This window comes from Wolffia australiana, chromosome 7 (assembly GCF_029677425.1).
Source record: "Wolffia australiana isolate 7733 chromosome 7, ASM2967742v1".
Taxonomy (NCBI): domain Eukaryota; kingdom Viridiplantae; phylum Streptophyta; class Magnoliopsida; order Alismatales; family Araceae; genus Wolffia; species Wolffia australiana.
Window position 1 is genome coordinate 13,325,265 of NC_135841.1, and position 64,134 is coordinate 13,389,398.

General features: G+C 39.3%; 3 protein-coding genes across 4 annotated transcripts; 2 read left to right on the plus strand and 1 right to left on the minus strand.

Annotated features, from left to right (window-relative positions):
- Positions 1-18,626: 18,626 nt before the first annotated feature.
- Positions 18,627-21,257, minus strand: LOC144706016 (endoglucanase 12-like). The gene is made up of 4 exons (XM_078578894.1): positions 20,921-21,257; positions 20,546-20,853; positions 19,295-19,892; positions 18,627-19,221 (listed from the first exon to the last, which is right to left on the minus strand). Exons 1-4 carry the CDS (start codon positions 21,255-21,257, stop codon positions 18,665-18,667), a joined length of 1,800 nt encoding a protein of 599 aa, XP_078435020.1. The 3' UTR covers positions 18,627-18,664.
- Positions 21,258-42,556: 21,299 nt separating this feature from the next.
- LOC144705575 (la-related protein 6B-like) lies at positions 42,557-47,156 on the plus strand. 2 transcript variants are annotated; one of them, XM_078578337.1, is made up of 8 exons: positions 42,557-43,071; positions 44,475-44,556; positions 44,827-44,921; positions 45,065-45,136; positions 45,224-45,303; positions 45,376-45,472; positions 46,687-46,737; positions 46,793-47,156. In XM_078578337.1, exons 1-8 carry the CDS (start codon positions 42,667-42,669, stop codon positions 47,060-47,062), a joined length of 1,152 nt encoding a protein of 383 aa, XP_078434463.1. In that variant the 5' UTR covers positions 42,557-42,666; the 3' UTR covers positions 47,063-47,156. The 2 variants fall into 2 exon arrangements, with proteins under 2 accessions (XP_078434463.1, XP_078434464.1); XM_078578338.1 differs by having other exon boundaries at positions 42,558-43,071; positions 46,690-46,737.
- Positions 47,157-47,213: 57 nt separating this feature from the next.
- LOC144705574 (endoglucanase 12-like) lies at positions 47,214-49,623 on the plus strand. Its single transcript, XM_078578336.1, has 4 exons — positions 47,214-47,588; positions 47,656-47,963; positions 48,278-48,875; positions 48,956-49,623. Exons 1-4 carry the CDS (start codon positions 47,252-47,254, stop codon positions 49,528-49,530), a joined length of 1,818 nt encoding a protein of 605 aa, XP_078434462.1. The 5' UTR covers positions 47,214-47,251; the 3' UTR covers positions 49,531-49,623.
- The last annotated feature ends 14,511 nt before the right edge of the window (positions 49,624-64,134 follow it).

Below are 64,134 nucleotides of genomic sequence, written 5' to 3' on the forward strand. Positions count from 1 at the left end.
GGAATGGATAGAAAGATGGGGGAAATGGAATACAAATCCTAATTAAGTTTTTAGCACTTACCTCTTCCTTTTCTTATGTTCCCAAGCATTAATCCCCCTTCATGGACCCATATATTGCTCCTAGTGCCCTGGCGTCTTGCAATAGACATGAAGATAGATCAAGAGAGGAAAGAAACTCACTTTTGGAAAGAGGAAAAATCCTAATTGGCACTCGTACACCTATTTTTTACAAGGTCTCCCCATGGAGAAAGGAAAAATCAAGTACAAGAAGAGCCTAATCTTGGATTTTGAGCATAGGTCATAGAAAAATAAATAAGAGGTGGCCGTTTGATCCAAAACTACCCATGGGATCAGCAATGATGGCTATTTGAATTTTGAGCATTTCTATACATTCATTTGTTTGAGTAGTTCCACCAAAATAGGGGGCCACCAGAGCATGCCACATCATCCATCCTTTTAGGGCACAAATTTGACTTGTTTCATAAGAAGAGAGAGCCACTAGTTGTTCCACATCATCCCTCTTTGTAGGGCACGAAGTTGACTTGTTCCACAAGAAAAGAGAGCCATCAGTTGTTCCACATCATCCCTCCTTAGTGGACCTTGATTTTGCCATTTTTAACCTTAAAAAAATACTTGAAAAATATCAAATATAATCCATAAAATTCTCTAAAATTTAAAATTAAATATATCTTTAAATAAAACTCCTTTTTGGATGAAATTTTCACCAAATTGATTCTTTTTAAACATACTATCCATTTCTATCATTATAAACATCATGATATTTATGCAAGAATAATTATTTAGCAGAGATATTTATTTTTTGGAGAAAATTACATAAAAATCATGATAACATGCATAAATTAACTTAATTATGCTCTAAAATTCATGAAATAAACATCAATTATCATGCTTATTTGCATGTTATCAGTTAGTTCCACAGTTTTTACCTTTCTTTGTCCAGGATCATAATAAGGTTCACATGGCTCCAAAAAATAGTCACATTCTGTATTGGGCCTACTTTTCAGGTCCTGACTTTGGCTTGGGTCCCTCCTCTAGTCCTAGTTGTCTAGTGGCCTTCTCTTTATCTTCCATTTACATCCAAAAATTACCATTTAATCTACATAAATCTTTATTCCACATGATCCCATTGTAACCACAATCATATTTTTGAACTTGTTTCTTAATTAAATTTATTACATAAATTGTTTGTAAAATATACAGAAGATATATTTGGTTTCTAAGGTCTAAGAGCCTCTTACACAACTTTGACTTGAACTAACCTGATTGACAATGAGGTATAATAACATCAGGGATTCAAACGGATCTCTTTAGTGAAACTTTTCTTGAAAGAGTGCACATTATCCGTCCTTAATGTCTCCAAACTAATAACTATTGGATTAGAGACTTATTTTATATTTCAATCATACTTATATTATGAGTGGGAATGGAAACTCCGGCTCAATCCAGATATGTTGATATCCTTATCAAATATCTCATGAATAATAATGTTTAGAATAAATGTTAAAAGATGGGTGAGGACCATATTATTATCTCATCATAATTCACTTATAATTGCTTATATATTTGTATTTCATTATAAGCATCACGTGCCCATAATAATGAATATATTTTTATTCAAGTATGCTCTATAATACATGGAATTTGCGATTGGCCTGGCGTCTATATATAGTTCCATCAATGGGATTGGGCAATCCTAAAAAATATTCACTTGTGGCATCCAGATAAGAAACTAACAATGTAACAAGACTGATAAGTTACCGTTAAAGCACATATATTAGAACAAATCGTTTGACTTGGAACAAAGCCAACACCATCACAAGTAGCATAATGGTGCTTGCCTATTTGGTACACTTTGCATTCAAGTTGGGAAAGGGAAATCCAAGTCGTTACTAAAAGAAATCCTGGACATTCTAGGTTGCCTAACACATCGATGAGAAAGAAGGGAAGAATTAGCTGAGACTTAGAATGATACGTATGATAGGCAGATAAGTTGTAAGAAGCACATACATTCCCATTTTCCAAAAAAGTCCTTCTTGTCCTCAATTATGGAAATATTTTGTGGAGAAGAAATAAGGTACTAGAGCGGGAAAAACCCTGAGTTGCTTGCAATAACTAATAGTATATTCATTGGAGAACTAGGGATCATAATGAATGGGCAAGAATAATGATGAAGTATCTAAGACTTTTCCCATAACATAAAAGACACTTCTATCCATAATGAAAATACAGGGAAATTCAGAGAGATGACATATGCAGGTCGATCAGGTAAACATGGCATTAACGTAGATGATTCTTAGTCAATAATTCAAGACTTAATTCCCCTAAGTCAATAATTCTAAAGCAACTAGAAATATGACAATGGAATACAAATATAATACCTTTGAGGCTGAAAATATTTAGTCATACCTTTTTCCCTTTCTGAAAGGACCAACAACTCATGATTTCGTCATGGAATTTCTTCATCTTGGCTTTGCAGAGCTTGGCGATTTCATTATCCTCCTCTGGTAATTAATGTCAAAATGGGGAAACATTTTTTCTGACTCATTTTACGAGGGATTTAAGTTTGTTTTTTTTTTTACAAAGATGATGTCAAATCTCCAAGAATCTTGATGCAACTTTATCTGTCTCCAACAGTCTTTAAAGAAACTTATGTATCAAATAAATTTGAGCAACTAGGAGAAAAAAATAAGCTGAGAGAAGAAATTCAAGATAAGATACAAAGAGAGAAGGAAAGAGATTAAACGGAAAAAACATATTTTCCTAGCGCTTGAATTTAATTCAAATTGTTTGGAGGGATAAGATGACTTGACATCTATCCTGGATCCATGCCCCATAATTCATAAATTTTGAAATAGACTTTAAAAATTTAAAATTTGGGAATGAATCCACAATTATGGTTGCAATTTTACCTTTCTCTTATCAGGACTTAAATGGGCTCCAGAAATGACTTTTTGTGTACTGGGCCCCTTTTGACGGTCTAAGACATGACATCGATTTCCTGATAATCCAGGACATGGTGTGGGATTTTATTTCCTTCCAATTTGGATCCAAAAATTAAATATTAATGTACCTAACTCCTGACTTCAATTCAAACTCCAACAAGATGTCAGAAAGTTCTAGTTTACTCCAAGGAGTCAAATGGGGCTAGTCTCAGAAACTAACTACATAAATAAAATTTTAACTTTGGAGAATAAATTATAGTTCTTAATTTTAAATTTAAGGTTAAATAAGGAACAAGAATTAATAATAAAAACACATTTTATTGAATTAATTTAATGTTGTCGCCTGGAATTTGGATCATGAATAAGTGTTTATTAGTTTGCATAAAAAATTTATAATTATCATCACAAAAAATCCATGCTTTTAGATAGAAAATGGGTTAAAGGCTTGGACATTTGTGAAAATTCTTTGACATGATAGTGCATATATTGGAGAAGATGTTCTCCAGTGGTCTCCAATCACGTAAATATTAAATAGAATGATGGATTAGGTTTGACAGTTAACGCAGTCATTTGAGAGTATCGTCTAGAGGTAGGATTGTACATATTTGGTAATATTTGATGGTAAAAGTTCCATCAGAAAAAGAATTTACTATCCTATATCTTTTAGAACACAATCTGTACACCATCACACTCGGTAAGAAATTGACCCCATCAAGTTGGTAATACATGGACCTAGAGGGTCATTTGAACAATACCTGTGGATACTGATGGATATAATTAAAATTACATGGATTTGTAAAAAAAAATTACCAAAATAAGTATAAATAAGTGGACGCCCATTTTAGGTGCACATGCTAGCTAGACTGGGTGACCCCCTTGTACTCTCTCTTCCAGTGAAATTGGATGATGAGAAGGCCAACTTTATCTTCAAGGGGACTTGAAGAATTTCAAGGGAAGACCTATCATTGTTGTGATTTTGTGGATATATATAGAGACTAGGTATGTGAACTGCTTGAATGTACTCTTCCAAAGAACAAAGTGGGTGTGGACTCAGTTTGATCATCCAATCTTTTATGTTTCAATCACATTCGGTTTATATCATTTCCAATGCATGAATAAATTTCATAAAATCAATGAAGCCCACAGAATCAGACAATGGCCTAATTAAATCCCATCTTTTAACATTAAATAGGATGGTTCCAAACTTCGCGCCAGATTAACTTGGACACATGCCTACAAAAAAAAATGTTAGTTAGTCAAACCTTCATGAAATGAAGGCTCTGAAATTGGAATGTCATGTGTAAAAATATCTGAACAAACCCTATAAAATCAGAACATATTTATTGTAAATATTGTTGAAAAAGGTGGGCATTTGATAAAGAAAGTGTCATTCATTTATGTTCAAAACCAAATGACAAGTAATTGATTTCTTTTTATTGATCATTTTTGTGGACCATAATTTGTTTATACCCTCAATATGCATCTACAATATAATAAAAAATTAGCCTTGCAAGCCTCTCAATAAGTTGTTTAGTGAATGGTAAAGTATTTTTAATTGACATAATTTTACTTTCCATACTCAATGCGACATGTCCAACTTGAACCTCATGCATATGGGATTGAGCCTCCTTTCCACTAATCATGTGGGCTTAAAATTTTCCACAATAAATATTTGGGCAACTCTCTTTAATATCCTCATGTGTCTACCCTATGATGATAAAACCTTAAAAGATGCATGCAGTTTACACGTGAATAATAAAGATGATTCAATTTCTTTAGGAAAGATGGGATACAAAAAATACATATTTCAAGTAGCAAATTTTTAAGATCAATATTTGAGGATAAAAAGTGAACAAATTTAGGGGGTGGTTTAAGCATCCAAGAATTGTTTTTAGGAAAAATAATTCAAAAAGACCTGTATCAAACCCATAATCATCAGCATTTGCTAAACTGATCAAACACATCTTCGAACTGTCAGCAGGATATTTTATTGATTAGATATAATCTGTTTTCATTTTTCTATCCCAAGGGTTAAATCCATGTTTCCTTTTCCCCAAGTGCTCTGTTGGCTTAGCTGGGACCAAGAAGGTTCACCCCAAATCTATAGGAGGATGATTAAGAGTTCCTAATATTTCATATCTACAATAATAAATTATATTCGATGACAAAAAATTCAACATTAGTTATCACATCTTCTACTTTTCAACTTTATATTTCATTTAAATGTAACTCCAACAGGATTGAATTTAAATATCCAAACTTAAATTTCTCATAAAGAGCATTTTAATTTATATTAAGACATTCTCCCAGGTCTATCAGAGATGTGAAAAATATCTTCCTCACTTTCACTTTTAACTATTGGAGCCCTGAGCTCTCTTTTCTTCCTCTGAGTCTTAATTAATGAATGTGAAGTGATATTCTCAGAAAGTTAGACTCTCTTTTCTTTCCAAGATGGTGTGCATCTCCTTTACAAAGTTTTAATGAGTGAGTCTTCTAAATTTGATAAACTATAGTAATTGTGATATGCTAAGGTTTTTATTCTTGATGATTTAATAGCTATAGTGTAGAGAACAGGTGGTCTATTAATCTTTCAAATTTAAGCTGGAACTTTACTACGCCTTTCTTTATGCTAGTTATCCTCATTCTTGAGATTATTTACAATCTCATTATTAACATTTTCATGAAAAGTATTTCCCACACTTTGAAATGGAGAAGTTCAATTTCATTGTCTTGAGATAGTTTATTTTCATCATCATGCGTGAAAACTATTTGAATTTGTCTTGGTTACACAACTAGATAATGAAACTTTAGTGTTTATTTCATATTAAAAATTATGCATATGTTCAAAAGACTAGTCCGGGGAAGGTGCATTACTGTTTTTTATTGAAAAATAGAGTTTTGTGTGAAGAAGGAGCTTCATTGTGTCTATTGGAAGTCAATTCTTCCATTTTACCTTTCATTATATCAGTTCTAGGTTTGAGATCACATGTGTGCTCCTCCTCTCTTCAGCATTTGAAATTTTCTCTAAAGGGACTGCATGATGATCTTCCATTATTCTTGCAGTTATTCCTATCTTGGTTCATTTCTCTGAAAATATCCATCAAATTTGAGTAATTTTTGACATGTGAGGAATTACCAATAATAACTTTGGTGGTTCTGATGTAGTTGCTGAGGAAGATATGAGTGATGGTGCTCTAGTTTCCCAATTTTGTTTGGACTCTTCAGAGTTGAATTCCACAAGAGATGACCTGCATTCTGGTTTTTGAAAGCACTTTTTAAAAACATAAAGCAAGCTTCATAAATGTACTCTTAACATTAATAAAAAAATAAGAAGAGCGAGTGGAAAGGTTATCTCGAAGGGGTGACAGTTGTTGTCTAGAAGCTTAAAACAAAGATTTGAAATATTTTTTCATATCCAATATGGCATTTAAAATATTTTTCTTTTTATTCTCTATTTTAAACATTCTGATTTCAATACCTACTGGTTTCACATATATCCACCCACCAATTTTTTGGTCTGCATTCCTGCCATTTTTACAAAATAATCATTTACTGATCCAGTCCTCCACCTTTCTCTCCATGACAGCCGTGGGACATCTGCATGAGTATTTAAAAACATACACACCTTGAGATCGCTATCAAGTCCCTCTCTTTGTTGTTAAACCCGAAATAAAAAGATTGAGCATGTTCATAATATATAATACTTTGATAAGATCATGTCCTGGTTAGTCCCAAGAATATCTTGGTTCTGGAAGCTCCATCTGAACACCTATTGACCAGAAGAGGTTATATCTTTTCAATTGTCAGAATATCCCAAACTCGGACAATTCTATAAGCTGCTAGAGGGAGATATCTGCCACTGATGTGATCAATCGAGCATCCACATCTACACGCTTCCAACCACCAAGCCCTACCCCATCATGCATGTTGTTACGCACACTGTAACCAACAACCAATGAAAATTTATATTCAATTTAGTTTTTAATTTGAAACTTAAATAATAGTAAAATATTTTATAAAAAATATTTCTTCCTTTTAAAATCATATTAAAATCAATAAAAGGATTATATATTTATAAAAAACTAATAAAAAATGTTCAAAATAAAATATATCTTATATTCATTTTTCTCCAACAATGCCCATAAAAAACAGAAAGTAAATGACAAAAATATATATGCTTGGCAAGACAATCACACATTTCATATATTGTTCAACGTTCACTACTAAAGTCTATTTATTTTACCATTTTAATTTTCTAATTTTATTCCAGAAGGTTTTTTTGCCTAGCTAGTAGAGTGCAGATGAAGGATCTACATAATGTTTTTTCGTAAATGTTTGGTCTCATCCCTTAGTCTTGTCCTGGGAATCTCCTTACCCCAAGTTCAATAAAGATGCATCCTGAGTTCAAAGCCCCCCAAGTCAATGCTAAAAAATAGGGTTATACGTGGATGTTAAATAACATAATTCTGGTGAAGAACTTACCACTACTTGGCCCCCTTAGACTTGTCAGATGAGCCTCTCTTCCACCTCTTTTCTTCATACCACTCATGTCACTTCACTTGGCCGACTTACTTGTGGTGAATGAGGCTATCATATCCTCGGTACAGATCACAAATGACATTGAAGCGGACCCCATAGCTTAGTTTGGGAAACTCTCACAATATTCCTAAATTTTTTCAGGATGATATAGATAAGGCAAAAAATATAATAAATAAATAAATCAACCATTTTATTTTTTATATTTTTCCTAAATCTTCCTAAATCTTTTCTAGATGTTTTATTTTTTGTACTAAAATCAACCGTTGATTTTCACACCAAACCTATCTGGATTCAATCTCTTTAATCTGCAACTTTGATTGATCCAACATTTATATTTTTATCTATATGAATCCACTAACTTCCCACTCAATTCAGATTAAAGTTTTCGACACAGTATTAATGCATACACTTCCTTCTCTCTAAGTTCCTTTGAATGAACTTTTTCACTCACTGAAAGTTCCTCTCTAGAGTCTCTTCAAGTCTCAAATTCTTTCACCAAAATTATTATTTATCTTAGTTAACTTCAACTCCCATTCTCAAATTACAATTATTTGTCTCTCTACTCCCCAGATCCTTCAATATCAATCTCTAAATGCTTATAATCTATGACTCTAATTAAGGGATGATAGATATGGTGCACCTTAACTCTTTGATGGCGAAGCCCTCTAATATCTAGTTTTTTCCCTAGGTTTAGTTAAAGTTTCATGTTCAAATAAACCATGTATTAGTGGTCTTAAGAGGGGACCCTTTCCTAATGGGTTCCCCCTCTTTTGATCCCTCCTTAGGGCCCATTATTCTCCCTACATGAAGGACGGAGAGGGCGCCCGTTCTCCTAAGTCTATTTGGAATTTTTGGAAGAAAAGAAGTCCCGTTCCGTTTTGGAAGAAAAGAAGTCCCGTCCCGTTCCGACTTTGGCCGCCCGTCCCGCCCACCCCGTTCCGTCAGACCGACGGGCACCCTAGCGCGCCGCCGCCGGGTCCCAGGTCGAGGGGCGCCGCCGATCGTGGAGCCGCGCCGAGCAGGGCCGCAGCCGCTGACCGCGCCGCGCGTAGCGCCGCAGCCGCCGTCGCGCGCCGCCGCCAGCCGCCGCAGCCGCCGGAGCGGTCGCAGCAGCCCGCACCGCCGCAGCCGCCCGCAGCCGCCGGAGCGGCCGCCGCAGCCCACCGCGGCTGCAGCCGCCCGCAGCCGCCGGAGCGGCCGCAGCAGCCCGCAGCCGCCCGCAGGCGCCGGAGCGGCCGCAGCCGCCCGCCGCGGCCGCCGCCAGCGAGCGCCTTAGTCGCTCAACGCCGCGCCGCGGATCAGCCGCAGCGGTCGCAGCGCCGCCGCAGCCAGAGCGGCCACAGCCACCGCCGCGGCGCAGCCACCCGCGGCCGCCGGGCGCCGCAGCGCAGCGGCCGTAGCGCCGCCGGAGCGGCTGCCGCCCGCCAATGGTCGCGCCGCCGGATCAGCCGCAGCAGTCGCAACGGCCGCAGCTGCCCGTAGCAGGAGCGGCCTCAACCGCTGTAGCGAGCGCCACTGCCGCGGCGGCCGCAGCCGCCGGAGCCGCTACAGCCGCTGGAGCCGTGCGCCGTGCTGCGCCCCACACTGGTCAGTCCTCAGCCGTGCCGACTCCGCCCATTGGGTCAGAGCACTATGGGTCAGTGCCCCTATTCTGGCCCAAGGGGCCCACTCGACGATCCGGCTCCCGCATCCCGAGGTGCCGCATCCCGCGCCCCCAAGCGCCGCCGCCGCCCTCCGAATCGCCGCGAAGTCCAACCGCCAGCACTCGCCCCGAGGCGCCGCAACCGCTCTCCGGGAAGCCCATTCGCCATGCAAGCATCACGAGGATGCCATGACAGCCCTATGCCCGTTACGGGCCTTATTTAATGGGCCGTCGCAAATCTCGGTGGCCCGCTCTGACACAAGCCCGAGGCCTGTTACCCCGGAGGAGGCCCATTACCGAGGCTCAATATCCTGGCTATCTCCAGCCGCCACCGCCGCTATCTCCGGCTGCCGCCATGTTGGCCGCCGCCGCCGCCATCTTCGGCTGCCGCCGCCACCATTGTTGTTGACCATCGCCGCTCTCCGCACGACGTCGCCCATGGCCGTCGTATGCAGCTGCCAGTTCGCCGCCGTCCTCGTCATCCGACCGGCTGAACCTACCCGCCCACCGGACGTCAGGCCCACCAACGCCTCGACGACGACCCCATGGGTGCCGACCAAGTGGAGAACAGTCTCCCTTGGCTTCTGCGAATTGAGGCCCCGCGCAGGACCTTTCCGGGACTCCCACCTACAGCGGGACGTGCAGTCCAAGATGACCATCCTCGGAGAAGGACGAATGGACGGCACTCCCGCCGCAGGACGTCGACGACGTCCATCCTGCATCACTCTTCTTCTTCTTTCCTTCTGCTTGGTGTTTAGGCTTATGTCCCTATCTTCTTCCCTTCCTCACATCCAACATTTGATGAAAGACCTGCAATGAAAGGAAAAGAGAGCAGAAATGGAACGGTCTAGGGAGGGATTGATATTGGAAGTCTAACCTTGATCTTCCTCATTTAGCTGATCTCTTGAGAGTGAAATGCACTATCTTGTGAGCTTCTTCTTTTTTGTCATGTGACAACACTTGATGCTGTAGAATTTTTCAAATAAGGCAGGGAAACCATTTATCTTCCAGAACAACAGCTTTCTAAGGCCTAAGGTGGGAGAGAAGGATGAATACTTCAAATGATCATCATATCCATGTTTTCAAAATTCTCCTCGCAAAATTCTCCTCGCTCTGTTCGCAAAATTGTGCCACGTCAAAATGTTCCTAAAATCACATGTAAACAACCATAAGGACTTAAGTGCATTTGTCTAGTCATCTTCCTTAAGAGGAAAATTCTCCATGAAACCTAGATAAAATACATAGTAAATGAAAGGGAGAGGATAGGTTGTGACTTACCATAAAGAAAAGAACAAGCTTCCCTTTATTTGGAGGAGAGGGGCGATGCCTTAATTTAGCAAGTTTTTTGAAATAAATTTAAAAATCGTTACTTTATTGCACTTCTTTTTATCTTGCCAAGTGCATTTCATGGAAGGACCTTTCTAGGACAGCTGAAGAGCTTCTGACATCCATGAGGTGAAGTCATATGTTGAAGGTAAGAGAGAAAAAAAAATATAATAAAATAATAACAAAGTGTGCTGGTCAATGGTCAACTTGTAGATCAGAATATAAAGTGCATTTTCAAATTCTTCAAATATTTAAGAAGAGTTCTCGACATATTTTCATACACATTAATTCTTATAAATTATCGAAAATCCCAAAAACATAGAAACATTTTAACAATAGTGAAAAATAATTCTGAACAAAAAATTAATGTTTGAATACCTGCTCTTTGTTTTAAACCTTAATACTTTACTGTGTAATAAGTTAGATACATTTATTTCATCGATCTAGAAATTTAAAAGAGAAATTCTAACCTAAATTCTTGTATATCCATGGGTTTGAAAGTTATCCAAAATAGATTTTCAGGAAGTTTGCGGGAGGGAGAATTTACAACCTTAATGAATTTAAGGTGTGTTACAAAAAGGGATGTCTCCTCAGAAGGTGAGTATCTTTTATGAGAAGTTTGCGGGAGTAAACTATGTCTTGGAATAATTTTCAGGAACATACGGTAATACATTCTTATTAGATGATTTATTCGTATGGTATAATAACCGGAAACATTAATTTAGGTAACATCAAAACCCGATCTCAAGTATGGCAATCATTTGCCCCGCAAAGATGCAATTTGTGATTCTAAATCTTATATTATAAAATAATCAATGTATTCTCAAGTTCATTCTATATTATAAACAAAATTTGGAACCTTGTAGGTTCTCCCTAGGCTATCCTACAAATTGGATCCAATTTAAACGTTAAACAATGATCAATGTTGATAGACAAGTGCAGACATTCAAAGCAAGGTCATGTAGAAATGATATCATCAAATAATAATAGATTACTACAACCAAACTAATGAAATGATAAATCTATTTTATTTCAACACGTTATATCATTTTTTACTCATCAAGCTTGAACTTATCATGTAATCTCTTGTATTTTCTGAAGATTATTGTATTACTTATAAATTACATTTTTGCACAGTATGAGCATCTTAAACTAACCCTTCTTGAGATCATAAAATTATATGAATAATGAATAGTGTGTATTAACTGATGTGTAGACATTTAATAGAATAAAATGGGATAACTATCAATGAGATTGAGCCTTTATTGGAGCTAATTTATTGAGCAAATGGGCTTCAAAAGGTGAAAGGTGGTTTTTAATGCTTTTGAAGGAGACATAAGAGGAATTTAGGGCATGATGTGATCCACCCCTTTCGCCACCAGCTAGTTCCTCGAAAAGGGTAGACAAAATTTAGAAGGAGAAGTCCTCAATGAATGAGAATAAAAGGTGGAAAAAGTGGCGAAGACAAAAAATACAAAATCCGAAAGGGGTAGTTTAGTTATTATACCTGATGTATAATGACTTTTGTTATCCTCATTTTCCCCTTATCCTGGAAGTGCTTTAGAATGTGGCTAGCCAGCAAAACAAGGCTCTATAGAATCCAGGTTGTTCAACCTATTTAGAAAAACATTTGCATATCTTCTCTTGTTTATATTTCAAAATGCCTCATCCTGACATAATATTACGATTCAAATTCAACAGGACAATTTGAGGGTCAGCAAATGATCACTAAGGCAATAGGCACTTAGATTCTCATTTTTCCTTTGTCTGCATCCATTTCCCCCTCATCCCATTATTTTTTTTCTCTCTAAATAACTGCTTCCCCTTTTTTCTCCCTGGAATCTCTTTTTCTCCAGCCAAATATTCACCCACAATACTCATTTATATTGCCTGAATTTTTAGAAAAAATACAACCATTTATACCTCTAAACTCCATCAGCATAATCTCCTTCATTATTTTCCACGTACTCACTCTACCTCTTTATTTACCTCTTCCTCTTTGTTTAGTTTACTGCTGAATCAGCAGATCTGGGCCAGCAGATCTAGTGGCATAATAGTTTGTTTTCAAAGCACACAAATATGTTATTTTTCTAAATAAAAAATATTTAATATTTTCTGGATGTTAAATGATTTTTATAAATAAACTATGTTATGGGGTTAAATATTCTCCCCCTGCCATGTGAACAAAATCAACCAACCAATCATCATGTCAACCAATCATCATTTCACACAATGACTAACACAGCTAATCATTGCAAAATATGTCATGAAGGACAATCATTGACTAAAAAATCTAATAATTTTAATCTTATGGAGTGACTTGGACTAATTTGAACAAAATCTGATTAAAATTACAGCAAATGTCGAGAAAAGAAAAACTAAAATATTTATTTATTTAAACTTTGGAAGTCAAGAATTGATGTGGTCACATTTGGTGTGCATGAGTAGCACCACAATTGGAGAAAAAGCAAGTAAACATTAATGTGGCATCTGGAAGCATGTAACCACATCATGCCTTTTATATTATGCATCATTTCTTGAGTTATCTTTAACTTTACAAGGTCAGTTTGGCAGCCTATCACTTGATGAAAGCAAATGACATGTGGACGTGGTGCATGGTGACACAATGCCACATCTTAAATATTATTTATTATTATTACTATCATTATTATTATATAATCTTCAATTTTAACTTTTATTTCACAAGGACATGATAACATGCATCTTGTGCATTCATTAATATCATATTTCACCATATTTAAGACCTAATGCTCATGATTATGATACATGTTATTATTATTTTATAATATTTTTATTATTACCATGCACTTCCACCTAGCCTTAATTTATACATTATTTGAAGGTTAATTATATGTTTTATTCATGTTTGACATTTCTCAATGTCAAACCATTTGAAATTAACCACATTTATTGAGTTTAGTTGTTTCAAGACTTAAGTGGATGAACAAGGAAGCAGAAGACGAAGGCAAAGATTAAAAGCATCAAAGTTGTCCTATTTTGGCTTTTCAAGTCAAACTGGTGATACCTATAAAATAATCATTTTATGTGTTATTACTTATTTCAGACGGGATGAGTTTAAAGACGATGACAATTAAAATCTAGTGGAGAAAATGTCTATAATAAATGCGTTAAAAAATCAAAGATATGAATTTTTTAAGTTATATTATTTATTTATGTATTTTAATGACGTTTAATGCCTAAAAATTAAAAAAATTAAAAGCATGAACCCATGACAGGAGCTAGCATGGCTGCACCAATGTGAAGGCATTCCAACCCGCCTACACGCCTATATGGGCCATAAAACAACCCAAAAAATGGCCTACAGTGCACAATGTGGCCCATAAGAGCCCAAGACGATTTATTACATACTAAGATGAAAAAAAAATCTTTTTTACCCTTCCAGAAATGTAAATATTTCCAAATGGGATTATTATTTTGATGTTCCATGTAGGTACACGCGGAAGCATGTGAGTCATTGGATGATGGTCTAACCATCAAGACTTGGACCCACCATCAAGATTTGGACCTCTCCTGTGATGCCATGTGGCATCATCTCCACCATCCAAGTTTATTAAAGACTGGAAAGCTCAGATCTCTCACATTCATATGAGTTTAGTTAATCATTTTCTCTCATCACAAGAAAGATACCTAAGGAATCCTTGATCAATCTAACGCGTAGTCGAGTTTCTTTAGTAAAGAATAGAGTGACTTACATTGTGGACTTGACTTAAGACCTATTTTTTTAGGCATTTTGGGTCAAAAAGATGTACTCCTTGGTGCTTTTGATTTATAATGAAATAAAATTTCAATAAAATTAGAAACAAATAGATATTGTGATTTAATCCTTATTGTTTCTCCTCAAGCTAATCACAATTTTTTGGGTACCTTTGGAGACATTTTTCTGACTCATTACTATACTAAATCTCAAATTTTGTGACCAATACGTCCAGCTTTGAGTCTTCTTTACATTGTTCTAAAATAATAGCAATTCTTTTTAATATTTGATCCCCCAATTCAGCTTATCCCGATGACAATATTAATGTGGAATACTCAAATGTTATTCTTTTATGTTGGTGTCTAAGGTACTTGTTTGACCACTACATCCTCAAATGTATCTCAATTTTTGGTTGTTGAATTGTGAGATCCATGTCTCGCTACTCAAATCTCCAAATTGCATTATTTTTATGTATTTTTAATCCCCTATTGATCAAATTTCCATCCAAAACTCATTCATCCAATTTTGACATCAATTTCTTGGCCAATTTTGTCACTTTGATTGGATGTCCTTAGTCGGGTCATTATCAAAGCCTTGACTTTGAAAATTTGATATCAATTTTATATGGTAATTGTCCTTTATCTCTCTAGCTTCTGAAAATATAATTTTTGATATTATATTACCATTTTGACCATCAATTCACCCATAGTCTATGGACTGGTCAAAATCAATGCTCTGAGCTGTCCATTGTTTTTCTTATTATTTTAAATTTATAAAATTAAAAAAAATCTGATAATCCCTGCATGATTTTTTATGAAAATATAAAAATCAAAAAAATATATTTCCCTTAAATTTCATGAGTGAGCTTGGTCAATGCACTCACGAGTGGACTTAATCATTGATTTTGAATTACAATGTTATTCCGATTTCGATCTGTTTTGACTTAATTGGATTAGAATATTTCTTAAAATTAATTGGATAAATATTATTGTAATGATAATGTCTTTTTTTATCTCATTTGATCTAGTCTCACCGAGTCAATTATTTTAAAAATAATGAACACTTACTCTATGTAGATTAGACCCTGTACTCATCACCATAGTCAAGCGTAAAAATTTGATTGAGTTCAAATTTTATATTTCTTGATTTATGAATCGTGTGCTAAAATGATCACACGATTTTTTCCCATCAGGACACGTTTTACAAGTGAGCTGTACGACAAAAATGAGGGGGAGGATATTTAGATCAAATCAACGACTAGGACTTGTCCAACTTTAGGGCTTGATATCTAATGATCCATAAGGCCAATCAACCTGAAATTTTAAGGCCAGGTTTTCTTTCTCTCCTTTCTCCATTCAAGTGGTTGGATGTATAAGATGAGCCTAAATCTTTGTCAGAAAATTTTTGAACTCTCTTCCTACATTGGTAGGTTCATTGAAAGAGAGTGAGGTTTTGAATATTCATCAATTGTTCTTTCATGTTTTGATTTCTTGGAAAAGGTCAGCAGAGAAGAGGAGAGACTTGCCTACATTAGAAAATTGTCATGGTCATAGTGGAAAATAAGGGCGAACGGGATGTTCTCTTGTCTTATTCTGATTCATCTCCATAACATGTATTAGGTTAGACCCACATCACTCTTTCATATCATTCTCTTTTATCATCATCACTACTGACATTGTCATCGTGTACATCTCAGATCATCATCTCATGACCTTTAAATCTTACTCCTTGATTTCGTGATACATTCATCCTTATTCACTTCTTGTTCCCACTATCACCTCTTCTCTTTCTAGTTCAACTTACTTCCCCATTCTCCATCAGTCTGTTCACATCCTCCTATTCATTGCTCTAGTAAATATCTTATATTCTTATTAAATGGTTATTAGCACCTTCCCACATTAAGGTTTTCCCCATTTCACTAAATCCCTATTTTTTTGTTTCATATGGAGACGACCCATACTCATCACTAGCTAATTTATTTCTGTAAGTATCTATTTTCTATAAGTTATTGGTTAAACTCAAAATAAGAAATGATGTAACCCTAATTATTGAATTTATCAGTACAAATCCTGCTGTACCAGGGGCGGTGCCAAGTTTTGGAGAAAGTTTTACTCCACATCGCACAAAATTGCACTATCTCGATTAACTCAGAGAAAGAGAGATGTGATTGTAAGTGTGAGAGAGAGAAGACCAAGTGAGATAGGGAGAGAGACTTTTGAGGGAGATAAAGAGAGGAAGCGGATCAAGTGAGATAGAGAGAATGAAAGGAACTAGAGAGGTAGTGATAGAGATAGAGAGAGAAGCAAAATAGAGAGTGTGTTGAGAAATAATCTTGTCCCTTTAATGATTAAAGTGGAAATTAAGTTTTTGAAAAGTCAAGGACAAGAGATGCAACTATTCCAGTAATTTCAAAAGCTTTGTATTCCATATATTTAGGATTTGTTTGAAAGTTTCTTTGTAAAGTTGCATTGAAAAGGTATACATATGCACTATAAATGTGCATGTAATGTGCTTGTTGAATAGATGTGATGTTCTTGAATCTCCCTTAATATCTTGTCTCTCTTGTTCCCTGGGTGAAAAACAAGGAGAGAGCCTTGTTTGCTCCAACAGAGTGAGGGAGAGAAGGGTTACCGAGATAGATAGATAGATAGGGAGAGAATAGAGAGCACGATAGAGAAAGAAGAGTGACGAGATAGAGAGATAGGGAGAGAACAGAGAGAAAGATATGGAGAGAGGAGTGACGAGATAGAGAGACAGGGAGAGAATAGCGAGTAAGAGAGAGAGAGGAGTGACGAGATAGAGAGATAGGGAGAGAATAGAGAGAGATAGAGAGAGAGGAGTGACGAGATAGAGAGATAGGGAGAGAAGAGAGACAGAGTGGAGCGAGCAAGATAGAGAGAGAGACGGAAGAGATAGAGATAGGGAGAAAAGAGAGAGCAAGGTTGAGACAAAGAGAGTGAGAGAAGCGAGTGAGATCGAGGGAGAGACGGAAGAGATAGAGATAGGGAGAAAAGAGAGAGCAAGGTTGAGACAAAGAGAGTGAGAGAAGCGAGTGAGATCGAGGGAGAGGAGCAAGCGAGATAGAGAGATACGGAATCAAAGATGATAGAGAGAGAGAGAGAGAGGAGCCAGATAGAGAGAGAGAGAGGAGCGAGTAAGGTTGAGGGAGAGGGAGAGAAGATTGAACTATATAGAGGGAGAGGAGCAAGCGAGATAGAGAGGGAGAGGAGCAAGCGAGATAGAGAGGGAGAGGAGCAAGATAGAAAGAGAGGAAGAGAGAGAGATAGAGATAAGTGAGAGAGAGAGAAGAGGTAACATGAGAGAGTGAGAGAGAGACACAGACATCAAGAGAGAGAGTGAGAGAGAGACACAGACATCAAGAGAGAGAGTGAGAGAGAGACACAGACATCAAGAGAGAGAGCAACAGAGAAACTTGAGAGGGAGAGCAATTTTTGTTCTTTACTTATTTTTTAGGAAATTCGGACACAATCGCACATTCAAGAGAGAGATTGACAGAGAGACTTTTGTTCTTTATTTATTTTTTAAGAAATTCGGACACAACCGCACATTCTCATCGCATAGGCTTCTATGCGGTGCAGTTTCTGTGGGGTGCAATGTGGAGTACAAAGGTTGAACCGCACCACACACTCTTCTAAATTTGACTGGATCCTATGATTTGCACATCTTTACCCTTACTCTATACTTCTATTTGAGTGATTGAGTGTAACGTGAAATTAATTTGTTTCCGTAGTTTCGATTGATATTATCGTAAATATCATTGTCTAAGCCAGAATAAGCACGCCTAAAAACACCCTAAACTTCGACTTTTCAGCTGGCGCAATGCCTGGTAGACAAGACAAATTTTATTTCAATTTTTTTAGAATTGGGAATTCCCCCTAATCGCATTTTATCTTTTTCTGCGAACCTTAAAAGTGCAGACTGCAGAGTTAACGTTTGAAGGGAAAAAGAGAAGGCTGATTTCTATCCTTCTATTCCCTTAAATTTTTCGCTGCGTATTTTTTAAATTTTGGACTCTTTTTAGTAACTTTTTGCACCTCTTTATTCGTCCACTAATTTATCAAATTTGTTTGTCTATGAAAGCATCATGTCTAGTTACTTTGGGAAAAATCGGTATCGTCACGCAAACAATGAAAACGATAATCATGAGAATTTGATGTGAGAGAGAGATGTTAAAGCTGATAAAGACGTTACTAACTCCAGTTCACATCGGTTGACTGCTCCAAGAGAAATCAATCGAACAGTTCAGATAGAGTTTTCTCCACAACAGTCGGCTACTTCACGATAAGTATCTCACTCTGTAAAATGAGGTTAAGGGGAAATGACATATTGCGCTGCTTCGGCTTCTTCTTTCTCTTCCCATACCGTCTAGTCCTTCGTCTCCTATTCCCTCCAATACACTGGTGATTTTATCGCGAGAGAACGAGAGACATAGAGATTTTATGGCTTCAATGGCGGATGGGGAGGTGGGCTCGCCGGGAAGAAAATGGTGCTCATGTCAACGGGGGAACCAACGGTGGCGGTGAGCGAGACCAGAGCCGCGACGAGCCCCGCGTTTCCTGCCATGGCCGGTTCCGTGTAGGAGTGGTTGGCCCTCAAGTCATTGTAGTCGTCGAATCTGTCAGGCCCACCGACCATGGCCCCGGCGATGACGTTGGGGTCTGGCGTGCTAGCATGGAACCACTTGTAGCCACCGGTGCAGCCGTAGTCCTGTGCCGTGGTCGGAATCGACGCGCCGCGGTGATGCACTTGGCGCGGGTAGTTGGGACCGTAGCCGACCACGTAGCTCATGTTACGGGGGTTTTTCCCCAAAACGTAGTCTACTTGCGCGGCGGCGAAGCTGCGAAGGGTAGCGGTGGTGTAGTAGTCTGGCCCGCAGTAGAACCACGGCGTTGGGAGCGAGTCCAGATAGTCCGCGTAGAGGGAGGCCAAGAAGGCAGCGTTCACAACGTACTGCAAGTTCTGCGGCCGCCCGTGGTTGAGCTGGATCATCCCGCCTACCGAAGGAAGAATCCCGAATCAAGCCCATTATCCACTACTTAAAAGAATTTCTTGGTTTTTCTTGCCTACCCGGGGTGAAGTTGAAGACTTTGGACTGAGGGAAGTAGGAGCAGAGGTTGAAGTTATTGGCGTCGTGATAGCTGCGGAGCGAATCCTCACAGGGGTAACCCGGGTCGACGAAGATCCTGAGCCTGGTGAGAAGTAGGTCTGCACCGGGGAGCTTGTTGTCCCAGCTGAACACGCCGAGGTCGGGAATGGAGATAAAGGCGTCGGCGTTCTTCGGGATGCCGGGGTTGGTGGCCAAGGAGAGGTAGCTGGCGTCGCCGGAGGCATAGAACATCCACGTGCCCGCCCATATGTACTCGTCGTAGTAACCTGTCGAGTTGTAGAACATGGCGATCTCCGGGTGGGCCGCAGAGTAGCGGTGCCGCTTCCTGTTGCTCCTGGCAAACCTAAACAGCGCCGCCCCCGCCTTGATCAGCCTGGTTGAATAGGCGGCGTCATCCCGGAACACGATCGACGCGGCCGCCAAGGCCGCGGCCATCTCGCCGGCCAGGTCCGGGCCAGACGTGGTCTGCAGCACGGGCCGCTCGTAGTCCATGTCCTCCGGCCGCATCCAGCAGAAGTGATCGTCCGGGGTCGTCGACGCGTTCTTCGCTATGCCCACCTACGCCAATCGTTCACCTCCCTAAGACAGAAAAAAACATAGAGAAAGAGAGAGAGAGAGAGAGAGAGAGAGAGAGAGAGACACAGAGAGAGAGAGAGACAGAGAGAGAGAGAGAGAGAGACAGAGACAGAGAGAGAGAGACAGAGAGAGAGAGAGAGAGACAGAGAGAGAGAGACACACAGAGAGAGAGAGAGAGAGAGAGAGAGAGAGAGAGAGAGAGAGAGAGAGATACACACACACAGAGAGAGAGAGAGGGAGATACATAGAGAGAGAGAGAGAGAGACACACACAGAGAGAGAGAGAGAGATAGAAACACACACAGAGAGAGAGAGAGAGAGAGACACAGAGAGAGAGAGAGAGAGACACAGAGAGAGAGAGATACAGAGAGAGAGAGAGAGAGACACAGAGAGAGAGACACAGAGAGAGAGAGAGAGACAGAGAGAGAGAGAGAGAGAGAGAGACAGAGAGAGAGAGAGAGAGAGACAGAGAGAGAGAGAGAGAGAGAGAGAGAGAGAGAGAGAGAGAGAGAGAGAGAGAGAGAGAGAGAGAGAGAGAGAGAGAGAGAGAGAGAGAGAGAGAGACACAGAGAGAGAGACACAGAGAGAGAGAGAGAGACACAGAGAGAGAGAGAGAGAATGGCCAGAGATAGGTACCTGGCTGTAGATCTTGTCGATGTTAGTGGCGGAGGAGTTGAAGGTCAGGAGAAGGTAGTCGGTTCCCCACTTGATGAGATCCCGGACATGGTCGTACTCGCCGAGATTCTTAAACTTCTGGCTGTACTCGATGGCGGACCAGCTGAGCAGGGTCATGGAGAAGGCCATCGGGAAGTGGAACTTGATGTTATCGCCGGCGTCGTAGTACCCGCCGACGAGCCCTCCCTCCACGTCCGTCAACGTAGACCCATCTTTCAGCCCCGAGTTTCCCCGCCATGACACCTTGTGATTCTTCGGCAGCCTCCCAGCTGGGAAGAAACAAGGCTGAATAACAAGAAGAAGAAGAGGAAAAGGAAGAGGAAGAGACTGACTTACACTTCTGCGCGTCGAAGAAGAGGAGGGCCTTGTGCAGAGCGACAGCGTACCGGTCGGGGGGGGGCACGTAGGGCTTCCCCTTGGGGATTACCTTGACGATGATGATGACCAGGGAGATTACGAAGAAGGCGATGACAACTATACATAAGGCCAATCGGGCGGCTTTCTGCTTGCAGACGACGCAGCCGAGGTCAACGTACTTCTCCTTCTTCTGCGGCCTCAGCACCCAGCTCTGCTGCATCTCGTTCAGCTCAAGCTGCTTACCCGGCGCCGCTTGGACCTTGCCATCCTCCGGCGCGATATCGAACGAACCACCCCATGGATTCCTTGTTTGCATTCTTGCTTCCCCATAGCACCCAAAGCGTCTCCCTATTTCTACTCTTCCGCTTCAGAAAGATGGATGAGGGACGGTTTTCGGTTGCCATGGGTTCCCAGTGTGCAGTCTGTGGGCGTGTGGAAGCTCCCGCAGTGTATAGGATTACATGACACTGCCTGAGAGCCCCCAGAAAGAGAGCTCCATTCCTGAAGGCCCGAACCATAGAATCAAGCGCGCAGGCTGGTTTTAAGACGTAGATAAACAGGTACTTTATCATAATTGATGACATCATTGATGTCATTATCTTAAACAAGTTGAGGCTTGAGCACATTAAACCATAGATAGGATATATGTATATATCTTAGAAAAATATTGAGAATAGGGACGCCATGCGCGCAGGAAGGTTCGTCATGGCAAAAAAGGGGCATCGTGCTATATGACATATGATATTGACATCGAGCCCGCATAAAGAGTGCGTTATTCCAAGAGCATAAACCCAATCCTTCAGAGGGAAGTATTCATCGTCATTGACGTCATTAAGTTGGAGAACTAATGACTGGGTCTCTTTATGACAAAATCTTCAAAAAAATAAATAAATATACATATTATCAAATTTTGCCCATCTCTTCTCTCTCTTCAAAAAAAAAGAAAAATCATCACTTTCTCTAATTCATTTAGGCATTAGCAGTCTCTCTTTCTCTTCTTTAATCATCCATTCTGCATTATTGTCGTTCATCCTTTCCACTTTTCGAGCTCAAAGTCATTCAAAACCTGTTTTTAGGCAGCAGATTAGTTACACTTACCCCGAATTTTTACTTTGTTTAAGCTTGGAGGCATATGAGTTTAAATCTTTAATAAAAATATTATAATGGTATTGTCTTGGTGATTTTTTTTTTGAAATACACCAACTTGAAGATGTAATCAAATATTCTATTCACTCAGTTTATTTGAAAATAAACTGGGGATTGTGTTTCTGGACAAGACTAGGGATTGTGATGGACAATAAATAAAGTTTAGCCCAAAGACGACGTGGCTTCCAGAGAGGATAAACTCAAATTCTTGGAGCTCGAACAGTAAGACTAAAGAATTGGTTGAGATGCTCTAGTTTCCAGTATTATTTCTTTCAAAATTTTCAAACTAATGTACTTCAATTTTCTAATGGGGTGTTTCTAAATGTGATACGTGCATAGATTGCGAATGGATAGGTGGATGGATGGTTACATAGTGGATGGATGGTGAATGGGTCGATGTATTTATGGTACATAGATTTTCTCCAGTGATTTAAACAAATAACGTTTTTTAAAAATTATTTGAGCTCATATCTCACGGATATGCTAGATTTAAGGTTGATCAAGTAGTATACGATATATGTCTTTCTGTATCAGAGATGTTGGCTGACGTAGAGTAACATCAGTCCCAAATCCGAAGAAAAGCCGGCTGGTCGAGTTCCGCCGGCTGATTTTCGTAATAGATTCCTGATTCAACTATCGTCTAGCTAATATTATATTATGTTTGACAAAGATAGAGGATTGAGTTACGAATCCCGAAAGGAAATTAAAATTTTGCTACAGTTCATCACGTCCGTCGCCCGGCTGCGAGACGATTCGGTGATAATTGGTGCATCAATGGAGAACGACTTTGGTCCGGCATGTCGAACAATGAAAATGTAATTCAACTCGATATGATCGAATGACTCGATCGATCTCCGTGCGCGTTCGAGATCGAACGCGTAGATCGGTCTGAACAGATAAATAATCGGTAATCAATCGTCAATATGTTCGATTAGATTCGAAACGTTCGAACAAGGCGAACTGAGGAAGAGAGAGAGAGAGAGAGAGAGAGAGAGAGTGATGTTGGATCTCATAAGTGGGTTCACACTCAGTTTATTATATATCTATGGTTATTACTTAATTAGTTTATCCCATCTAATGTGATTTTGTAATGCTTGGATTAACGCATTCTTTATAATACTATGGTTGCAAATGTGTATAAACCAGGATAGTTATATTACAATGATGGGCAGTTCTGTAATGTGACATGCCCATGTGGGTTACGCAATAGGTGATATCCTCTAACCTCCATCTGCATCATAAGAACAAGTCTCCTACTGTGATCCAGAAGACCCACTCATATCTAGGGTGCGACGTTTAGGAACGAAAACCGGTTTGACTGGACAGAACCAGGACCGTAGGTCCCCCATTTAAGGGTGGACCAGGTTACTGGGCAGGTTTAGGTCCAAGGGTCAAACCGGACCAGAACTGGAAGTAAATTATAAAATATTTATTTAAGATTTTTTTATAAAATTCTAAAAATATTAAATCCAAATTGTCGGTGAGGTTTCTTGCACACGGTAGCCGCCATATATTTGACCATATGTAGGCTCCCAGTTGATGTAGTGGAGTTCTTCGAAGGTTCTCTGCGAGAACCATTAAAACTGATTTCTCAATTGAAAGTTTCTTCCTCCTCTATTCACCCCAATAATCGTTCATAGGGAGGTGTGGAGGGAGGAAGATATAGAGAGGAAGATAAAAAGAAAGGAAAGATATGAAGGGAGGCGAAGGCGCAGTCATTACCGGTGGTTCTAAAGCTCATTATGTGGATATTCAACATATCCGTCGACATAAATTTTCTATTTTTTTTTATATTGACTAGTCAACCTGACTACACCGAGACTAGTTCAGACGGGAACTGAACCGAACAGTAGGTAAGGTTTATGTCTTTGCAAAAATTCCAGACAAGACCAGGACCGTCAAACGCTACTCATGTCCATCAAATAAAGATTGACTCCAGTACAGTTCCGTTGCAAAATATTCCTATCAATTGGTATCAGAGCATCCTTTGATAGAATTCACTCTATGTTGATTAAGCTGCCTTCTGTTTCTTTTATATTGATATCATAATCATCTTCTAGGTGGCACATGATGTTTGACCATTTTGAGAAAAAAGGTCACTCGACTCATCTCTCCCATTTTGGAAGTGTTGGGAGTGTTAGATGATGAAGTTAGTACTCATATGGATGTAATGATGGTGGCATGACGTCATGGAATGATGGCAGACGATCAGCGGTGGCCAAATGACGACAGTGGCAGCCAACAACAATGGAGAAAGTTTGCCAAAAAGGATGACAGTTTTGCAACCTTTGCATGAGAGAAAAAAAGGGTGATGTGTGGCCTTGAGATGGATGAGCAACACAAAACGATGCGCAGCGGAAAACGTAATTGCGAATCGAACGGCATCAACAAAACCATTAAAATGGCGTACCTTTACACGAATCCGATTCGTGATTTCTTTGATCCCGGAGCGAGACGAGTCGAGCTGCTCAAGTGTGCAGCCTCTAGACGTATCCACGCGATCCTCAGCACGTCGGATCTCCTCCTTCTCGTAGACGAGCCCCGTTCAATCTTCGTCGGTGTCGTTACGTCGTCCCGATCACATCAGGGGTGGAGAGGGGGTGTGGGGAGAGTGGAGAAGAAGGGGAAGGCCCCTGAACAATTCTGGCCTGGGTGAATTTCATTCAAGACCTTCCCCTATTTATACTAAGTGGGTATTTTTCATAAAAACCCCCAAAACTTAAGCATATCTTCCAACGTCCAAAAGACCATTTGCGTGTGACCCTCTAGGCCCATGTATCAGTCTAGTTAACGACTCCAGCGGCCCAATATCCATTATTGGCCTTCCAAATTAATTAACTATATCATCATATAGATTAACTAATGTCGGATCTATTTAACCCAATTGATAGGTCGAGACTCCGACACGTGGGGTGCCAAGCTATACCTCGTGTCCTAGAAGATACAAAGGAGTGTGTATCGACTCACTCATGGAACCTGTTTGTCATCGGTTACCGTGTATGTATAATCCCTCATCCACTTGATGCTCCTTGGACGACTTAGGGTATGGTCAACTGTCAAACCCTAATCCGAGTTAGTACTGATGCATTCTGAAATCATCGGAGAACTCTTCTCCGATATTTCACTGCCTTGGCCAAGGACTTCATCGCATCATCTTCCTTGAGCTGTCACCTCTTATACCGAGGGTGGACGATCCCATCTTGACCACTCAATCGTTTTCGTGTACGTCTTGATGCACCCGAACTAAGACCGTTTTAGAATCCCATGATTAGAGACTCGTTGGCCATAGCCAAAGTACAACCGTCCGTCCACAAGACGTCTTTGGTGTCTCAGGTCTAAGGACCACTTACACAACCGTGACGTGAATCAACCTGATTGACAGTTCGGTATAATACCATTCAGGGATTCGTACGGATCAATTCAGTGAACTCTTTCCACTAAAGAGCACCCACTATCTATCCTTAGTGTTGGCACACTAATGGCTACGGGACCGGCCATACTCATCGTATGAGTGAGGCTAGATAGTGCTATTCTATCCGGATACTTCGATGTCCTTCTCGTGTATCCTTTGAATAGGAATGTTTAAAACACATGCTTAAAGACGAGTGATCTCCGTATTACGATCTCATCGTAATTCACTAAGTCTGATCATGTATTCATGGACTTCATTATACGCATCACACGTGCACTATAATGAATATGTTCTATTAATGAATATAGAACGAGATGTGGATTGTATGATTGGCTTGCCGGCCACATATATTTCCATCAACTTTAAGCAACCACACACTCTGGTTAAATTGTTCAACAGGTTGGGTGAGTGGTCGCTTACAGAAATCATTACAAGAGGCATGCATGCTATGAAAAAGGAATGGTCATCTAAAGAAACTACAAACCCAAAGTCAAATTAACCAGCGGTAGAGGTAAGTAGTCGCCTAAAGCAACAACCCCCAAATCAGTTCAAGTAAAATGGCCCAATGGTCCAGATTCACTTCTGGAGGGTGAGTGGTCGCTTAATGTGGTCGTTTTAAAAAATCTTCTTTTTGCGCTGAACACACAAAATGGTAATCTGACCACCCGTTAACTCCTAAAGGAACACAATCTAGACAGCCCATTAAGCGCTAAGTTTTGTGCGCAATATGGGTAGTCCTATATGCAGAACTCATCAGTTTTAATCAATCTTATTTCTTTTGATTTATGCAATGTAACCAATGTTTTATTCGAAAATCAATTCAATTATGTAATACCTATATTTGCGTTATCTGGCTTATGAATTGGATACTTTGAAGTTGGCGTGTGAGAGTAATTGTGTGCATGGTACCGATTTTGATGCATATCATCTACTTTAAAATCATATTGTCAACTATATTCTTGTGATCACTTATTGGTCAAGGGAAAATAGGTGTTTGGCCAAATCCATTGCACATATGGCTAATTACAATAGTGATATTGGTCTAGTATTTTTATAGCAGGCTTTTTGTGTGATTAATTTCTTAATCAATGGGAAATTATATATATTTGTCATATATAAACATCTTCGTGAGAATTAAGGTCTGACTTAGTTAAGACACCGAGCAATGACTCAAGATGAATATCAGGGAAGGAGAGCAAGGTTACAAAGTCAAGTAACTCGGCCTGATCATCCAGTTCGCTCCAACAGACAGGCATGGTTAAGTAGTCAAAGCAACTTTGCAACTTTCGTGTACTCATCGTACAGCAGCCCTTTCCGGGTTCCTTACAGATCGATTCACTCTGCGTAGCTTTATTGAAAGCAGAAAGCCTTCCATTGGCAGGCGATTGCATTTTTCACTACTTTTTTGTTCCTCATGTCAGCATTCTCACTTATGATATCTCCAAGTGTTGTCACCAAAAACCTTCCCCGATTGACAGAACGTCCCACTAGTGACACTAGAAAAAGCTAAAGGTCTCGAAGCTTCGGTGAATCACTTGAGCCCTAATACATTTTGGGTGCCATGGAGCTAGACCAGTGAGCTATTACACTTTCTTCAAAGGATGGCTGCTTCCAAGTCCACCTCATGGTTGTCATCGTGCGATCACTTCCTTTTTCCACTAAGTGATTGCCTTAGGATCTTAGCACCTATAATGTCTGTCTATACAAATGATGATGACCTGTATTCAGAGTTTCCTTTCGGTTGGTAAAGCTAAATGGGGCCACCCTAGCCCATTGTGTGCTCTACCTCATGCCACCAACATCATACGCTCTACTGAAATACAATTTGCAGAAAACCAGCTTTATCCGATCTTGGTTGGCCTTTCACCCCTAGCCATAAGTCATCCCCATGTTCTGCCAGATACGTAGGTTCGGTCCTCCAAGACTTGTTAGAGCTCTCTTCAACCGCTCATGGCTAGATTGATCGGTTTTGGGTCAAATAGGAAGAACTAGAATATTCCACTTATGAAGCCTACACCTAATGACTTAAGCCGTTGTTCCCATTTCCTCTCTGACCCATCACCCAAAAGGTACGCCATTAGAGTGAGTGTGCTTGTGCTCCACTCCTTCGACTGATCGTTCACATCAGATTTTGGGTTCTCTATTGCACTCCCCGATGAGGGTTCTTTTCACCTTTCCCTCACGGTCATTGAGGAATACTTAGGCTTAGAGGGTGCTCCCCTTTTTCACGTAAAAACAATCTAAATTTCAACATGCCACATTCTACTGGGAAGAATCCAACCATGGGAAAAAATCTTTGGCCAGATCTTGCAACCTTTTACAATTACAGTTCAATGTGTGACCCACCCTGTAAGTTCTGTGTTGCCTACGTTTGCACCCGAGGTGCTGACTTTGTAATACTCAGTACGGCACGCTACAGAAACATAGCCTGAGCTTGCTGCTTGCTGGTTTTTACATCATCTAATTCATAACAAATCAAATAAAACCAGAATGCAATTTTTAAAATTCAATCACCAATCCATTCTCACTCAAGGCTACTAACAGGGTCTTGGTTGATTTCCTTTCCTTAAGCTATGCAGATGTTTCAGTTTGCTAAGTTTTGAAAGCCCAAAGAGCGCAGACTAGCCAGTGAGCTTGGCTACAGTTTCCCGATCAGAGATCAATGGATCACAGATGGTATCTCCCCATGCCCTTTCGCCTCTGAAAGCATCCTTCCTTCTCACTGCCCGGGAATCCATCCAATGCCTAATTTTCAATAGGAGCTGAACACCAAAAAATATCTCGACGAGGTTATCCAGCATATAAAAAGGTGTCTTTTTGCTCCCACTCGTGTTTTTTTCTGTTTTGAAAATAAAATCAAATCGTATGAAAAAGGAGAGGAAAATAAGTGACTTTCTAACCTTGGTCGTGCCTCTCTCTTACTTTTTTCAAGATAGCCACTATTCTTATCTACGCAATTATAAGAGAGTTGTAGGTTCTGATTTGGAAGAAAGAATTTTATGGTCTACCTTGAAAGCAGGGTCCTGGAGGCACGAGTTTATGAGTGTTTAGGAACGAATAAATAAAATAGTTTTGTCAATTGACATAATAGTCAAGCTTCTCACTTTGCTTGTTGTTAAAGTGATCTTCGTACGTAATGAAGTTCCCACTAACAAGAAGGCAGAAATTTAGGATTTTTTATGAGCGGGAGCGATGAAACGTTATCCAGTGGATACGATGAAACAATCCGAAAAAAACAAACTGGGAAACTGATCAAATGTTTTCTATATCAATGTCAGTGTGAAAGTCCTAATATATTTACGGACAATAAAAATAATGCGCGAGTTTACGAGCGGGAGCACAAGGGAGAAATTATTGAGCAGATGCAAGTTTAGGTGAGAGTTTACTAGCAGATTAAAAAAAACTGCGAGAAAGAACCTACTCCCAGTTGGCCAGCATTAAATCAGGAGCTTATCCCAAAGATACTACTAATGTGGAATACTCAAAGGTTAAGCTATCAATTATATATCCCAATTAATGTGATTCACTTAATTATATTGATAGCATTAAAAAACAAGTATAGTTATTAAATGTGTAGAGGCTGAGTAGATCTTAATGAAAATGATAGGATTAAGTAAGATATACTAAATTTGATTATCTCATCTTCCTATAAATAGGGTACAGGTTTTTGAGTCATAAGGGATTTGCTTTTCTTGTCCTCAGCATCCCATTACTCATAGAGACTTTATAAAGTTACCATGTGCTAATCCAAATGTCCTCCCCTCAAAACTGTTTGATTCTATTAATCAATGTATGTTTTACATTGATTCACATTCATGTGTGATCTTCTTCATCTGAAAGAACCAGCGCAAGCCTCTTGTAGATCTAACATGTGAGAGCAAGAGAGTAAGATTTTATGAGAGAGTGAGAGAGACTGAGTTAGAGTGCAAGAGAGAGGCGAGAGAGACAGATAAATTTGAGTCTCATATTTTCATAACTTTAATGAAATTCAATGATTTTTTCATCTTCACTCAGCATATGTTGTTTTCCAATGCCATATATCACACTAACATTCGATGGAATTGATAACTTTCTTTGTTCAAGTCAGCCCTTTCATGGAATTGTTTTTGAGGTGTACGGCTTAGCCAGTCATTTTTACATGATTACCTACTTGATCAGGTCTGCATTACATTACATATGTATTTCTATGTTTTCTAATTACTTCATTTTTTATCATTTTATGGGTTGAATAATAGTAATCAAACTCATAAGTTTATCCTAATTTTCTGAAATTTTACATAAGATAATATTAACGGCAATAATAAATTTTCCTTTTTAATCTCACAAATTATATAAAAATTAAATAAATGAATAATTTTTTATTAAATTTAAATAAAAATTCAAGGTATGCATTTAATTGCATTTGCTCTAAACATGATTTTTTCAGAATAATATCACAAAATGGTTTTTTTGTGATATCAAGCAAAGCTTAACACATCATATGTCCCTTTTATCCATACTAATGCATATAAATCACATGCTATGATCAAGGAATTAATTGATGGAGGACCATCCAGTCGATCGCACCCCGACCCGTCACCAGCCACTTCGCGGAGCCCGAGTCGACGTGAAGCACCCACATTTCCACTATCGGGTTTGAGAAGCGTTCGTGTCATCTTGGTACGTGTCGTGATCATTTGTGTTCTTTCCTTTTGATTGCTCAATCCTGGCGTATGAGCCCATCTTTGTGCTGTATTTGTCTTTTCTCATCGTCTTTGAATTGTAGGGTGGCCCCTCTTGGGTGAGTACAGGCCCCCTTATATGTATTTTATTTTCTTGGTTAAAGTAGTTGTCATCTATAGGGGGAGGAAATTCTTGTTAGGTTTCTTCTCCCCCTAAAGAACCCTTATAGGGGGAAGCCCAATAAGCTTCCCCCTTAATAGGGGCCCATTTGGGCGTCCCACAACTGCCTTCTGGTTTCTGTAAAGAAGGGGGAGGGTGGACGTGGGAGACAGACAGACTTGACGCTTGTTTGAAAGAAAAACCAGATCTGATTTTCGTTTGTGGCATTCTTTTTTTTTGTGTTCTGTTAAAGAAGAAGAAGAAGCTCTCCCGTTCTCTTGTATAACAATCTTTCCCCCCCAAGAAGTAGATTGACTAAGGAAGTCAGAATCTCCGGCGGAGAACCCTGAACGATTGTATTATTTGATTGTCCATGCTCTGGAGTTTCTGGTTGATGTGGAAGAATTCCGGTGACTGAAAATTGCTCATCGAACAATGCTTACTGGTGGTCAGCACCGCCATTGGAGCATCGATCTACATCAAATATCGTTGGCAGGCTAATCAAATCAGTGGTTGACTCTGTGCTTTGCCTCGTCTGATTCTTAGCCTCGATTCGGCTCGCGAACAGCCATGAGAAACCGCAGGAGTCTTGCCCTCATTGACATTGTCGACAAGATCGCCGTCGAGAGAAGTCCACAGCGACCCTGATGATAACGAGTTTTTCCGACGAGTGTCGATGATAACGGGACTTCTGCCGGTGACATCTGGATGTCTTGACCCGATTGCAACGGTTAGCATGATGGATGACCACCTCGGCCTGCCTGGCCCAGCTCGTCGTCAGCCACAGCGCGGAGTCCCAGCGGACGTGAAAAACCCGAACTTCCTTTTCCAGGTTTAAATTTGCACCCGCATCGTGTGGTTTTATTCCGTATTCGTGATGTTTTATTGCCATCACCGAAACCCTCCATGGGTCCCTTTTACTTCACCGGTCTATTTTGTCATAGTAAGTGGTAGGGAGGTCCTCACCTGCGCCTGGACGGGCCTCCCCCATGAAGTCGTGTTTTGTACCTTTTTTGTCTTTTCCTCTCTTGTACCACTGAAGGGGAGGGGGAGACCATGCACGGCTTCTCCTATCTTGAAGTGCCTTTTTGGGGGAGGAGTTAGCCCACTAGGCCTTTTCTCCCTCAGGGAGCCCATTAAGGCAAGGTGGTCCACCCCCCCCTTCTCTCTTTGTTCCCTATAAAAAAGGAGGGGGAGGGCTTTGTTCGTTGGACTTGTTGTAGAATGAAATTGTTCGTCTTTTTTTTTTCTCCCTTTCTTTCCTCCTTCCTCTCTGCCCTCTCACAAGGGATCGTTCCTAGAGCTTCAACTTCCTAGGTCAAGAATAAAGCTCTGCTGAACAAGGAGGTGTCGTGCGTTGGGAGTGTAGTTGCCTCTCCAGCCTTCTCCGTCATCTTCTTCTCGTGGAGAAAGCGCGGACGCTTATATGTTCGGGGACCTGAGAAAGAATCAATGGGTACAGCGCGGGGTTGCCGCCCCTTCCTGTTTTTTCCTCTCTTCGGGGACACCTGCCTCACTCTCCATCGAGCCCAGCATCTTTCGGTTAGCGTGGTCATGCACAACGGAGGATGACCACATCTTCTGATCGTTGGTTTGCGGAGCTTGAGCATCATCAGCGATGGCAACGGTAGAGCACGCCGCTATCGTGAAAAGGAAACAACAAGAAGAAAGGCCTGGCCGGCCCTCCCCGCCGGTCCACTTAAGGGGTCCACCGCCCGACCTGCTGGCCTCGGGGCGACCGTTACCTAAACGGTCAGCGGGAACCCTTGGTCCACCCCGTCCCCCCTGAATAGGATTACCTACCCCGATCATCCAGCCGTCACTACAAACAGACAGCGGCCCCACCTCAGTCCGCCTCTCCGCGCGCCCAACGGGGAATCGTCTGCACCCTTTGGGCTTCAACGTCAGTGATTCCACATCGAGACGATGACCGAGGCTTCTCTTGATCCCACCCCGGCGGGTCCACGATAGCTGAACCTTCTCTCGTGTGAACACAACACTATAAGCCCCGAGCTATCCTTTATCATTTGAAGAACTACCTCCTCATCTGAGGATTACTCCTGGGCTTCTCAACGACGCTCCGGCTGGAGTGTCCCGACGCAACCTGCTGAGGCGAACGAGCACTTCATCCAGTCCTCGCCAATCGTGCCTTGCCGACGATATCAAGGTCCTCCTTTCACAGGTCACTACTCTCTCCGTCTCCCTCTACAATTAGCAGTATCGTTCTCTTTTTTAGTGCCATTTTCGATTGCTCATCTGCCCTGAGAGAACTATGACGACGATAAAGGGCTAGCCACCTTCTCGTGGTAGGATCTTCCTTGATGGTAAGGGGTTAGCTAGTCATCAGCGACGGTAAGGACGCCTCCGGACGGTGACCATTCCCCGCTTCATCGGTCTTCGAGCTGATCCCTCGGGACAGTCCCCGTGTCGTCTCCTGCCCTTCATTCTGTGTCAGTGGCTGCTGCATTTTCCTCATTCAATTTTCCCCTTTAAATTTACTTAACATTCCGCCTGTCGTAGTTACTCCAATGGTGCAACGCGACGACTTGAGCACGTCGTGTTACATCATAGCAGAACACTCTCTTCAGTGCCAGGATACACGCCCGCCAAGATATCATATTCTTTCCCCCCTTGTTACATTGTTAATTAGTTCCTTCAGTGACAACCTCTTATTGCTCGTTTCCCGAGAGAGTTCAAAATGCTTTATAGGATTAGCCACCATTCTTGTGTTAAGTACATCTTCTTGTTGGCATTGGATCTGCTCGTTCACGTCGACGGTGTGGACATCCTTGGACGAGGATCGTCCCCCATTACGTCGACCCCTCGAGCCGATCACGTGGGTCATTTGGGAACTTGATCGTGTCAAAACCTGTCATGTGTCATCAATTGATTACGTCTCGTATCATCTGACTTCCAACATACTTCTCGTTAATTCTTTAAACATACGCGTCATTACATCGTATCGTATCATGTTTTGGGTCCATTACTCAGTGATGTAACACGTTTCGTCTGCTCCCGGCATTCATGTTACATCATAAATGAATAGATTTAAAGATGTTACAAGGATGGTGAATATATGTGTGTCTGGATCAAAGGATAATTATTGATAACACACTAATTATTAAACTAATTAATTAATTTTTATGTTTGTTTGAATTAAAAGTATTATTCAAGTATCTTGTCTGCATAAAGTGATTAAATATATTTTTTATAATGGAATTGTCATTTTCTAGATTTTTGAATATTTATACAGAATTTTCTAACATCATATATGTAAAAAAGATAATTCTCTAAGCCATCGTATGTTATTTAATGCTTTTTGACATTACAAGGTTTAAAGTGGGAATATATTCTTTAGGATTTTTATGAAATAGATTTTTTATAGAATTAGTTGGCTTTATGGATCTTTCCTAGTTTATTTCCTCTTGACTTATGTCTCAATTCAATTGCTTTAAATTACTGCCAATTCATGTTGGTGACCAGTGATTGGCCTTCTAATCATTGCAAAAAGATTTTAGTATGGGAATGTTAACCGCTATGCCATTATAGTCAATCGTGGGCTGACATTCAGTTTCTTATTAAATGCATGGGCATGTGGTCAATGAAAAAAAAGATCAATTAAATCCTAATTAATTTAATTTCCATGACCAAGAAAGTAGGATGTGTAAACATAATAAAATCTGGGAGTTGTAATCGCCATAAATACAATTTTAAAGGTCAAACAAATGTGTACGTGATGGAAACATGTGCACAACTAGCCATTTAAACATTCCATATTTTATTTATTTTTCTTTAATACAAAGTATGGTAAGATCATAATACAGATATCCCTAGTCTTTAAGCTGATGCTTATAATGGAGAGATCATAATACAGAGAATGTTTGATGCTTATAATGAAGTCCATAAACACATTATCCAACTTAGAGAATTATGATTAGATCATAATACAGAGATCCCTAGTCTTTAAGCTGATGGAAATATGTGGCCAGCAAGTCAATCACAAATTCCACATCTCGTTCCATATTAATTAGTAGAATATATTCATTATAGTGCACGTGTGATGCTTATAAAGAAGTCCATGAATACATGATCGGACTAAGTGAATTATGATGAGATCCTAATGCGGAGATTACTAGTCTTTAAGCATGTGTTCTAAATATTAATATTCATTGCGATATGCAACAAGGACATCAAAGTATCCGTATAGAATAGCACGATATAGCCTCACTCATATGATGAGTATGGACGGTCCCATAGCCATTAGTGTGGAGACGTTAGGGATAGATAGTGGGTTCTCTTTAATCAAAAGAGTTCACTGAATTGATCCATAGGAATCCTTGAATGGTATTATACCAAACTGTCAATCAGGTTGATTCACGTCATGGTTGTGTAAGTGATCCTTAGACCTAAGACACCAAAGACATCTTGTGGACAGACAGTTGTACTTTGACCATGACCTATGTGTCCCTAATTATGGGATTCTAAATAATCTTAGTTCGGGTACACCAAGAAGTTCACAAAGACGATTGAGTGGTCAAGATGGGATTCTCCACCCTCGTAATAAGAGGTGATAACTCAAGGAAGATGATGCATTGAAGTCCTTGGCCAAGGCAGTGATATGTCAGGAGAAGAGTTCTCTAGTGATTTTTGAATGCATTAGTACTAACTCCAATGACCGATTAGGGTTTGACAGTTGACCATACCCTAAGACGTCCAAGGAGAGTCAAGTGGATGAAGGATTATACGTACACAGTAACTGATGATGAACAAGTTCCAAGAGTGAGTCGATACACACTCCTTTATATCTTTTAGAGCACGAGGTGTAGCTTGGCACCTCACGTGTTGGAGACTCGACGTATCTATTGGGTTAAAGTGATCCGACATTAATTAATCTATATGATGATATATTTAATTAATTTTAAAGGCCAATAAAGGCTATTCGGCCACTAGAGTCACTAACTAGACTGACACATGGACCTAGAGGGCCACACGCAAATGGTCTTTTAGACGTCGGAAGATACACTTAAGTTTTGGGAATTTTTATGAAAAATACCCACCTAGTATAAATAGGGGAAGGCCCTGAACGAAATACACCCAAGAAAAAATTGTTCAGAGGCCTTTCCCTTCTTCTCCTGCCCCCCACACCTTCTCTCCACTCCAAATGCAATCGAGACGGCGTAAAGACGGCGGTGAAGATTGAATGGGGCTTGTCAATGAGGAGATCCGACATGACGAGGATTGGGTGGATATTTCTAGAGGCAGCACACTTGTGCAGCTCGACTCATCTCACTCTGGGATCCATGAAATCACGGAAGCGATCCGCGCCGAGGTACCTCATTCAATGGTTTTATCGATACCGTGTGATTTCGCTTAGGTCTTCTACTGCGGATTGTTATGAGTTCTTTATCCATGTCAAGGCCACTAGAACCCAACATAAGCATGTGTTCAAAATATTCATATTCAACTTATACTCTCGAAGGTCATGAAAGTATTAGAATAGAATATGACTATTAAGTAATAGTGATATAACAAGTATGGTCCATCCCACAACCATTAGTGTGAAGAGACTAAGCATAGATTGCTGTTATTGTTTAGTGGAAAGATAGCATTCAATTGTTATGTTAGAAAGCATGGATAGTATTATACCAAACTTTTGGTTTAGTTGGTTGACATCATGGTTAAGTTATCATTAGACTTGAGATACCAAAGATGTCTCGAGGAGGGATGGTTGTACATTCACTATGACCTATGACTTCCAAACCATGACATTCTAAATAGTCTTAGTTTAGTTTTAGCAAGTAGTTCATGAAGATCATTGGGTGGTCAATACTGTATCATCTACCCACGGTGTAAGGGGAGACAGCTCAAGGAAGATGATGTGATAAAGCCCTTTGCCAATGTTGTAGAATATTGGATAAGAGTTCTATGATGCTTTCTAAATACATTATTAAACCTAATGACCAATTTAGGTTAAATAGTTAACTATACCCTAAGTCATCCTAGTAACATCAAGAGGATGATGGATTATATGAACACTATAACCGATGATAGATAGGTTTATGAGTGATTCAATACACTTCTTTGTATCTTCTAGAGCATAAGGTTTGGCCTGGCAACCCACTAGAAACTTGACCTATAAATTTATTAATTTTGCCATGATTAACTTATATGCGTGATGATATATTTAATTAATTTGGAAGGGCAATGGAGGTTATTGGGATATTGGAGTTGTTGACTAGACTGATCAATTGACCTAGGGGGTTACAAAGAAATGGTCCTTGGAAAGTTAGAAGATATGCTTACAGTCTTGGACTTTTATCCAAAATTTCCTCTTAGTATAAATAGGAGAAGACATGAATGCAATTTACCCATGCCAGAATTTTCCCTTTCTTCTCCCTTCTCCCATTTGCTTATCTTTGTTCTTCATGTGATCAACATGACATAATGGCAATGGTGGTGCGAGAATGACAGACCCAAAAATAGGCATGAAATTCTACTTATGTTAATGTCTTTTTGTATCATTTTGCTCATTCTATCTTACTTTTGATATGAATTAGGCAGACCATTTGATTAAAAGTACACTTTTAAACATTTATTTTATAAATTTGGAAGCTCATTAATAATCATTGGAAATACATTTAAAACATGTTAATTTTTTGCTAAAGTAAGATTTAAAGAAATAAATAATAAAAGAGAGAGAAATAATAAGAGGGAAAAAACTGGTTAATAGCAGCAACGAAACCATTAAGGCAATGTTCAAATCACCTACAGGCAAGCGAGCACAAAGCGCTTGAGCCACCCACAACTGGCGAACACTGGTACACAAGTAGCACCACCACAGGACACACAAGAGCCTAACTAGGTGAGCCATACATGCCACTTAAGCAAGCATTGGAGGCACTAGGCAGGCTAATGCATACCAGAGAAGTGAGTTTTTATTCATCATTCAAGGGGATGCAGAATTTATATAGGGGAATTTTATTTTCAACTCTCCGACCTGGGATTAACTATATTCATCCTTTGTTTCAGCTTGCACGGCTTGAGCCCACAATAGAGAAGATGGATCGTGCCCAACGGACCACGAACATTAGAAAATAAGAAACAAGAATGACCAGGCTTCAAGCCAACATGGCCAGAAGCCCACGTCCCAACTGCCATTTTTGTAAGTTGTAAATATAATCTCAGTCATCTGATCTTCAAGAGGCTCGGACAGTGAGATCTAAAAACAACATAATATTGTTCATTTTATTTATTTCTTTTATTTTAAGGTTTTTGATTGTCTAATCGAGTGACACTGATGGCAGGGCCACGTGATCAATGAATCAGAAGCAAGAAATGGGCTAGCGGAGGTGCTAACATGGTTGCTGATGTGGTTGGGGGTAAACCAAACTTAAAGTGGTTCACGAATGTGATTTAATCACAGCTGTGACTCCAAGATTGCATCAGATCCAACAGCAAGGGACAGATAAGTCATATGCAACCCTAATCGTCCTCCGCCTTTGATGTGACTGTGGTTAGCAGCCAAGGGAGACCGCGGCAGCCATCAAACAGCCTGGGAGGACCCCCATGCCCAGTCCATGACATAGGTATGATTATCTACAATTCATAAAAATCTTGAGGTTTAACTTAATGATTTTCCCAATGAACCAATTAGTCAAACAGCACATGCCATTATACACAATAAGGTAGTCATTCAATGCATGTATTACATAGTTTGAACCACAAAAATAAAGTTACTTTCATTTGCATAATTCCTGGTATGCATAAACATGACTGAACTAAAGTAAACTCATTGACCAAGGGTTGACTTTGCATAATCCACTATGAAAATTCAAAAACACTTAGGCATTTTATTAAAATGCACTAATCCTTAATATTCACCACACCCGTCTAATCAGTTCTCTGAAGCCCAAATCTAAATTTAATCCTTTTCTCCATAATAGCCAAATGGATTGGCGTTAAGCTTCAATAAAGTTCTCCAACCCCTAAAAATACATACAAGTGATAAAAATGGTTGAATTCTATGGAGTCAAGCATGTTCAGTTAAAACATCCATATTGTGAAGATAATGATATTCAACTATTATTATGCAATAGTAAAAAAAATATTTTAATAAAAGATTTATTTTATTATTTAGATACATAAAATCATAAAACTGTGTAATTATTTTCACCTTATCATGTTAGTACTCCTCTATTTTAAATGCTCTCCATTGGCTATTGAGGTCTAGGATATCAAGGCTCTCCAATTTATTTAAAAATTGTGATCCAAAAACCTCATCCAGTTTAAACATTCTTATCTATCACAATAAATAATAGAAAATCAATAAAGTTTTTAATATTTGTAATTAGAATCTAGTGAATTAAATACACCAAAATAACAAGGCAATAAATCAGTTGGATTCAAAACATTATTATATAAACATACATAATTCATCATGATATTTCTTCTTGTTTTCATATTAATACTTTAAAACACTCTACTCATTAATGTGACACTAGTAAGTGTTTAATTAGATAAACAAATAGTGAACTGAAAACAGATACCTATGATAACTATTTCCTAAAAGATAGACTGTCTACCAAATTCTGATGAGATTTTCATTTAATATACTACTCAAATAAATAATATTCGAATTTGATCCAGAGATGTATATTTATTGAATTATATTATTCATGATTTCTTGACGGTTATAAGCTCCCATAAAGTTAAAAATATGATCAATGGTAAAAAAGTTCAAAATGATATCAAGATAGGAGATAGTTCCAGTCTCATACAAAATGAATTACTATTTTCAAAACATAGAGTTTTATGTTACTTAAGAAAAGATAAAAATTCCAAGGAATGAAAAATTTAGCAATAAATTATAATAACTTAACTTTTTTTTGGTGGTCAATTTATTCTAATTACATGTGGAAAAACTCAGGACTCAAACATACTCAACCAAAAATTGTGCTATTGGTATTTGATAAACAGAAATCAGAGATAAAAAATTTGATTGGGGACACTGATATATGCAAAAAATTTTATAGTAATTCCTTATCAAAGGAGAAAATGAGTAAATGTCGAATCCATAGAGATCAGGTAATGAATAATTGATTTTTTAGTGAAAAAATAATTTTTATGAATTATATTTTTAGGAATCAAAGATAATTGAAAATAAAAAATATTAAATTATAATTAAAGTATAAAAATGGGTTTATAATATTTAGTTTATTTTTTAAAATATTTTTGAGATTTTTCTAGAGCAAAAAAGGAATTAAAAGCAAAGAAGAATACCTTTGCCAGAACTCTGGGTGACCAGATGGCATATTTTTTGCTGTGGAGAAGGACAGACACGTGCATGCATGGACTGATCAATAGGCTCAATCAAGTCTAGGACCCAAGACTAAGCAAGGAGAGGAATTTTGGACATAATTGGTGGTGCTGATAAGCTTAGTGGGGCAAGGAGAGGAATTTTGAATTATTTATATCAAGAAAAAGAGTTGAGAAGATCAAACTCAAAAGTATGGATGATCACACAAACCTCTTGATCAACTGACCTAATAGGATGAAAAAGGCTAAATAGAGGTGACCACAGGCTCTATTTCCCTAGATTTGATTCAAGAGGGACTCCAACTAATATGAATTTATTTGACTGATGACAGACCATAAGAAGGGTATCACTGGTTTTTAAATAAGCATCTTAAATACTCACATCCAAGTGATGACCCATAACTACACAAAATTATCTTGAGAGAATAACAATGTCTAGTTTCACTCATATGAGAGTATGGAAAACCCCATATCAGCAAGTGTGGAGGCACTAAGGATTAATTGTGGGTTCTCTTTAAGGGGAAGAGCTTGTTAAATTCATATATAAATCCCTAAATAGCATTATACCAAATTGTCAATCAGGTTGATTTGCATTAAGGTAAAGTGGTACCTAAACATGAGACACCAAAGATATATTGTGAATTGGCTGTTGTACTTTGATTATGATCTATGAGTTTCTATCCATGGAATTCCGAACTTTCTTAGCTCGGTTGCACAAAAAAATTTCACTGAGAGGATTAGGTCGTCAAGATGGAATCATTCACCCTTAGTATAAGAGGAGAAAGCTCAAGGAAGATGATGCTATAAAGTCCTTGGAAAAGCTAGGGGAATATTAGAGAAGAATTATTTGATGATTTCTAATCTATTAGTACTAACTGGAATGACAATTGAGGGTTGGATGGTTAACTATACCCTAATTCGTCTTAGGAGCATCAGGCATATCATGGATAAAATGTGCATGGTAATTGATGAAATAAAGTTTCCATGAGAGAGTCATTACACTCCTTCTAAAGCATACTTGACATCCCATAGGGTAGAAACTCAATCTATTGATTGGATTAATCTGATCCTTGAATAATGTATAATTTGATATTAGATAATTCACAAGATATGTCAATAAATGTTATTGGGCAACTACACTCATAAACTAGGGATATATATGGGCCTAAAGGGTCAACCAAAAGGTATTTTGGAAGCCAGAAGATGTATGAAAAGTTTAAGGGTTTTTGTAAATACTCTAGTTAAGTACAAATAGGAAAAGGCCCTAAACTAAATTGACATAGTACAGAATTCTTTAGGTACTCATTTTTCTTATCCCTTCCCTCGGCTCTACAACGGAATAACAGAAATTGTGGATCAATGATGGGGGTCATCAAGATGGCGGAGGAGATTCAATGTGTATGGAATTTTATTGATATGTCTAGAGTAAACACACTTGAGCAGCTCAACACCTCTTTTTTTTAGGAACCAATAAATCACAACTCTGATCCATACTAAGGCAATTTGATCATTGAGCTTTAGGATCCATTACAATTCCATTTTAAGTCTTTTGCTGCAATAATTGTCTTTGTTTCATGCGATCAGATGCTAGAACAGATCACTAACTCCTCCCTGATTATTAGCATTAGCTTGGGCTCCAGGTTGTGGCTTGGGCTTCCTCCTCTCCCATTTGCTTTCATAACTTAAGCTCAAATTCATTTGAGTCACGTGTTTGGTATATACTCCAAAGAAAGGTGAGGATAAGTCCCCTTGACTTAATGGATTCGACTTGGGTTAGTCTCATAAACTAAAAAATGCATAAATATATAACCTCATGAATAATTCAGGATTTATTGATTTTATCCATAACTGATGATTGATGAGTATGCATAACCAAATATATATATGATAAAATCAAGCATAATAGCATGCTCATATAAACATTTATTTAATATTATAAGTCTCACTTACTTGCTTAACCTTTTTCCTTCCCGATCCCCTATAGAATTGGATTTTCTATGATAGAAGATTCTCACAATGCAACACGTAGAAAATCTTGATTAACTCTTTAACTGGTATAGTTATCATGCATGATTTTAACTATCCAGAAAATCATGTTCATCTTCAGATTTAACATCAATTTCCACTCCACGTGTACAATATAGTTGTCATGAAACAAACATCACATTCAACAGTTCTCACTTAAAAGGAACTTTATTCACCAAATGATTTATCTTTCCATTATGGTGTCTTTTGTAATCAATCATATTACCATGGTTCATTAACTCATCTCATTATTTTTTATGAGACGTCCAGCTTTCTAATGACCTGCATTATTATTTAGGTGGTAATGATACCATGGTACTATACTCTCGATTATCATTCCAAAAATGAGTTATAGCCCCAGCTTTAGAATGTTTGAATAAGCGTTGTCCTCGTTGTTATTCTCTCGCCACTAAACTACATCACATAGGTTATTTTTTTTCTTTTCTATCAACTAAGTTGAAATCTATGCATCTAAAGAGTACAAATTCGCTTCTAGCTTGTTTAAAACATTTCTCACGAGAAAAGTTTCATTCAAGTTTCTCCTAAAATTTATCGCAAAGTCTGATTTAGACTGCATAACAGTCTTCTTTAGGGTTTATTGAGTTTAATTTCGATCATTCTTGGACCGTTAAGAACATGCAGACTTTTTCCCAACTTTTGGAGACTGAAGAAAATGAGTTAAAAATACATTTTGGATCACTTCTATGACTTTATCTCTCCAATCATCCACCGAAACCACTTTCTGGACGTCAGTGCCGCCGGGCTCTATGAACCGTCAGATGCATATCCAAGGGCTCTAAAAAAGACACGTTTCAGATTATAACTGGACCTCCGACCTATCTAGAACAGTTTCATTGGGCATAAGATACTATAAATACTTTTCGACTGTGATCGTCGTCTTTGAGAATTCCTTCGTTTATTCTCCCCCCCGAGGGGGTTCCAAGATCCTCCCCCTCCCCCAATCGAAGCCCTAGCGGGGAAATTACATCAAATTCCTCGAAAGATTATGGCGGAATTACAGCGATTATCGACTGAGATCTCACCAGAACCGCCGATCGAGCCGTCTTTGTCGAATAATCGGGGATCGGCTTCCGTTGAATCTTCACTCTCCAGGAATCTATCGTCCGGTCGATTGAATGCTCAGGCTGCAGAATTTGTGCCACGTTCGCCAGTTCCGAAGCATACCCATCTCGTTCCACCGCCACCCCACCTTTTGCACATATTTCATCCCCCTCCGATGGCTGCTTTCTACCATCGGCCAGTCATCCGGCCCCACGTCAATCTCGAGTACTATGGGAGAGATGGGGCGCGCCACCGAGAGCCCAACGCGGGTAGTATCCTTCCCGATTCCGATCCGCCAGTGCTGGTGGGAGGTCTTCCTGAAGATGTAACTCAGAGGATCACAAAGCAGGTCGGTCATCTTTGAATTATGCTGCCGTCATACCTCGCTTTGATTTTTTGGGAATCGCAGATCAGTATAGATTCTGGTGGTACTTGAAAATTGACTTGCTTTAGGCTAATTCTAATTCACTGGGAAAATGAGTTGCCCGTTTGGTATTGAATTCTTATTTGTTGTGACCTATAAGGAAAGTTATTGAACTTAAACCTCGGTTTAAGGGCTGTTCTCTGCTTAGGAATGGTTTAGTGAAAAGGTTAGAAAACGTAATCGCATGAGGCTTGTCCCAGTAAAATTCATGAAATCTCGCTGACGGAAGTAGAGAAGGTTAATATTTTGTTTGTTGCCCATAATTTGTTCAAAGAAAACACCAGAAGAGCTTCATGTAAATGAAATGCTTCGGCTTGGAACTGGAAAGAACTTTTGGTGATTAACGGTTTTTAGTTCTTTATGAAGAGTCAGGAACATTGGTCTTGACGTAAAAGAGTTCCAATCCGAATACATGGGTAGGAGGCGTCCTTTTTGGTTGGTTTTCTAACTGTTGGGATTTATAAGGGGAAGCTTATTTTATCCAGCCAGAAATAATCTCTCACAAAGTTTCGTTTGAATTTAGGATTCTTAGAAACAATTGGTACTCAAACTTTCGATTCCCCGAGCCAATGGGATTCATTTTAATGTTCTCATTAATGAGTTTAATGTCGTTTCAGAGAGCTCGTCCAATGTTTCGGATAATATTCTCTTCCCAAGTCATTGAAAAGTACAAACTCGTTAGTGAGATGATAAACTTGTTTATAAGTCTGTATTTCCGTGTTGCTTGTTCTTACGTTTTTATTTTTAACTTGAAACCGATGTGTTGGATTCTTGGATTCTATTGTCTACGTCATGATTAGTTAATCGGCACAAATCGTTTTCTGAACACATTCAGAATTATGTGTTTAAAAGCCGATGGATGGAATCCAGTGGTAGCAGCAATGTAGTAAGATATGTTTTTTGTTAAATGATTGTATTACTTGCTTTTTACAAAACGAATCATGAATCTTAGAGCGGTTCCTTTGTTGACACATCTCTGCTACCGTTGAATTTCCTCCAATTGTAGCAGCGTTGTATTATGAAAAAATAAAGAAATAAGTCGACCAAAGACTATGAGATATCACATCGCTATACTTTTCTTCACAGAACATGAGGACGATATCAAACATTAAACTATTGGGACTTAGATATCGTGGATTGTGGAAAATGAATGGAAGTGAGTATAATCATCACCGCGTTTGTGATCCTTAAAGGTCCATTGCCTTGGCTTGAAAAGTCAACAAGAAAATATGATTTTTAAATCGAGTGATATGTTTTGATATTTTATTCTAAAACTATAGGTAAAATAGTGCGAAAATTCCTAATTGACCTCTGAGTTACGATGTTAGGTGGAATACTATTTCAGTGATGCTAATTTGGCCACCACCGAGCACTTGATGAGGTTTATCAACAAAGATCCAGAAGGATACGGTAAGGTCTATGCACTGAAGAATGACAGTCGAAGACTAAAAGAAATTTGATCAGCGTTATAATTAGTCGAATGCGCCCATTATTTTCGTTGGAAAACAAACGATACTCTCTAATATCCAAATGAATGGAACCGATGTTTGACCTAATTGTTTTGCTTTCTTGTGTTCCGACTTTTTTCCTTGCATCGAGCTTCTTTTGCGTATGTCAAGGTTGAGTCCATTTATCATATATGTTTTTCAAATATCTGTTAATCAATTGTACTCGAAACAGTCCCTATATCGGTCATTGCTGCATTTAAAAAGATAAAGACCCTAGTCAGCGACGCCGACCAACTGGCAACTGTTCTTCGGACTTCCTCCAAATTGGTGAGTTATTTTCTGGGTAATCTCTGCTATTTGGCTGAATTGCTCAAATAAACTGAACTTTTTTCTTGGATCCGGACAAGTCATAACGCTATTCCCATTATCTGATCTTTTTTTCCGATGTTACCTCGGATTTAATTTTACAGGTCGTCTGCGATAACGGAAAGAAGGTCAAACGCCTCCAACCAATCACCTCTGCGGATATCCAAGAACTGCAGGTTTCCTTCTTTCCTGACCACCATTTTCTCCCTCGAATTTTTTAAACTGCGGGTCAATTACTAACTAAATTTTCTTCAATGAAATAGTCCCGGATCGTCGTTGCTGAAAACTTGCCGGAAGATCATTGTTATCAGAGTCTTCTAAAGATATTTTCCGCCGTGGGAAGGTACGGTGCGCGGATTATAACACAGCTTTCCTTTGAAGAAACCCTAAGAAAATCAAGAATCTTTTACTTCAGCGTGAAAACAATACGGACATGCTATCCTCAGACTCCCGCCAGCACGGCTTCTGCAGCTACCAGGCATGCAAAATCGGACACATCCGTCGGCAACAAGGTTCTTTTTTCCATTCAGTCACCCGTTACAGGGTTTGCCGTTTCCTCCCGTTCCCGTTCTGAGGTCCAGTTCTGAGTCCCGTTCGGTTTGGGGTTTCATTTCGTTTCCCTGAGACGAAATAAAATCCATTAACTATCAGTTCTACTCCCATAGAGAATAATATAACTCCTATTCCTTAATTCCACATATATATGTTTCCAAGTAAAATGGTACATTATATGAATAATATTTCTATCCTTATGTCGGATAACAAACCCCTGAGACGAAGATGGATGCCTATACTGGGACAGATATCTGTACCTGATATTGGTACTGTAGCATACAATATCCATTATCGTTATCCAATATCTGGATATTAAACCCCTGAGACGAAGATGAATGCCTATACTGAGACGGATATCTGTATCTGATATTGGTACTCTAGCATACAATATCCAATATCGTCATCTGATATCTGGATATTAAACCCCTGAGACGAAGATGGATGCCTATAGGAGGACGGATATCTGTATCTGATATTGGTACTCTAGCATACAATATCCAATATCGTCATCTGATATCTGGATATTAAACCCCTGAGACGAAGATGGATGCCTATAGGAGGACGGATATCTGTATCTGATATTGGTACTCTAGCATACAATATCCATTATCGTCATCCGATATCTGGATATTAAACCCCTGAGACGAAGATGGATGCCTATACGAGGACGGATATCTGTATCTGATATTGGTACTCTAGCATACAATATCCATTATCGTGATCCGATATCTGGATACTAAACCCCTGAGACGAAGATGGATGCCTATACTGGAACGGATATCTGTATCTGATATTGGTACTGTAGCATGCAATATCCATTATCATCATCCGATATCTGGATATCAAACCCCTGAGACTATACTGGGAGGGATGACGGCATCTAATATTGGTACTGTAGCCTCCAATATCCAATATCGTCATCTAATATCTGAATATTACCCCCTTCATACTAAGATGGATGCCTATACTGGGACGGATGACGGCATTTAATATTGGTACTGTAGGTCCTCCGACAAAGATGGATCACTATATAGGGACAGATGACGGTATCTGATATCGGAACGATAAATGGATATCGTTAAAGACGAATATCGTATATTCCATTCTGTCAAACACCACTTCTAATGGCAGCTTCTAAGTTTTTCCCATTGCGTTTGCTCCTCCATTCCAGCAGCTGCACGCATTTGTGGAGTACGAGACGGTGGAGGACGCGGATAAAGCGGTAAGCGACTAAGTCACATAGCAAATTCGCTGAATAACTGACGAAGGGCGAGCAGGTTGCAGAGCTGGACGACGAGAAGAACTGGCGAACGGGGCTGCGGGTCCGTCTTCTCTCCTCAAAGCGCGAGGAGGCCGAGCCCACGAGCCAGCACCGCGAGCCATCCCCGGACCGCGACCGGGAGGCCGGCCCGAGGTGCGGGCGCGGGCGCTGCCGCGGCCGCGGCCAGGCTCGCGCCGCCGCGGCCAGGCTGCCGCCGGGCCCGCGCATGCCGGACGGCACCAAAGGCTTCTCCTTGGGCCGAGGCCGACCGGTCAACGCCGCGTGACTCTACGTGTATGACTTTGTTGATTGGCACGTCTCGTCTGCCATCGTTTTGTAAATGGAGAGTGGATGCCAATAAGTCAACGTCGCCTCCTCGATATTACGTGCTCGTGCGGCATCCGTCAACATCCGTCTTTCAAAGGGAGAGACTAGAAATAGAGGAGGGCGAAGGGAAAGAAGAAGGCGGGGGAGGATGTATTCGGGGAACCCGTGGGGGGGCTCGTTTGAGGTAGCGGCGGAGGATGAGAGATCGCGCGCGGCCCCGCGAGAGTTGGACGAGACGCAGAGGAGTTGGCTGCTTGAGCCGCAGAGAAGGGAGAAGAAGGACAAGTACGTGGACCTCGGCTGCGTTGTCTGTAAGCGGAAGGTCATCCGATGGGCTCTCTGGGCACTTGTCATCGCCTTCTTCGTTATCGCCCTCCCCATCATCATCGTCAAGTCCCTCCCCAAAGGGAAGCCCTACGTTGCCCCCCCCGACCAGTACGCTGTCGCTCTGCACAAGGCCCTCCTCTTCTTCGACGCGCAGAAGTGTAAGTCAGTCTCTTCCTCTTCCTTTTCCTCTTCTTCTTCTTGTTATTCAGCCTTGTTTCTTCCCAGCTGGGAGGCTGCCGAAGAATCACAAGGTGTCATGGCGGGGAAACTCGGGGCTGAAAGATGGGTCTACGTTGACGGACGTGGAGGGAGGGCTCGTCGGCGGGTACTACGACGCCGGCGATAACATCAAGTTCCACTTCCCGATGGCCTTCTCCATGACCCTGCTCAGCTGGTCGGCCATCGAGTACAGCCAGAAGTTCAAGAATCTCGGCGAGTACGACCATGTCCGGGATCTCATCAAGTGGGGAACCGACTACCTTCTCCTGACCTTCAACTCCTCCGCCACCAACATCGACAAGATCTACAGCCAGGTACCTATCTCTGGACCTTCTCTCTCTCTCTCTCTCTCTCTCTCTCTCTCTCTCTCTCTCTCTCTCTCTCTCTCTCTCTCTCTCTCTCTCTCTCTCTCTCTCTCTCTCTCTCTCTCTCTCTCTCTCTCTCTCTCTCTCTCTCTCTCTCTCTCTCTCTCTCTCTCTCTCTCTCTCACTCGCTCTATCTCTCACTCTCTCTCTCACTCACTTGCTCTATCTCTCTCTCTCTCTCTCTCTCTCTCACTCTCTCTCTCTCTCTCTCTCTCTTTCTCTATGTTTTTTTTCCGTCTTAGGGAAGTGAATGATTGCCGTAGGTGGGCATAGCGAAGAACGCGTCGACGACCCCGGACGATCACTTCTGCTGGATGCGGCCGGAGGACATGGACTACGAGCGGCCCGTGCTTCAGACCACGTCGGGCCCGGACCTGGCCGGCGAGATGGCCGCGGCCTTGGCGGCCGCGTCGATCGTGTTCCGGGATGACGAGGCCTACTCGGCGAAGCTGGTCAAGGCGGGAGCGGCGCTGTTCAGGTTCGCCAGGAGCAACGGGCGTCGGAACCGCTATTCCGCGGCTAACCCAGAAGTCGCCATGTTCTACAACTCGACGGGCTACTACGACGAGTACATGTGGGCGGGGGCGTGGATGTTCTACGCCTCCGGCAACACCAGCTACCTCTCCCTCGCCACCAACCCCGGCATCCCGAGAAACGCCAAGGCCTTTCTCCCCATTCGCGACCTCAACGTGTTCAGCTGGGACAACAAGCTCCCCGGCGCAGAGCTGCTTCTCACCAGACTTAGGATCTTAATCAGCCCGGGCTTCCCCTACGAGGACATGCTCAACAGCTACCACAACGCCAACAACCTCAACCTCTGCTCCTTCTTCCCCCAGTTCAACTCCTTCAACTTCACCCCCGGTAAGCCCAAAAAAACTCTGGAAATACGCCTTCTCGCTTCTGATGGACACGCGCTTGATTTGGGTTTCTTTATTCCTCAGGGGGGATGATACAGCTCAACCACGGGCGGCCTCAGAACTTGCAGTACATCGTGAAAGCGTCCTTCTTGGCCTCCCTGTACGCAGACTATCTGGACTTGGTCGGGGCGCCCGGGTTCAACTGCGGGCCGAACTATTTCAGCTTGGGAAATCTTCGAAGTTTCGCTGCCTCGCAAGTGGACTACGTTCTGGGGAAGAACCCGCGGAACATGAGCTACGTGGTCGGCTACGGGCCTAAGTACCCGCGCCATGTGCACCACCGCGGCGCGTCGATCCCGACCACGGCTCGGGACTACGGCTGCACCGGCGGCTCCAAGTGGCGCGATACCCGCTCGCCGGACCCCAATATCATCACTGGGGCCATGGTCGGCGGCCCGGACAAAGCAGACGGCTACGAGGACTCGCGGCCTAATTATCACTACACGGAGCCGACCATGGTCGGAAACGCGGGGCTCGTCGCGGCTCTCGTCTCGCTCACTGCCACCGCTGGCTCGGGCATCGACAAGAACACCATTTTCTCTTCTATTCCGACTTTCTACAAGACGAACCCGCCTCCCCCCCCGCCATGGAAGCCATGAAGCGCTTACTTTTCCTATTTTTCTACCTGTGTTTGAACGAAACCGTGGCTACGGACAGACCGAGTACCATATCTGCCTTCTTGTCGTTTCTCAGTTTTAGCGTCGCTGTCTTTGATAGGGTGCCCGAGCGAGGGTGACTCCTCACCTAACGGGTTCTAGAAGTCTACAGCTGGTGTACAGGAAAGAAGAATATTTTACATGCGGCTGCTTAAAGGCAATCGTTGACTTCATTATTATCGGAGCGAGAGAAGAACAAAATCGAGTTTCCGTTCTGTCCAGTTAGTGTTATGCTATCCTATGATGAGAGGATCGCCTGGGATTGTCGGCGCCGAGTGATCCGTCGTTCAAAAAATGTCAATCATATATGGATTGCATGAGAAGGCCAAGTTTGTCAATTAGAAGGATGCCAAGTGTCTGTCACACGCAGAACTCAATACAATGCCACGTTTAGGATTTAGCGCATAGAGATCTGTCCATGAAAAAAGTCTCTGATCGATCAGACCTTGACTTGGCTGCGGTGGAAATGATTAGGATTAAAAAACTAGCTGAGCAGGATTGATAATGCGGCATGACAACAGCAGCATGTGCACGAAGGTAAGTGGGGATAAGAGAAGGCAAGCAATGGTGATCAAGGACTAGCAACCATGAGCGCTTTGTAAGGTATATGTGGCCTGCAAGCCGATATCACATTTCACACCTCTTTGAATATTCATTGGTATAATATATTTATTATAATGCATGTGGGATACTTATAATTGAAGTTCACGAATACATCAAATGACCAAGTTAATTGTAATGAAACATAATACAATGATCGTTGGTATTTAAGCATGTGTTCTAAATATTCACATCGGAAGGATACCAGTGAAGAACATCGAGATATTTAGAAATAATAATACTCTCTAGTTCCGCTCATATGATGAGTATTGAGTATTGTTGATCCCAAAGCCGTTAGTACGAAGGACTGTTTTTTAGAAAAACAATTCACTGAATTTATCTGTATGAATCCCATAATGGTATTTTACCGAATGCCAATCAAATTGGTTAATGTACAAGGGATGCGGACTTTGATGAAATTATCTTAGAGAATATATATAAAATGGTGCCCTATTTCAATAAATAAGTATTGTTTCTACTACGACTTGGGGTTCTGCAATGCAGTTAATATCTACTCAGGTAACCTTTGATCATTGCCGTTAAGTCTACATGATGAAGAAAAATCATTCTAATCAAGAAGAGGGTTGATCAGATGGGATTATGATTACTAAAGTTCAATATAATTATTAGAATTAACAATTATGATTGTTCATCCAACCTGATTATCCAAATATCACGATCTTTGGATAAGAAAAATTCCCCATCATGATTGTGATCATGAAGCATATCACATTAGCAAGGAAAATATGTTCCTAAACATCAAAAAACCAATCTAATTGGCAAACTGAGAAACAATAAAATTGGGATCGAGGGGAGGACTTGTTAAAAATCCATCCCATTCTAATCAACAAGGTACCCATCAAGTGGGATGGATTTTTTCTAAAGTTCACTATCATGTTTATGATTAGTGATAATGATTGTTTATCAAACCTGATTCTCCCAAAATCATGATCTTTGATTAAGAAAAATGCTTGATCATGATTGTGATCACGAAGCATTTCACATTGACAAGGAAAATATGCTCCTAACATCAAAAAACCAATCTAATTGGCAAACAGAGAACCAATCAAATTGGGTTTGAGGGGAGAACTTTTAAATTTTATTTATTTACCTAAATCACTGTTCGCAAAACCTTTATTCCCCAGCAAAGTCATGGCAACATCCGCGAGCTACAATAGGCAATAAAAGCCAACAATACCACGGACCACAAATGCTGCCTAGGGTGATTAGCAACATTGGGCATTAGACATCATCGAATTGGGACGGAGAACTATTACAATTTTATGGTATTACACATTAAATTCTCACATCCTAATTTCAATAAGAAAATAAGAAAACACTAATTTCAATTGAATCTAGAAAGAGAGATAATAGCACGCTAATTATTAAGTTAATATCATGACATACACTTATTTATTCTAACTCAAATGATCACTTATGCATGTTATCAAGAAAAAAAAGATTTTATCTATTTTCAAATGAATTTTATGATTTTTGAGAAATTTTTCAGATTTTCCAACATCATACTGATAAAGAAAATAATTTTTTGAGTTAGAATACCATAGTTACAGATTATGTGATTATATATTCATCGCTATACTGTTTTTATGAATTATATTTTGTAATTTCCCTGCCACGTCTCGCTATATGATTGATCGAGTTAATGATTTTTAATCATTCTTGAAATATTAGTGCATCGAACCATCACAAATGGTGCCATAATGACTAATCAGTGATTAGCATCTTTTTTTGTTTTTTTAAGTGATCAGGTGTTGTGGACAAATACAAAAAAAATGGATTAAAATTTTAATAAATGCAATCACAAATAATGGGAATTAAAGCCTTTTGGCAGAGATCAAAATCAGTTGTCTATACTTGACGCTTTAAAAGTCAAAAGTTGTGGCACTTATACATGGCACACCCATATAAATTCATGATAGGAAGAAAGAGCAATGCATTGATGTGGTGTGGAGTAATGCATTGCCATCTCATCCATTCATATTTGTTTAATATCTATTGTATTTTTATCTTATACTTTAAGGCATAAGTGGCAACAACAGAACCACCATTTGAGAAAGAAGAGGCAAAATCCTATAAGTGTGAAGATTATCTGGAGAAGTTAAGGACATAAATTTTTATGTGAAACGATGGCAGTGGCAGAGAGAAGAGAGTACTTTAATTAAATAAAAAACCAATATTTCTCCAACTTTAAGGCTTATATATGACAATTCAGAAGGTTGAGCAAGCTGAAATTTTGAGGGCAGATTCATATGTTCCCCCTCTTTTCATCTAGTCCCTTGGATATGTCAGAGAGTAAGTTTAAGGGTCCATCAACTGATTTCTGATATCTTTAATTATTGAGGAGAAGCAACATAAAGTGGAGGAGCTTGCTAGCATGTAAAAATTATTGTGGTCCTTGCAGAACGTAAGGGCCCAGGGTAAGTCTTCTTGGTTTTCATTGTTTCTTCTTCATCATCATTATAAGTTTCATCTTCCTCTCATCACATCAGACTAATATTTTCATCAAAATTTTAAGCTCATCATCATTTTGCTTCATCATATCACTTTCGTGAAACTATCATATCATTTATATCAATGGTCCCATGTACCTACCGACATCTCTTTATCCACCTTCTCACTCCCACTTATTAACTCTCTTCGTTTATTCTCTTCCATTCACTAAACTTCATTTAATCATTTAGTATTTCAAAATAATACTTATCATAGTCTCACCTTGTGATTTCCCTCATCTGTCAACCTCGTCAGTATCCCTTCTTATCTTTTTAATGATCGTTCCGATGTTATAAAATTCCTTATAACTATTTCATGTTGATGTATTGATTAATCATTACTGATTATCCATATTTCCATTGATTAAGGTTTTTATATTTATTGATTAAACTCAAAAGCCAACAACAACTGTGATTTTACACAAATTTTGAGTTCATTAAAGGAGTGCATGTGTGTGATGTAGCCAGGTGGCTTCTTGGATGGCTTCCATACTAGGTGTCTGATATGCGACTATGTCAACTACATGTCTGGTTGGCTTGGCCAGCTGCCTCTCTGGTTTCTTGTCTTGATAGCCTAATATTTTCTCGCTTCACTACCCATGTGCCACATAACATCCAAGTTTTACTTCTTTATGAGTGATAACATAATCCAAAAACCTCTGTAGGCGATGGTATACATTGGGAGATGATGGATATAACCTGAATGAGGTCAAGTGAAAAAACTGACCAAACATTGTTGTTTGACAACAAACATAAATGCCTTGATGGTTTATTTTTGGAGACTAGAATAATCTAATATATATGAATGAATTGAGATGATTGGTCTTAATACTTACTCGAGGATACTAAATGGAAGAAGAAGTTCGAGCTGCAAGGTAATAAACAGATCAGCATGACTAATTTTTTGTATTTACATTTGGAAATACTACAAATGGTGGGAAAAAATCAATAAATTATGTTAAATAAAATATTGGCGAAGGACCTGCAGTTGTGCCGATCGTTTTCATCAAACTGCCCTCTATATTGCAGGTTCTGGGGAAGATAATCGAGGAGACAGCATAATTAGCATGCACAAAAGACATGATAAGAAGCATGGAAGAGCACTCAAGCTTCTTATGCTGGTTTTTTTACCATAAAAAATTTGAAATGTGTGTTCCATCTTTGAAGGAGACATATCAAGAAACATGGCAATTGTATCGAGCTCATAATTAGGGTGTCTTCCTAATATGGACACTTAAAAGACCGAGAACAATGTAAGCATACTGCACATTACTGTCCACTAGGTGAAAAAGGTCTCCACCTTTTAAGAAAATGTCTCGATCATGTTTGACCTTTCTATGGGCCGCACAAGGAATGTCATCAAAGTAGTGCTTGATGCGTTTGCCATAATGGAAAGGTACAGCTGCATTAATCCTTTGACTCTAGTAAGATTTTTCATGTAAATTGATTCATTGTTGCTGATGAATATTATGCCCTACAAGACAATCACACTTCAGTGTCTCATTTACGTTCATTAAAATAAAATGTTATTCAATATTATTATCATGTGATGTATATTCTGAAGACCTCTAATACATGAAATGGCATAGTGAATTATGATGAGATCAGCACACGATGATCATTAGTCTTTAAACATGTATTATAAACATTTATATTTGAAGGATACTCAAGGACTGAATTGTCAAAAAATAATAACATCGTATAGACCCACTCATAAGATGAGTATGGCCGGTCATGTAGCGTTCCACTACCATTTAAGGACAAATGGTGGTGCACTTAGGGAAAAATATTTCATTAAATTAATTGGTACAGATCCTTAAATAGTATACCAAACATCAATCAGGTTAATTCATAGAAAATTGGATAAGTTGTCCTTAGTCCTAACACACCAAATACACCTTATGGATGGACATTTGTATTTTGACTATGACTTATGAATATCTAATGATTATATTTCAAATCTTTATATCTCATATCAAAGAAAAAGTTCATGAATGTGATTGTGTGGTCCAGATGGGATCCTTTCTCATCTATGTAGGAGTTAACTCAAGGAAAAAGATGGAATGAAATTTCTTATCACGGTAATTGAAGTATCAGAGAAAGTTCTCTTCCAGGATTTTCCCATATATCAGTATTCAATAGAATGCTGAATAAGTTATTGATGGTTACAAATACCCTATATTATTCAAGATCTCATGTGAATCAATGTTTATACTTACATGAAAAAAAAAATCATGATGGTACGATTTAATGCGAAAGTTGATATGCGAGTAGGTGTTCTCCGATGAATTTTCCACACACAGCAGTACTGTGTAGAATAACGATTAGGATTTCATAGTTAACATTACAGTCTGTCTTATATGGAAACCGACGATGGTTATATTTCATGAAGTATAGATTGGTATCCCATGGCCTGGCAATTCAATGTATATATTGGTTAAAATTGATCTTTAATGAACTAAGTTATACATAGATATATTTAATTAATAAGGTTTTCAAATAAAATGTATTGGGCCATTGGAATAACTAACTAGACTGGTACATGGGGCCAGGTAGTCACATGCATAAGTTTAGGCGTTCAAGATTTCTGACCTGGGTTGATTTTATTCAGGGCCTTCCCATATTTATACTGATTCATGATTTTTCATAAAAACCCCTAAATACTACGCATATATTTTGGCATTTAGAGAACCATTTGTGTTTGACCCTCTAGGCTGATGTATCAAACTAAATGATTCCAATGGCACAATAATCTATATTGGTCATCCAGATTAATTAACTATATCATAAATTTGATTAACTAATGATAAATTGATTTAACCCACTTAATAAGTCAATTTCTTAGCCCATGGGATGCCAAGCTACAACAAGTGGTCTAGAAGATGCAAATGAGTGTATTGGCCAACTCATGCAAACTTTGTGCCATAGGTTAATATTGCATGTACAATATTTCATCCACTTGACACTTCTAACAGGACTAAGGTATGGTCAACTGTCACACCCTAATCAGACTTCCGATTTAGTAATAAAAAGTTCAGAAATCATGAAATAATTGTTCCATTGATAGCTCTATACCTTAACCAAGGACTTCATCACATTATCTTTGTTGAGAAACCTCCTCTGATAATGAGGATGACGATCACATCTTAACCACTCAATTATCTTCAAAAACTTGTCCATGCACTTGATCTAAGATGCTATGGAATTCCAAGAAAACAAGCTTGCAGATCATAGTCAAAGAACAATTGTCCACCTACAAGGAATCCTTGATGTCTCAAGTCTAAGTACCCCTTGCACAATGATGATGTGAATCAACCTGAATATCAATGGAGGAAAATTAGGATGTTATTTTTCATGTTGCTGTAAGTTTAATTTTCCAGAATATAATGAAATTTATAATGATATCCTCTCACTCAAATATGTATAGTAGGAGCGAGGTCATCTCTACGAGGACTGGACTTTAGAGATTGATCTAATAATTGATATTGCGTAAGAGAAAAGAAAATGACAAAGATGAATAACAAGTGGATTAAGCATATAATAAGATAATATAAGGGATGAATTAATGATAATGATATGAAAGTGCTAAGGTAAAAAGCAAGTAGTAAATGAAAGGAATCAACCAAAGGATGAGATAATTAAGCTAATGTGCAATAATATATAATAGTTGATAGTGTTAGGGAGAACTAGAGAAAGGAGAGGGAATATAGGTATATGGAACGATATTACTCTTATTATTAGAGTTTATGTATTTGATAGATATAAGAGATGGTGAATAAGTGGGAAAATAAAATATATTTATTGTATTTAATGATGGGATAAATTAACATAGGTTATTTTTAATTTTTACTAACATATAAGAATAATAAGCTAGAGAGAATAATAAAATATTGTTCTCACTAGAAGATATAATCAGGAAGGTTATTTATTTTATTTTATAGTTAGGTAATACATAAAATAGGAGAGATAAGTGTAATAATGGAAGAAGGCTTAATATGCGGGGAGTTGGTGAATAGTATTACTTTATTTTAGTGAGATATAAGATGAAGGATGGGGAATAAATAGGGATAATAATTAATGGATCTAATAAATGAAAACAGGCTATTTAATTATATAATAATGAAGTAGAGAAATAATTTGATATGATAAGATTTTAATCTAAAGAGGATGAGAGAATTTTCTTAATTATTTTGGGGAATATAGCAACTTAGGTAGAGAGGGAAATAATGCTAGGGGTTAGATGATTTATCTATAAATTAACATATGAATGTTGGATAGTAATATAAAAAGAATTTACATTTTATATTGTTTATATTTTAATTTTAATTTTTAATTTTAATTTTTAATAATATTAATTAAGAGAAAATTCAGGTGAAATTTCTGGTGCTTGTTATGTACTTATCAAAATGTCTCAAAGATTCTGAACAAGGAAAAAAAATTAAAATCAGATTTTTGTGTGAATTAAGTTACACTCTGGGAACCAAACTAAGAAAAAATGCAAATGTCTACCCAACAAATTCAGAACATAACCGGTAATGCCCTGATATGGGCAGCTGAGAATGGGTGGCTCGTTCGCCACTACCTAATTCTGGCATGCGTCCAAAACATTCTCTATGTTGGAAGACTTGGGAGTGGTCTAGTGCTCCTATGGTACTATCCTGGGCATTTGAAGTAGTGGGAGAGGTGTCACTTTGCCTCCATTCTAGATGCTCATCAGAAGATGGTCAAACAAGGTGTTGAAGATACCTTTGTAAGGCTTCAGGAGGGCCATTCTCTGTTGTTGATGGCATGAAACGTCGTGGGGTTCCTCCTAGGGTTGTTGGGTTTCCTGTAGCGGTTGCCTTGGCCAAAAGCCACCGTCCAGCCTTCATAGTCATTTATATGGGTTTGTGATGGATGTATCTGCCCCTACCTTTCTGATCCCCTTTGATCGGGGACCATCTCACTAGCTGCATCACGGGATGCCAACAACTTCACTGTGCAGCCCAAGCCGACGCCCATGACCCCGATCCCCGGAAGGATTGAAGATAGACCAGTCCAAGAAAGAGTAAGTGAGGCGGCTATGAAGGCGCTTGCGGAGGTACGGTACAAAATTTCCATGTGAAAACCTAACTTTTCTAACGATCATGACTGTTTTATTTTTTTGTATTTTTTTTTATTTTGATTTTTGAATGATCGGATGGGCCATTGTGTTTGGGCCTCGTTCGCTATTTTTCATTTTATTTGTTTTGATGTAAGTTTAAGGGGAAATCTCTCATCACAAGACAGTTTCCCCTTGTTCGGCCCAATTGGGCATCCTCCCTCCCCTATATAAAGAGATGGCATGCCCAAGGAAGCCCTGGAGTTTAATTGAAAATTGAAAAAATCTTCTTCAATTGGGCTTCTGCCTTCTCCCTTTGGGAGTTTATTTTTACCATTTTCTAGATAGAGATCGTGAGAGCTTCGTCTACATGTCCCCAGATTCCGTGGAAGATCCACTTGTCATCGACTTCTTCTCCCCTTACATAAAGGGACGGAATTCCCAAGGAAGCCCTGGAGTTTAATTGAAAATTGAAAAAATCTTCTTCTCTCTTCACCCCTTACACAAAGGGATGGCATGGCCAAGGAAGCCCTGCAGTTTAATTGAAAATTGAAAAAATCTTCTTCAATTGGGATCCTGCCTTCTCCCTTTGGGAGTTTATTTTTACCTTTTTCTAGATAGAGATCATGAGAGCTTTGTCTACATGTCCCCAGATTCCGTGGAAGAACCGCTTGTCGCCGACTTCTTCTCCCCTTATCGTTGTTGTTGTTGCTTCTTCTTGGATCAGTTCAAGAAAGTTGCCTCGCCTCGACCGCTGGCCTGCAAGAAGCATGCTCTCCGCTTCCAACCGTGCATGCCCGCGCTGTGCTGCCATCCCGAGCAGCCTTTGTTTGCCTCGTTTCCCAAAGAATCATTTTCTTGGGTGGACGAGCTTCCAAGAACACCATGCTTTGACCTTTCTTAGAGCTTCTTGGAGTCTTCATGGATATTCTTGGAGCAGATTCAAGAAACGGCCCTTTCTTGAAGTTTTCTTGGAGCATCTTGGAGTTATCTTTGAGTTTCTTGGAGCAGATTGAAGAAAAGGCCCTTTTTTGGATCTTTCTTGGAGTTTTTGGAGCTGGTTCAAGATAACGCTCTATCTTGCAGCTTTCTTGGAGCTTCTTGTAGCAGATTCAAGAAAAAGGCCCCATCTTGGAGCTTCTTGGAGTTTTCTTGGAGGTTATTGTAGCAGATTCAAGAAAATGCTCCTCTCTTGGCGTTTCTTGGAGCTTTCTTGTAGCTTATTGGAGAAGATTCAAGAAAACGCCCTCTCCAAGAATGCACGGCCTGCAAGAAACACACCCGTATCCTGCTCGCCATCGTCCCAGCTCCGTTTGGGGCAATCGCCTCTCCGCCTTGTGGCCAAGACCCCTTTGGGTCAACAACCCCACCAGGTTCTACTGTTTCCCTCATTTTTAGCAGTATTATTACTTACTCCAATGCTGTCTTCCACTACTTGCTTCGCTATCAGTTTTATCGACGACTTATAGGATTAGCCACCTTCTTGTCGAGAGGTAGGGATTTCTTGTGATAATGACTAAGGTCCCAAGCAAAAGAGGATGTGGAAGCCTTTGGACATGACGTGTCCCCCACCTTGTAGACGTCTAGTTGATCCAGCCGGGTCATTGGGAGTCTTTTCCGTGATGGTCCACTACTCGATCTTTAGTCAAGCATCTTTCGTTGTCAGAAATTGCCACTACTTTCTCATTTCAATTTCTCAATACATTGCATCAACTATTCATTTCATCCATCTACCACCTGTCATGTGTTGTAACATGGGCCGACCGATCCCAACGCTTATTGTGTTACACCACCTTTCTCATAGGGTCCAAAAACTAGGTTTAGGTCACAGTCATGGATCTCTATTTGTGTCACATCATTAGCCCCATCAGAAACTCATGCTCTAATTTTCCATCTGCGTGGCCCCACTATCCTAGTCAACATGATCCACACTAGTATGTAAAAGAGAAAAAGATCAATAAAACTACACACTTTAAAACTCACCATCCGATCTTTCTTAAGAAGATCAAACGATTGAAATTATATCAACAAACCTAAATTGACTCAATATGATGCAGCCTTTGGGCTAGGTCAACTTGAAGCCTGATCATATTTTATTTATTATTTCCTTACAACCATGGCCCGTTGGGCCACGATTCTTCTCTTTTTGTCTCAGCCCATCCTAGTGTGACTCTGAAATAAAATTGTTAGAGGTGTGGCCCATTTGGAAAAATTCAAGAAAACTAATTGCTTTATAAATCTTTGAGAAATATTTTACCATGAACTAAAGAAGCCTTTTCCCTACACGTGCTTCTAGGCCTTCAAATGTGGGCCTTTCTGTTATGCACCCATATGGGGGCTCAATGGGGCACTTTTGTTGACTTTGTTGGGATATAGTGGCCTATATCTGGATGAAGAGTTCAAAATGATCCACAACAAAGACTTAAATGGGAGCAAACTGCGTCATTAAAATCATGAAACGAAGAACATGTGCACGGATCACATCCATGATTTCTTGGATCCCGTAGTGAGACGAGTTGAGTTTCTCTTATGTGCAGCCTCTAGATGTATCAATGTGATCCTCAATATGTCAAATCTTCTCCTTCACCCCTACAAACTCTGTTCACCCTCTATTGTCATCATTACGCCATCCCAATTGCATCGGGAGTGCAGAGGAGGTGTGGGATAAATGGAGAAGAAGGGGAAGGCCCCTGAACGATTCTGGCCTAGGTGAATTTTGTTCGTGGCCTTCCCCTCTTTATACTAAGTGAGTATTTTTCATAAAATCCCAAAAGTATATTTTTTAACATCCAGAAACCATTTTTGTGTGACCCTCTAGGCCCATGTATCAGTCTAGTAAATGACTGAAACAGCCCAATAACGTTTATAGACCTTCCAAGTTAATTAACTATATCATAATATATATGAATTAATGTTGTAATGAAGTAACCCAATCGATAGGTTGAGTCTCCAACATGTGGGGTGCCAAGCTACACCTCGTGATGTAGAAGATACAAATGAGGGTATATCGACTCTCTCATGGAACGTGTTCATCATCGGTTACCATGTACATATAGTGCCTCATCCACTAGACACTCAGTTGTCAAACCCTAATCTGTTATCCGAGTTAGTACTGATGCATTTGAAAATCATCGGATAACTCTTCTCTAATATTTCACTACCTTGGTCAAAGACTTCATCGCATCGTCTTTCTTGAGTTGTCTCCTCTTACACTGAGGGTGGACGATCCCATCTTAATCTTTCAATCATCTTAGTGAACTTCTTGATGCACCGAAACTAAGACTATTAGAATCCCATGATTAAGGGCCCATAGGTCAAAGTCAAAGTACGCATGTCTGTCGACAAGACATCTTTGATGTCTCGAGTCTAAGGCTCACTAACAAAATCGCAATGTGAATCAACCTGATTGACAGTTTGGTATAATACCATTCAAAGATTCGTTCAAATCAATTCAGTGAACTAAAGAGCAACCACTATCTATCCTTAGTGTCTCAACACTAATGGCTACGGGGACGGTCATACTCATCATATGAGTGAGGCTAGATAGTGTTATTCTATTCAAATACTTTGATTTCCTTCTGGAGTATCCTTGAAATAGGAATATTTAGAACACATGCTAAAAAACTAGAGATCTATGTATTACGATCTCATCATAATTTATGAAGTCTGATCATGTATTTATGGACATCATTATAAGCATCACACGTGCACTATAATTAGTATGTTTTGTTAATTAACATGGAACAAGATATAGAATGTGTGATTGGCTTGTTGACCACATATATTTCCATCAGATTCTCCCTTGTGCACCGATACTGCCTATGCATTGGCATTGGTGCTGCAGCACCAAGCTAGCTCAGCTTGTGGCATCAGCTGAAACCATTATTTAATTCTTCATGTCTCTCTTTTTCCCCTCCATTAAAATTCACATTTTAAAGTATAGTTTGCACAAAAAAATATTGGGCCTTCTAATTATGTAAAAAGCGTAATAGAAGGAGTAGTTTTAACGAAGGGGATAAATTAATGCATGAATTATACATTCACTTTAAACTCAGGATAATGTAACTGTGATACTGTCAAAATGGCCTGAAAACATGTAGGATTTTATGAATAAATTTGGATTCACCAATTGGTAGTTTTTTTATAATGCCATTCAGGGATTCATGCATATCAATTCAATGAACACTTTCTGCTAAAGAGCACCCACCATCTATCACTAACGCATATGGACTAATGACTATGAGAACAACCGCACTCATCATCTGAAATAAGTAGGTGATATTTTATCCAGATCATTTGATGACTTTCTTAAGTATCTTTCAAATATGAATATTTAGACTTACTAATCCACATAATATTATCTCATCATTATTCACTTAGTTGAATCATATTCACATCTGTAGTATAATGATACATTGTAATAAATAAAACTAAAAATTATGTCGAATGTGTGGTTGGCTTGGCGACCACACACTTCCATCAAGAATTGGTTAGAAGTTACTAGCCATATATTATGAGAGAAAAATTGGAGGAGCTCATGTAAACTATTCCACAACTCAAAAAATAATTATTTACAGTTATTTTTTTACCATAGAAAATTAAGTTCGCTATTTTGAGGTATAATAATAGTTTTTAGACCATTCTACATTAAATTTTAATAAATAAAAAATAAGCCAAACCTAGACTAATATGGTGGATCTTACTTTTAAATGGTAGTTTTCATGATGAATTCAATGATAAGAGTGGAGTAGATAACTCAGAAAAGATCACTTTATAAATTACCAACAAAACTACTTACTCTCAATCATGATGTTTTCATGATGAATTCATTTTTGAAATTCAAATTAAAAACTTCAGTGGTGTTCAAACCTTGTTAATTTCCTTTTAACAGGGATATTACCGAATGATGGAATGTTATTCACCAGAAAGGTTTTTATAAATTTATGAATTTATTTTATTATTGATAAACCTAAAGTTTGTAAATTAAGTTTTGACCATGTATTTGGAAAATGCATGCCTAAGGAGAAAAAGTTGAGCATCTTATTTGTCTACCATTTCTCTTTATGTGAAGGACACTATGCCCAAACATGAATTTCTTTAAATTTTTTAATGATGAGTTATTCTGGCCATGTGTTTTTTTATAAATAATGAAAGGTTATTCTCATGCTTTTTGAAATCCCAGGGAGGTAAGAACATGAAGAAGAAAGATAAAGTGCAAGTTCAGGCAATTATTGAAGAAGAGATTATGACTTATGAATAATCCACTTTGTAGGAGCATTTCCCAACTCAGATGAACATGAATACATTCTCGTGAGTGTAGATTACTTGTCCAGGAGGATTCAAACTATTTTCCCTAGATAAAATGATCATCATGCAGTTCTTAAATTCTATCAACAACATGATTTTCGCAGATTTGGATGCCCGTGAGAAATTATTAGTGATGGAGGGTTTAAGTAGTTTTTATTTCAGGACCATGATTAAATGATATGGGATTCAGCATAGGATAAATACCCCATATCACCCACAAGCTAACAGGAAAGTTGGGAATTCAAATAGAGACGTACAAAATTATTAAAATTATAATTTGGCTTGCTGATAAGGATTTGTCAAGCAGGCTTTATAATGCTATATGGACATATAGATCACCCTACAAGACACCCTTAAGGATGTCTCCTTATATTTTGGTCTTTGATAAATATTTTCACCTTCTAGTGTAAATTGAACATAAAGCTTCATGGATTATCAAGAAACTTAACTCATTATTATATGCAGCTGAAAATAAAACATATATTGGAGATGCACCATTTCTATGAGTTAAGGATAAAGAAAATGAGAACTTCAGAATCTGTAAATAAAAAATATAGAATTTTCATGACAGCACCATGAAACTTGAGCGCTTTCAGAAACATCAAATGTGTCACTTTATAATTATATGTTAACACTTCTCCCAAGAAAGTTAAATTCCAGGTAGGATGGACCATTAACTATTATTGATATATTTGAGAGCAGAAATATTTTAGTTTCATATTCTACGGCAAGGAATGAGTTCAAAGTGAATAGACAAATACTAAGTTGAAATTAAGAGACACAACTTACACATGCATAGAGGATATTGCATGTTTAAATTAGGGGCATATATGAATATTAATGTTTCAATCGACGTAGGGATGTATATATTCTATTAAATTTTATCCATAAATCATAACCCTACTTTAAGAAACCCTTTTCATCATTGATCTTAAATGTATTTCTAGGGGGCTTAGGATTTATGATCATGATCATACTTATATCTCACAAACATGTTTTTTGATAAAGTGGCTAGGGTACCTAATAAGGTGTATAGGGACCATGGAGATC

What these genes read in the sequence shown, in the direction of transcription:
- LOC144706016 (XM_078578894.1), bottom strand. Translation starts at nt 21,257, where the DNA reads ATGCAAACAAGGAATCCATGGGGTGGTTCGTTCGATATCGCGCCGGAG. An exon ending in CTTCTTCGACGCGCAGAAGT is followed by an intron (nt 20,854 to 20,920) that starts GTAAGTCAGTCT and finishes GTTTCTTCCCAG; the next exon opens with CTGGGAGGCTGCCGAAGAAT. An exon ending in TCGACAAGATCTACAGCCAG is followed by an intron (nt 19,893 to 20,545) that starts GTACCTATCTCT and finishes CGATTGGCGTAG; the next exon opens with GTGGGCATAGCGAAGAACGC.
- LOC144705575 (XM_078578337.1), top strand. Translation starts at nt 42,667, where the DNA reads ATGGCGGAATTACAGCGATTATCGACTGAGATCTCACCAGAACCGCCG. An exon ending in CAAAGATCCAGAAGGATACG is followed by an intron (nt 44,557 to 44,826) that starts GTAAGGTCTATG and finishes TACTCGAAACAG; the next exon opens with TCCCTATATCGGTCATTGCT. An exon ending in TGGAGGACGCGGATAAAGCG is followed by an intron (nt 46,738 to 46,792) that starts GTAAGCGACTAA and finishes AAGGGCGAGCAG; the next exon opens with GTTGCAGAGCTGGACGACGA.
- LOC144705574 (XM_078578336.1), top strand. Translation starts at nt 47,252, where the DNA reads ATGTATTCGGGGAACCCGTGGGGGGGCTCGTTTGAGGTAGCGGCGGAG. An exon ending in CTTCTTCGACGCGCAGAAGT is followed by an intron (nt 47,589 to 47,655) that starts GTAAGTCAGTCT and finishes GTTTCTTCCCAG; the next exon opens with CTGGGAGGCTGCCGAAGAAT. An exon ending in CTCCTTCAACTTCACCCCCG is followed by an intron (nt 48,876 to 48,955) that starts GTAAGCCCAAAA and finishes TTTATTCCTCAG; the next exon opens with GGGGGATGATACAGCTCAAC.